Raw genomic sequence first — 52,775 nt, 5'->3', positions numbered from 1 at the left:
GGCCACTAAGAAGGCACCATGCCTCCCACTAGCCCCAAAGCTTGCTGCTGAGGTGCCTGAATTTCCACCATTAGAGATGCACTCCTTGGTGATGACTGAAACTTCAAAATAAAGAACTCTCCCTAAGTAACCAAGAACAAAACACTCTAAACCTCTTTTTTAAAAAACACCAGGGGATTTAACCCAGGGGTGCTTTACCACTGAACTATATCCCCAGCTTTTTTTTTTTTTTTCTTTTTTAAGTACTCCTTTTAATCTGGTGCCTGTCACTCAGCATCACTTTTTTTTCTTTTCTTTCTTTCTTTTTTTTTTTTTAATTTTAGCTGTAGATGGACTCAATACCTTTGTTTTATTTTTCTTATATGTTGTGGGGGAATTGAACCCAGGTCCTCGCATGTGCTAGGCAAGTGCTCTACCACTGAGCTATACCCCCAACACTAAAGAGGATTTTAAGTATACAGAGAAATCTGGGTAGCTTATATGCAAATGCTTTGCCATTTTATATATCATCTCTATACTGAGAAATGATTGTATGGGGCCTAGCACACAGTGTGAGCAGAAATTTTTTGTGGAATGAGTGAATAAAGGAACAAATATTTATGTGCCTGGTCTATTGGGCGGTGAAATCGTAGTGTGTAGGTACATGAGAGCTAAAAGGAGTTTAGAAATTATATAGTTCAGTCTTAAAGTTTTTACCAATTTGTGAAGAAATTTTAAAAAAACGAGGACGTTTGTGAATCTTCACATGCCTGTGTAGAGAAAATCTTGCTAAGGCTGCCTGCCATCTTTTTTTGAAAAAGATTTTTTAAAAATTGTTTTTCTTTCTTTCTTTTTTTCTTTTTAGTTGTAGGTGGACACAATATCTTTATTTTATTTATTTATTTTCATGAGGTGCTGTGGATCAAACCCAGTGCCTTTGCACTTGCTAGGTAAGCGCTCTACCTACCACTACAACCCCAGCCCATTCGGGAAGGATTTCTGAAATCTTTCCCTTTTCGATTGTTCCTAATATGTGGTTCAATAACAGAAATTCTGCTATTCATGAAATCCCAAAGTCAAGGAAAACACTGAATCGTAGTCTTACTCCTCTTTCCTGTACTGATCAGTACCTGGTCTCTGAGCGCCACTGCTTATAGGACTGGATACTTAGTAAGGCAAACAGGGGGTCTGCCCAGATCAGCAGCATAGGCTGATGTCCAGGAAACAATCATGCAGTCGTTAAATTGTAAGGAAGAAGACAGGCTGACAGGTACTGCGTAGATAGAAACTGAGGCCCAGGCGAGCTCAAGGAACAGACCAGGGAGGCAGTCTGCGTTGGTGTCCTCGCTTCTGTCCGCAAGGTCCAGGGGGCGGGGAGCTGGGCCGAGGGCTCCGGGCGCCCTCTCCTGGCGGAACGGCGAAGTGAGGCACGTGACCGGCGGGGCGGGGCCAGCGGGACCGGGCTGAGCGGAACGCGCGCGCCTGTGGCTCAGTTTCCGGCCGGAGGCTCTCACCCAGCGCCCCGCGTCCCTGGGGGGCGGCGGCGGCGGCGGCGGCTGAGGCTGCGGAGGCAGCTGGGGGGTCCAGAAGTCAACGCCATGTCTAGTCTGCACAAGAGCCGGTAAGAGGCCACTGGGGGGCCGACTGGGCCGGCCGCTCCTGGCCGAGCCGCCCTTTCTGCCCCGCGAGCGGGTCGGCGTGTGTGCGGCTAGGAATCGGGGTCCCGGGGCAGAGGGTCTCGGGCGCCCACTTTTTAACCTCATTGCCCGTGGGCCGGAGGAGACGCGCCGCGCAGTCGCCGGGTTGCCCCCCTGCACCCTTCTCTCCTCCCCCCTGGACACCTTCACCTGGGTCTTCCTCATCCAGATCTCACATCCTGCGCCCCTTCCCCCTTTCTAGCCTTCTGCCCCAGTACTTGGTTCTCCAAATGCGCCCTGTCCCTCTTGTTCTTTTCTTGCTAGAAATACTAGGAAACCCTGATTCTGCCGTCTGTCTTCTCCTCTAGGCAGAATTCTGAAGCATTGGCTAAATTTTGCTCACTCTTCAGTTTTCCTCCTGGACTTTTTAAACCTTTTGTCCTTGCCTGAGGGCAGGCTCAGAGATCTTGTAATGGTTATGTTTTTGAGCGTGAAGAACTCCGGGCAGATTGCACAGGTCCGTTGTCTGCAGATCAGGTTACTCCGGGTTCCTAGAGTTGGTTGAATACAGGTAGTGGCCTTGCTGTGGACGGGGCCTGGTCATCAGGAAGTGCCCAGAAAATGCCACTTCACTAAACATTAGAAAGTGCTTACTTAATTTCGTGGTGCTTTTTTGATAAGCTCTAGAGAAGAATATCTCTCAAGTCTCTTCACTGGCATTCTGTTTCTGGGGTCAGAGGAAGAAGTGGTTTATAGCTTGGAGACTGGTCAGTGTAAGGAAACTGTGGGCTGCAGGCTTGGTGACTAAGTCAGCACCTTGGGGTTTGAGTGTGCTAAATTTGCCTCCTTCTATCCCCTTCTAGGATTGCAGATTTTCAGGATGTCCTGAAGGAGCCTTCAATTGCACTGGAAAAGCTGCGCGAACTCAGTTTTAGTGGTAAGCGGCAACCCTGCACTTTCAGTCCTTCTCTACAACAGTCTTATGGCTAAAGTGGAGGGGAAGGCATCCAAAGCCACATCTGGTCAGTTCTGGCCTGACTCTTGGGGCCTTCTACAGATTGTGTAGCAGTGTCCTGATCTCAAAAGAAGTTACCCAGAGGACTGGTAGCTACAGTTAAGCCTTAGATAGGGAGGCCTATGTTCCTGGGAGTCACTGGAGAGAATTGAATGGAAGGATGAAGTCTGGTGTGGTGGCTCACGCCTATAGTCCCAGTGACTTAGGAGGCTGAGGCAGGAGGATCACAATTTCAAGACCAGCCTCCCTAACTTAGCAAGGCCCTAGACAACTTAGTGAGACCCTGTCTCAAGATAAAAAATAAAAAGGGCTGGGGATGTAGCTCAGTGATAAATCACCCATGGGTTAAATCACTAGAACCATAAATAAATAAATAAATAAGAAATGGGAGGATGAGAGTGGGGAAATTTTTGAACTTTAGTTTGGCTTTTCCTCACTTCTCAGATGGCTTCTGTGGTTGGGAATTTGGTTAGCTATAAGGTGGTTCCAGGTTCTCAGGCTTAGGATCAAAGCTGACTAAGGAGACAGTGAACTTTGGTTAATGGTAAAATTCCAGCCTTGGTACAGTAACAGGAGGTAAAACTTGGCTATGTTTGACTTTGCCCTCTCCAGCATGGTTAATCTTTCAGCATAGAGATCACCTGCTTTTTCCCACCTTTAAAAATATCCCATGGTCTTCATATAGATTGTCATTGTCCTGTCCCTGTAAATTTTTTAAAATTATTTTTTAGACATTGATGGACTTTTATTTTATTCATATATTTGTATGTGGTGCTGAGAATTGAACCCAGTGCCTCACACATGCTAGGCAAGTGCTTACCACTGAGCCACAACCCCAGCCCTGTCCCTGTAAATTTGACAGCAAGAAGTATATGCTCATGTCGATTCAGAATCTATAGGGCATTTGCTCATGTTCACAGTATCAGGGAAACCATCACAACATCTGCTCTTGTGAGGTTTCTGACACCATTACAGGAGCAGTTGGTCTTTCTGCAATGGGACTTAGGCACCAAAGGGGAGGCAGTCTTGGTGATGGTAAAGAGTTTGGGTTCTAGAGTCAGACCTGTGTTCAGGTCCTTGATTGCTGTGTCTTTCCAGATAAGTTTCCTAATCAGTAAGATAAGAATGAGTCAGGTGTAGTAATGCATACTTGTAATCCTAGCTACTCAGAAAGCTGAGGCAGGAGGATCCTAAGTTTGAGACCAGCCTCAGTAACCTCTCAAAATTAAAAATACAAAGGACTGGGGGGATAGCTCAATGGTAAAGTGCCCCAGGTTCAATCCCCAGTACTGGGGAGGTGCGGGGAGAAAGAGGATGATGATGCTAATCTTTCTTCCTTTCTGGGGGTATAATAAGTGTTACATGAAATGATGTCTGTAAAGTACAAAGTACCTAGCCCCATAGCTTAGTTTGTGTTCCACAGGTGCTTATTGAATACCTTCTGTGTGACAGGCCCTTCTCTAGGCACTGAGAATAATAAACAAATGTGGTTCTTGTCTTTCTGAGGCTTCCCAGTAGTAGGAGTTACATACACTAAAATATACAAAGTAGCCAGGTGTGGTGATGCATGCCTGTTTACAGGAGGCTCACAAGTTTGAGGTCACCCTGGGCAACTTAAAGAGATTTTGTCTCAAAATAAAAAGTGAAAAGACTGGGGGTGTAACTTATTGGTAAAGTACCCCTGGGTTCAATTTCTAATATCAGAACTAAAAAACAAATTACATAATTTCAGTTGTGATGGATGCTATGAAGAAGTCACAGAGCCATTGTTGTTTATATATAACGATTTGACTGGGTAGAGTTAGTGCTTGGTAATGGCTCCCCTGAGGAAGAAAGATCAAGGATGAGAAGGTGTCTTCCTTAAAAGAGCATCCCAGACAGGGATCTCTGGGCTGAGGGCTGGGGCCATGGACAGAAACTGGAGAGTGAGCGTTCAGCTTAGTGATCTTGTGGACATGATTCTTGAAGAAGTACTTCTTGCCCACTCTGTTCCCTGCCAACTGGCTCCAAGGTGGATGGCTGGGGGGTCTGGGAATCTGGCCTGGGGTGACCTTTGCCTGCTGTGTCCACAGGCATCCCCTGTGAGGGCGGACTACGGTGCCTCTGCTGGAAGGTGGGTGTGCCTGGGGTGGGGCTACTGCTCTACTCAGAGTCCCTGGGTTCCTGCATGGGCTATCCCCACCCTTGGCCCCTTCCTCCTATTCTGCACCTTTCCTTGCTTGTCTGAGGAAGCTTTTCTGGGAAGTTCTGGGTTTCCTGTCCTTGGCATCTCCTCCAGCATCGCCTTGGGGAAGATCCACTTTGTAATGCCAGTAAAGGCCCTTTCTTCTGGCACATATGGCACAGCCAAAGTGGTGCTTACTGGGACAAAACAAAGGCTGTATTGTGCCTGAAACTGTTAGCAGACATGTTGGTGGAAGCTCAGTATCCTGGTTTCCAGCCCCTTTGAGCACCTTGTTTTATTATGATTTGGAAGAATCAATGTGAGGAAAAGCAGAGGAAAAGGTACTTAGGGGTAAAGGAGGAGGAGGCAGTGGGGAGGAAAGGGAGGCTCAGGTCTGCGTTCCTGGGTAGTCATCTGATCTGCTCTGGGCTTTGTGAAGACTTTGTTTTGGGGGCTGGGGATATAGCTCAGTTGGTAGAGTGCTTGCCTTGTGTGTACAAGGCACTGGGTTCCATCCCCATACCACCAAAAAAGAAAAAAAAAAAAAACTTTCTTTTTTTGTGTGGTGCTGGGGATGGAACCCAAGGCATCGCACATGCTAGGAAGTGCTCTGCCACTGAGCCACTTCCCCAGCCCATTCATGAGGCCTTTTTTGAGGCTCATCTGCTTCTATCTGCTGTTCAGGCTTGGGACAGGGGTCCTCAGAGCTGTGCCCCTCTTTGCAGATCTTGTTGAACTACCTCCCCCTGGAGAGAGCCGCATGGACTTCCATCCTGGCCAAGCAGAGGTAGGACCCATGAAAGGGTAACGACGCTAGGGCTTTTGATCAGAGAGGACTAGCGTTGCCAAGATTGTCCTGCCTCCTCTACTGCTTCTCTGGTCTGGGTTCCCTGGGCAAGACCTTCAGGAGTCATCCCTCTCTCCTCTTTTCTCCTGCAGGGAGCTATATTCTCAGTTCCTGAGGGAAATGATCATACAGCCTGGCATTGCCAAGGCCAACATGGGTGTATCCAGGGAGGATGTGACCTTTGAGGACCATGTGAGTATAGGGGTTGGCAACAGGGACTGAGGCTGTTTAATGGGGTGGGGAGGGGATTTGGAGCCATGAAGATCTTCCTTGTCAGAGGATAAATGCAGCCTGGCCTGGGTCCCCTCTGGCCTTGCCAATTCCTCCTCTCTGCATTGTGTTGCCAGCCTGACAGGTATTGTCTCTCCCTGCCCAACCAAATGGCCTGGCCTAGTCAGTAACATAGACAAGAACCAGTATCCCAAGAGTGCTGTCGGTGCAGCCCTGCGCCCGTTGGTGCAGCCCTGCGCCCGTTGGTGCAGCTCAGCCCTCATTCCGATTCTTTGAGGAGGGTCCTGTGATTGCTTGGTTGAAGGAAGCAGAGCAGGGCAGAAGTGAGGGTAAGCTGCGTGTCTGGCCTGGAGGAAGCTCCGTTCTCCAATACTGAGCTGCTTCCTGGGTGCTTCACAGTGCAGAAAGTGCAGATGGCCTGGTCTTGGGCCTATCCTCCAAGGGAGGGAGTTGATAGCTCAGAGGAGTAAATGAAATTCAAAGAAGCCTAATGATCCAACATTCATTCATTCATTCAACCATGCAGCAGACCTTTAGGAGCACCTGTTGAATGCAGAGTTCTGCAACTGGGGTGGTGGACAGAAATAACAGTCTCTGCCAAGCAGAGATGACCACAGGTTCACTGGCAGCTGTGCAGTTTGAACATGGTCTGAGGCCTGTGCTCTGTCCTCTTAGTGGTCCTCAGGCTGCTGCCTGGCCACAACTGAGGCTGTGGAGGATTGTGAGGCCACTGCTCAGGTCTCCAGGCTGGTACCTCCCTGACTGGGCCTTGGACAGAGCAGCTGCTTGTCTCCCACAGCCCCTCAACCCCAGCCCCGACAGCCGGTGGAACACATACTTCAAGGACAACGAGGTACTGCTGCAGATCGACAAAGATGTCCGGTAAGAGGCATGTAGTGGCTGGCAGCTGGCTTAGCAGCCTTCCAAGGGTTTCTTTTGTTCTGTGCTTTCCCTTTTTTTTTGTAGTATGGGGATTGAGTCCAGAGAAACTCAACCACTGAGCTATATCCCTAGCTCTTTTTATTTTTTATTTTGAGACAGGGTCTCACTGAGTTGCTGAGTCTAGACTTTACCTTGCAGTTCTTCTGCCTTAGTCTCCTGAGTGGCTTGAATCACTGGTGTGTGCCACCACACCCAGGCCTTTCCTTGTCCACCCATGCCCTCAGGGTGGGTGTTTGAGGAGCTGCTGGCGTACTTTCCTAAGGGTGGGTCCAGGCTGTGGGCACAAGGGGGTGGGCATCTGTGCCTACATGCACTGGCTCTCCTTATCCATGCCTGGTTTCATTTGTACCCAGGTGTTTGGGGATTCATCATTCATTCCATAATTATTGAGCCCTTCCTGAGGGTCAGGCTCAGGGTTATACCCAGGATTGAGCACTGAATAAATAGGCAGACACAGCTCCTGTTCATAGAAGGAGCTTTGAAGCTAGAGGGAAAGATGTCCAGGCAGACTTTTCACCAATTAGATGGTACGTGCCATTAGCACCTGTGAGTGCTCTGAGGGAGAAGCTGGAGGCCTGGGGCTTTGGGGAAGCCTTGTCTGAGAGAGCAGTGTTCCAGCAGAGATTCAGGGAGTGGGGACCTCGGGGAGAGAGTGTGAGAGAGGCCATTGTAGGCTAAAGCTTCCTGGGAGGGCCTTGAGAGCCCATGGAGCTGGGCACATCTGAGGAGCCATGCCAAGGCTATTGTGGGAGGCAGGGACGACCTCAGACTTGGTCCCAAGGTCACGGGGTAGTTGTGGTACGGAGGTTTTAAGCAAGGGAATGACAAGTTCAGGCATGTATTTTTAAAAAATTGTGAGCTACAATGGTTTGCATTTTTCACTTGATGAAGAAACGTGGGAAGGCTGTCTCTGCTATGCTCTTGGGCTGGGGAGTCTGGCAGTGGAATCTCCCGGGAGGCTAGGGGAGGGGTGGAAGGGAGGTTTGTCTTGGAGCAGTGGGGTGGTCAAGCACTCTGGAGTCTCTTTGTCTGGTTTCCATTACAGCTTTGCTGATTGTTACTTGGTGACCTTGAGCAAGTGATTTAGGCTCTCTGAACATTACTTATCTGTGAAGGAGTGAGATGGATTAGGTTCAGAACATTGAGGGGGGGCTGGGGATGTGGCTCAAGCGGTAGCGCGCTCACCTGGCATGCGTGCGGCCCGGGTTCGATCCTCAGCACCACATACAAAACAAAGATGTTGTATCCACCGAAAACTAAAAAATAAATATTAAAAATTCTCTCTCAATCTCTCTCTCTCTTTAAAAAAAAAAAAAAAAAAAAAAAAAAAGAACATTGAGGGGGCCTGGGAGCACCACAGATAAATAAGAGTGTTATGCTGGTCTTAGCACAGCTGAGAGAGTCCCTTAGAAACATCGGATTAGCCATTTGAGAAGGTCCCAGGAGCCTGTTCCCTTCACAGTAGCCTGCCTGAGTCCTCTCCTGGTGTTCTGTCCCTGGTCAGACACGACAATCTCTGTCCTGCACAGTGACCCTTCAGTATTTCCAAAGAACAGCCTTGGATCCCCTCATTAGTCTATTCTGACACAGGCTAGGTGTGCCTTCCTTCAGTGCCTGTGTGAGTAGGGGTTAGGGGTAAAAAAGACAGCAGGGGTCTTCCAGTTTCTGAGAGGAGGCAGATGTTCAACAGATACATCATTGCAAACACTGTGAATGCTGTGAAGGAAGGGGGAAAAAAAAACAACGGTGCTCTTGAGAGAGTAAGAGGGGCCCTTATTTTAGAGGAGGTGATTCAGCATGAGACTGGAAGGAAGAGGAAGGACAGGAGGCCCAGAGCTGTTGGAAGAACCTCCTGGGCTGAGGGACAGCTTGTAAGAATGGCCCACGGCTTGGGAAGAAGGTTGTGGTGGGGTGAAGTCAGGAGGAAAGGTCCTGCTTCTGTCACCCTTGGTGATACCCCTCTGAGCAAGGTGGCTGCAGAGAAAGGGTCTCTTGTCTTTGTTCTTAGGCTGACAATACTGTACCCTCAGGTGTTCTAATGGCCAGGTTAAGAGCTGCATTTTGTGGTTCTGGGGGAGGAACAGGGGTTCTGCTCACACTGTGGGTAATTGTAGTATGTTGTTCCATGTTTCTCGAAAGCAGATTTGTAATGTAGCATGCATAAGAAGTCTGAAAAAGTCAGACACAGTGGTGCACATGTCTAGTAATCCCAGCTACTCGGGGGACTAAGGCAAGAAGATAACAAATTTGAGGCCAGCCTCTTGTCTAAAATAAAAGCTTTGAAGCTGTGGTTGAGCTCAATGGTTCAATCCCGGTTGCAATCTCCAGTACTGCAAAAAAGAGAAAAGTTAGGTTGTATGACCATAAAGACACTTTAAAAAAAAAAAAAAAAAAAAAAAAANAAAAAAAAAAAAAAAAAAAAAAAAAAATATATATATATATATATATATATATATATATCGGGGCTGGGGATATAGCTCAGTTTGTAGAGTGCTTGTCTCACATGCACAAGGCTCTGGGTTCAATCCACAGTGCAATACATACACACACACACACACACACACACAAAGGTGTTATGTGTCTGTAAAAAGGTTATATGTATCTTTTTACAAATACATACAAAAATGGGTATATGAACATGTGTAGTGGACTTGCTTTTTTTAATATTTATTTTATAGTTGTAGTTGGACACAGTACCTTTATTTCACTCATTTATTTTTTACGTGGTGCTGAGGATTGAACCCAGGGTCTCGCGTGTGCGAGAAGAGCACTCTACTGCTGAGCCACAACCCCAGCCCCAAACTTGCTTTTTAAAAAAAACATTTTTTTTTAGATAAAATGTTATAATTTTATAGCAAACAAAATTGAGGTCAGGCACAGTGGCACATGCCTATAATCCCAGCAACTCAGGAGGCTGAGGCAGGAGGATCACAAATTCTAGGCCAGCTTCAGCAACTTAGTGAAGCCCTAGGTAACTTAGTGAGACCCTGTCTCAAAATAAAAAGTAAAAAGGGCTGAGGATGTGGCTCAGTCCCTCTGGGTTCAGTCTCCAGTATCAAAACAATAGCAACAAAAAATGTCCTGGGAATGCTGGGCCCCTGGCAGCGGGTTCTATTGGAATGGCCACAGGAGCAGCATGCTCTCCTGTTCCTTCTATTTTTTTTTAAATTTATTTTTTAAAAAATATTTATTTTTTAGTTGTAGTTGGATACAATATCTTTAATTAATTTACTTATTTTTATGTGGTGCTGAGGATCCAACTCAGGGCCATGGTAAGCGAGTGCTCTACCGCTGAGCCACAACCCTAGCCCCCACTCTTTTTTCTTTATTTAAAAAATTTTTTTTCTGTAGTTCTAGATGGACAGAATGCCTTTATTTTATTTGTTTATTTTTATGTGGTGCTGAGGATCGAACCCAGTGCCTCATGCATGCTAGGCAAGCATTCTGCCACTGAGCCACAACCCCAGCCCTCTCCTGTTCCCTCTTGACAGGAGGTTGTGCCCAGACATATCCTTCTTCCAGAGGGCCACTGAATACCCCTGTCTCCTCATCCTGGACCCTCAAAATGAGTTTGAGACCCTTCGTAAGCGGGTGGAACAGACAACACTGAAATCCCAGACAGTGGCCCGGAACCGGAGCGGGGTCACAAATGTGAGTACTCACTGGGGCTCCCAAACTCCTCTGACATCCTTTCCCTTCCTGTTTCCCTTGGGCCACTAGCCACAGTCATTGGGCCCATGACCATCTGCCCTGATAGTCACCTAAAGTAACCTTGGTCCTGCCAGACCCACTTCTGGGTGCTTTCTGAAGCTTAGTTTTCTCCAAAAACTGGCTCGTTGCATATGAACTGGGCTTCTGGCTGGCAGTGAAGGGTCTGATGCCAATGATCAGACCCCGTTTCTAGTCTTAGGTGGAGAGGACTGACAGTAGTCACAGATGTGAGAAAGTGTGACAGGAGCAGGGCTGGGGTGGTGGGAGCTGATTAGGGCTGGTGTCAAGAGAAGCCTTCTCTGAGGAAGTGACTTTTAAGCTGAGGCTGGAAAGATGAAGGAGAAAGTGTTCAGGTGGACAGGAGGGCTTGTGTTCAAGGAGAGAGCATGGTGTTCAAGGAATGGCGGGGTCCTGTGTGGCTAGAGGCAGAGAGTGAGGCGAGAGAGAAGGTGCTGGAGGATGCAGGAAAGGTCAGGGTGGCGATGCCACACAGGGTCTTGGTTTAGGGGCTGGGAGCCCTGCAGCATGCTGAACAGGAGGTGAGCAAGAGGTCTGCTTTGGTGACGGATAGCTGTGGGTGCTGGGAGGCTGCCTGGGAGCTGTCTGCTGTCATCCCAGCAAGAGTGGAAGGGGCTGGGCTGGGCTGGGCTGGGCAGGGATAGATCTCAGAGACTCAGGAGGCCAAATTAACAGAATTTATACTGAAACAGCCATGCTGAGGTTTGAACCCCAGAATCTGACAGATTGTGGTCACTGAGAAGCTGCTTGTAGCTAAACAAGTGCATTGCCTCTTCCTCCAGTTATAGTCATGCTTCAGTACTCAGAGCTGTGGCTTTTCTCCAAAACCTGTCATTGTCCTCCATCAGTGGAAAAACCCTCCTTTGGGGGCTGGAGTTGTGGCTTAGTGGTAAAGCGCTTGCCTAGCATGTGTGAGGCACTGGGTTTGATCCTCAGCACCACATAAAATAAATAAATAAAAATTAAAGTTTAAAAAAATCCTTCTCTGTAACCTTAACCAGCTAAAAATGGTTACAACCATAGAAGCTTGTGTTCCCCTAGGGACTGATTTTGATAGAAGAACTGATGGGCGAGGCCAGAGCCAGGTGATCCAGGTTCCACGTGCCTATGATAGGGTTGGGATCTGGCAGAATTTTGTGAGGGGCCAGAGGCTTGATTAAGTCCCCATGTGACTCAGTTTGTAAGCAGCCCCCTTGCTTGGCTGCTGATTTCCTGGCTGAAGGGACATGCTCCAGTCACTCCTTTCACTGTCATAAGCAGGGTTTGAGAGCTGAGCCTTAAACATTTTAACTTTTGGACCTGATCCTGGTGGCAGAGCTCCTCCCTCCTATAGCTTCATCCCTAGGCCTCTGGCTGGTCATGAGAGTTAAAGTTGACCAGCTGTGTGACTCTGGCCAAATGATTCCAGGCTCTTGTTCAGGGCATCTCTTTCCTGTTCCCCAGACTGGACATAGTCATTTCTGCCCTGCCTGGCTGGGGGATTGCCAGGAAGGTGCAACAAGGTCATGGCAGTGCCAATTCTTGGAAAGCTGGGGAGCACTAAGCATCCTCAAGACGCAGCCTGTCCTGGAGGCCTGGCCTGCAGAGAGTGAGCCAGTGTAAGGTCAAGTCTCAGGAGCACCGCTTAATGGGAGACATTTGATGAGTGGTTGAAGATTTCTGAGCCTCAGTTTCCTCATGTTGAAAATGATGTTGAAGGAAGATTCTAGTCAATAAGGAGATGAAATGGAGGAAGAACATATAGCACTGTCTGGCACAGAGAAGACTGAGTGAGTGTTACCGAGGTGTGCAGCCTGCGTGTATGTGCATACCTATGTGTGTTGATAGTGGACACAGGAGTTTCATATGCCTGGATCACTGTGCTTCCTGGTGGCTTCATGTATGGGCTCTGCCTGGGTTCTCTCCTGTAGGCCCCACCCTGGAGCTTCTGATTGAGCAGGTGCAGGGCAGAGCCTGGGCATCACAAATTCTCTAGGGATCCTGGGTTGGGGACCCCGGGTCTCTGGCATGAGTCTTTAGTGGGATCATCCTTCTGTCTTCCAACCTTTCCTGTTGAAGATTTGCAGACATGTAGAGGTGTTGAATAGAGGGTGTGATGCATGCCTGTGTGCTTCCCGAGCACAGCAGTACTTGGCCTTTCCTCATGTTGCTTTACCTGTGTGTGCATTCTAGAAAGAGCTGCAGGAACCTGACCCATACCACAGATATCTCAGCAGGCCTCCCAAGGAAAAGGGCCTCCTCCTACCTACTGCTAGAGGGTTCATTCCAAAGTCTCACTGATACCCAGTCCACTTGCAGTTGAGAGCAACCCGGTGTCCTCTGTTGTGTCTGGAGTAATTCTATTCTATTCCAAACCAGGATCCAAGAAAGACTTATGCCTTGTATTATTACTGATTATCATTTTTGCAGTACTGTGGATGAAACCCAGAGTATCGTGCATGCTGGGCGCGTGCTGCATCACCAAGCTCCACATCACCAAGCTCCACCCGCTGCTCCTTGCCTTGGGATGTTTTGTTTCTTTAGTCCCATGACTTGGAACAGCTCCGCCCACCCCCACCAGCTTACTCTTTGAAGAGTCTTGGCCAGTCATCTATTTTTGATGTATATGTATTTAAAGTTAAAATGTAACTTATGTGACGTTAATGCACAAATTTTAAATACACAATCAGATTTCTTTTTTATGGTTCCTTTTGTGTAACTACCAATTGATCAAGATGTAGAAGGTGCCCATTGTCCAGCAAGGTCCTCCTTGTTCCTTTCCCGTGAGTACCCCTCACCTCAGAGGTAACTGCTTCTCTGGTGCTTAGCACCAAAAATTAGATTTTAACCCAAGTGTTTTGTAGAACGTCTCATATTCTGGTCTTGCCTGCTTGATCCTTGTGGTGGTGTTTGATCCGTTCTTCCAATGGCCTATCTTTCCCATGAGCTGGAAATAAAATATGGGCCAAATGGCAAACCTTATCCTGCTTAGCTGACCCCTCCCTCCTCTTCTCCCCAGATGAGCTCCCCCCACAAGAACTCTGTGCCGCCATCCCTGGATGAGTACGAGGTGCTGCCCAATGGCTGTGAGGCCCACTGGGAGGTGGTGGAGCGCATTCTGTTCATCTATGCCAAGCTCAACCCTGGCATCGCTTACGTGCAGGGCATGAATGAGATTGTGGGGCCCCTCTACTACACCTTTGCCACGGATCCCAACAGCGAATGGAAAGGTAGACTGACTCTTGGCTGCCCACATCCCATTGCTGGCTCCCTAGAAAAGGGACCAAGGCAAGCCAGGCCAATGGGCCAGAGCAGGCTGAGAAGCCATGTCCCCGCTTGGGCCTCCATTCTCCGTCTGTCAAATGAAGGGTTGGCTGGGATCCTCTTTAGGAGCCTTTCCAGCTCTGCCTTCTAGAATATTGATGTTTACTGACATCTTGACACTTATAACTTAATTTCTGGTTAAGAAAATAAGAGATGGAATGTATATGTGGAAAGATGAATGGTAAGATTTAAATGATGATTTGAATACTGTCATCAGGAGGGCATGTAATAAATTGCTGAATGGACAGTATTGCCAGAAGATGTGAGAAGAAAGTGGTAATGTTCTTAGGTGGGGCGGACAGTGGCCAAGGACAGAGGAAGGACTCATCCCAACCATGGCGAGGCTTAGAGGTTGGGGTGATGTCCTGGGATGAGAGATCACTTTGGACTTGAGAGCACCTCTCTCCCCACACACCTGCTCACACCCTGCGTCTCTCCCAGAGCATGCTGAGGCAGACACCTTCTTCTGTTTCACCAACCTCATGGCCGAGATCCGGGACAACTTCATCAAGAGCCTGGATGATTCGCAGTGTGGTATCACCTACAAGATGGAAAAGGTGTACTCCACCTTGAAGGATAAAGATGTGGAACTCTATCTAAAACTGGTGAGGTCCCCCTGGATCACACAGGCCAGGGAAGACAGGTGGAAAGGGGTGGAGGTTCCTGAGTGCCCTGGCCCCAGGTGAGGTCTGGCTTGAGTCTGGGGGTTGAAAGTGGCTGTTGCTGCTGCTGCTGGGGAACAGTGGCCCACATGCTTGGGATGCTGGCCTCCGTCCTGGGGGTGCTGGCCCATGTGCTAGGGAATGCTGACCCACATCCTGAGACAGGTGGAGGAGGCCAGGCCCAGATAGTAGGAGCCTGGCAGGCTGGGAGGGAGGGGGAGTTGAGAACAGTGCCCTGGGTGCCAGGCACAGTGCACTGAGGTAGTGAGGTCTGAGTGAGTTAGAAAGCATTAACTTCATTTAAAAAAAAACAAAACAAAACTATGATGGCGTGACCTGTTTATTTCAAAAAGCAGTTCAGAAAAAAGAAGATATATTTATATGTAAATGAAATAGTTTTGTGAAAAAAATATAATACAGATTGCCATTTTTGCTATTTAACAGCAAGCTTTTTTTCAGTTAATAATATTCTCTGGGGCACACCTGTAATCCCTTCTAAATGGGAAGGCTGAGGCAGGGGGCTTCAAGTTCAAGGCTAGCCTTGGCAACTTAGATCCTGTCTCAAAATAAAAAGGGATATGACTCCGTAATGTGTCCCTGGGCTCCATACTCAATACCAAAATAATAATAATATTATTCATTGTGGCTGATGAGAGGGTTCATCTCTCAAAGGGAGTAAGTGCCTTATGTTGTTGTGTGGACTACATGTGCATACTCTTTGAAGAGTCTTGGCCAGGCTTGTGCTAAGTGTGCAGTGGTGGTCGCTGTGTGTGGCCACAGTCCAGGGTGATAATTTGCACAGTGTTTTAAAAGACTTGGAGCCATCGCTTATACGTCTGAGAGCTTAGAGAAGTTGATGTTTCTGGATTCTCTTGGAAAATTAGAAGATCTATCAACATTGGTGGGCGGCAAGAAGCAGCTGCACCTAACAGCAAGGTTCCCTAGGCAACTCAGCGCCCCTCCCCTGCTGCCCCTGGCACCCAGCCCGCTGCGTCCTTAACCTGGAGACTTGGCCTGCTGCCCCCTGGAGTTCACCCCCTAGGCTCATGCTAGTATGCGGCAGTCAGCCAACACGGATGCGTGTCTCAACCCACCGCTGTCTCCCCAGCAAGAGCAGAATATCAAGCCCCAGTTCTTTGCCTTCCGCTGGCTGACGCTGCTGCTGTCCCAGGAGTTCTTGCTGCCTGATGTCATCCGTATCTGGGACTCCCTCTTTGCTGATGACAACCGCTTTGACTTCCTTCTCCTAGTCTGCTGTGCCATGCTCATGTGAGTGTGGCCATGACCTGGCCAGTTCCTGGGAACAGACAGAGGGGAGGCCTCTGCCTGGAGGGTGGGCAGGGGCTGCCCTCTCATGACCAGAGCAAGCCTCTTGGTGAGCACCAAGTCAGATGCTGTGGGTGGTGAGGGAGAGGCGGGAGGCTCAGGCTGGGCTTGTGTTTGGGCTGCCCAGGGACCAGAACCTTGGCTACTTGTTTTCCTTAGACTGATCCGGGAGCAGTTGCTGGAAGGTGACTTCACCATCAACATGCGGCTCCTGCAGGTAATGCAAGTTGGAAGGGAGCCTGGTCTCAGCCATGAGGCAGGCACTTGTGAAGTACCCATGCAGTGCTGGTTGCCATGCAGGCAGGGATCAGGGACAGGAGAGTGTGGTGGTGGGTCAGGGTCCAGACTCCTGAGTCATAGTCCCTGCCCAGCACTGACCTCAAGTGTGGTGTGGCCCTTAAACTAATGACTTGGCCTCTAAACCACATGTTCTCCATAAATTAGTCACACCTGGAATACAGCGGGTGCCCAGCACATGGCTCAGACCTGGTGACATGCGGAGCATGGTGGTTAAGGATGTGGGCTTGAGGGCCATACAGCTTTTGGTTCACATTTTGTTTTGCTGTGTCTTCATTTGACCTGAGACAAGTGACAACCTCCCTAGGCTTCAGTGTCTTTGCCAGTGCCTGGCCTAGGTTTGGTTTTCAATAATGTCCTTAACTAGATCTGTAAAGCCGGCAGGATCACAACAGCTCTGTTGCTGCTGAAGGGACTCAGAGCTGATGCCCACACAGCCAGCAGCCCAGCCCCAGCCCACTCAGTGCGAGTGAAACTCGGGGTTCCGTGTCAGGAGGTGGGAGAGGGGAGATTGGACAGTCCTGTCCTGAGGAACGGCTGTGAGACCCTTTGGGTTGTCATGACTGGCTTGGTTAAATTCATGGGTGTAGCCTTGGCAACAAGCAGAACTTTGGGCAGGATGCACAGGGTGTCTGGTCTTCTGTGGTCCCTGCCCTTGAGGTCCATAGCATGGTGACAGGTCCCAGTGGGAAGGGTATGGGTGTGGCCAAGGTGGCAAGGGCAGCTCTTCAGGGGCACATTGTTGCCTTTCCCATGTCCAGGATTACCCCATCACAGATGTCTGCCAGATCCTACAGAAAGCCAAGGAACTCCAAGACTCAAAGTAGCCTGACAGCAAGAGGCCCAGATTAGGGAGAACAGCCACGTGTCCTCTGTCCTCTGGCTCCTGGGATGTGCAGCGTCCTGAGGGGAAGCAGCAGGTCTTCTGGCCCGCTCTCACAACCCAGGCTGCTCCCACGTGGGTGCACTGTGCTGTGCTCCTTCCCGGCCACCAAGCCCTGGTACCTTCTTTGCTCTTCAGCTCTGGGACCCTCTGCCCAAGCTGCTGAGCAGGAATGGAGCTCCTGAACTTGTTTCTCTGTTGGGGACACAGGATCCTGGCAAGGGACCCTCCCTGCCTCTGCTCTGTTGCTCTCCATCCTTTCCTGCTTCCAGTTTCCTGCTGGGTGCTGGTTGGGGAGGTGCTTGGCAAATGGGCCAGAAACCACTTCTGGGGTTGGTGCTTAGGCTTCTCTGAGAGGAAAGTGACACCAGAGGAGCTAAGCAACTGCCAGGCTAGGGCCACCCCTTGTCTCCCACTGAGAGTGTGTGTCTCCTCACAGCCGCCAGTGGTGTATGTGTCCCAGAATCCCCCAGGTGTCCTGCCTCTGTGTGCACATGCATTTGGAGGTGGGGAGGGTGTCTTGGAGCCCCTCCAGGTCTCCCTGCTTCCCCTTCTCTGTTTCTCTCCTCCCTCTGCTTTGTTCCTAGAGGTGTGTATGATACTCTGTTCCTCTCCCATTACTGTTTCTCTGCCCTTTTCCTTGGGGTGCCTTATCCTGAGGCTCTCCCCACCTCCACTCCATGAAACCTGGAGACAGAATGAGGAGTCCGGCTCAGCAAGGCCCCTGATGGTCAACCTTGGCCTTGGTCATCCCCCAACCTGAGGCTCCCAGTTCCCCCTGACTGGGAAGGAGTCCACAGTGCCTCGCTGGAGGGATCTGATCCTGCTCTCCAGAACAGAAATCTTAGAAACCAAAAGTAGCTGAGAAATGGTGGCCCATGTTTTCTCTTGCCCCTGTTTTCTACCCAGGAATGGAGGCGGGAGAGGGAGCCCAGGTGTTTGCAAGAAGTTCCCCCAAAGGTCCTCCTGTCTCAAAGGAAAAGGACATTAAGGTGGCTGTGAACAGGGGTTGGCATCCAAGTGCTTCAGAAATGTTGTCATCCTCTTGACTTCCAGCCAGGTCCCAACCCAGGGGTGTACACAAGTCCCATAAAGGGCATTTGGGACCCGATGAAGCCTCCCTGGGTCCTGGTGTAGCTGGACATATAGATTGGATCCTGTCAGTGTCAGGGGGCCATGTCTGCACCTTGGTGTGCCCTCCACACACCAAGGGAGGTGCTGGCCCTCCCCCTCTAGTCACCTGCTTGGGATGTTCCCAGGACTTGGGGCAGGGGTATCCTGAGCAGGAGCCACTGACTGCTCCCAGTTCTGCAAGGAGTGGGTTGTGTTCTGACCACATCCCTTCCCAGCTTTTGAGAAGGGCAGGTGGTCTGGATCTGGAAGGCTGGGCAGAGCAAGGGTCCTCACCCTCTCCCCAGACTGGCCAGGAGCTGGCCCAAGCAGCCCCCAAAGCTTTGCTGAGTCTGGCAGGCAGGGCCTCCTGCTGCCCTGAGGCCGCTCTGTGGGCCCAGGGTCTCCTCCCCAGGTTTTTGCCTCGGGGGCTGCCAGGGCTGCTGCACTTGCCTCTTTGCCGCCTTCTCTCCCGTCACAGTCCTGGAGATTCTTTCCTATTTATTCTGATTCCTGGCTATTTATTGCAGGTTGGCAAGTGCTTTGGGGTGGGGTGGGGGCTGGGAAGATAGGAGTCGGAAGCCTAGTCTTTTTGTTTCTCAAGGTCAACATTGACATCCTCCTCTGCTTCTGGGTCCTTCTGGATTTCCAGCAGGTCCTGGCTGGGATGGCTGTGAACTGGAGCTGAGTGTAGGGAAACCAGATAGCTGGTATCCATGCCAGATTCAGAAACCCCAGAAATGGGGCAGAGACATACTCTTGCCAGCCTGGCCACCCTTCACCCAGAACTTGTCAGCTTTAGTTCCACCCCAGCTTTGCCCCCATCACAACTTGAGGCTTGGGCCACTGCCTGGGACCCAGCAGACACTGCCCAGGACACCCGATGCATTCCCTCCTACTTGTCCCTGGCTTCCTTCCTGGGACCATACTACTTGAATCACTGCGTCTGATTTTCCTCAGTGGGAAAGCTGAGTCCAGTGCCCTCCTTGTCCTTCAGATGAAGGTCAAGAGCCCAGGGACATGTCTTGGTTAAGCTGAACTCCCCAGTGGGATTCTGTCTGAGGAAGGGACCTACCCTTGATGCCTCCTCTCCAGATTCTCAAGGGAGACCCAGAGTCAGAGTGCCTGAGGCTTCTACTGGGAAGCTGCCCCAGGACCTTGGTCACTACAGCTTAAGCTGTGAGTGCAGAAGGTCTCAGTCCAGAGGGTCAGAGTGGTAATCTGGTTTGTTTGTTTTTTTTTTTTTTTTTTCATGTGTTTTGTTCTTTGAATCAGTGCTGTTGATGATGAGTTGTCTTTAATAAATCATGTGTTCTTTACAGTGGGCATTGGTGCTTGATGGGTTGACACCTCTGAGACACTGGAACAAGGGAAAAAGTAGGGGCAGGGATGGAGTCATAGTCTCTTAGAGCAGTCTAAGGAAAAGGCTAGGAAGTCCTTGTTGGGAGAGCCTGTTCAGTTCTTCTAATCCCACTACAGTGATCTGTAGCTGGGGGAGGGGGGAATGTGAATGTAGGAAGACAGTGCCACATAATTACATAGCAAGTTGGATTTTAAAACACTGGGCACAATGGCACACACCTGTAATGCCAGTGACTTGGGAGACTTGAGACAGGAGGATTGCAAGTTTGAGGCCAGCTTTAGCAATTTAGCTAGGCCCTGTCTGAAAATAGCTTGGTGGTCGAATGTTCCTGGGTTCAGTCCCCAGCACTGCAAAACACAAACGTACACATGCACACTTAGGTAATTTCATTAGATGCAGAAAAAATGTATTACAAAAGTCAATATTTTTTTCATGATTAAAAACTTGACAGATGAGGCATAATAGGAATATACTCAATTGGATAAAAGCGATAGATGAGAAACCCCCAGCTAACATCCTACTCAGTGGCAAGAAGTTGAAAACTTCCTCTTAAGACCAGGAACAAGACAAGGATGCTCATTCTTGCCACTTGTTGTATTCAAATAGAACTGGAATTCCTAGGCAGAGCAGTTAGGCAAGAGAAAGAAGTCATCCAGATAGGAAAGATTTAAAATTTTCTTTGGACAATATGATCTTGTATGTAGAAAATCCTAAAGACTTCACCAAAACAGTGTGAAAAAAATAAGAAAATGCAGTAAAGCTGCACGATACAAAGTCAATGCAGTCTGGGGTGTAGCTCAGGGTAAAGCTGCTGCTTAGTACGCACAGGGCCTCAGGTTCAGCCCCCATCGCAAAAACCAAACAGGTCAGTAGCATTTTTTAATTTTCTATATTTTTTTGGAACTGGGAGTTGAACCCAAGGATGCTTTACCACTGACCCACACCCCCCAGTTCTTTTTATTTTGAGTTAGCCACTCACTAAGTTGCCCAGGCTGGCCTCAAACATGTGATCCTCCTGCCTCAGCTTTTCAAGTTGCTGGATCACATGTGCACTGCCCTGTCTGGCTAATCAACATTTCTATACATTAACAAATAAAAAAGAAAATAGTTGGTATGCCACAAAATTTCAAGTACTTCCAGAATAAATGTTTTGCTTTAAAGTGCTGGCGATGGAACCCAGAGACTCTCGAATGCTAGGCAAGAAGAGCTCTACCACTGGGCTACACCCCAATCCCAGGAATAAATTTAACCAGGGAAATGAAAAATCTGTGCATTGAATATTATAAAACTTTGAAAGAAATTGAAGAACATAAATAAATGGAAAGATCTCAAGTTATGGATTGGAAGAATTGTTTGTTAAAATGTTCACATTATCTAAAGGAACGTACAGATTCAGTGCAATCCTGTCAAAATTTCAACGTGATTTTTCACAAGCAAAATAATTTTTATTTTTTGGGGTGCTGGGGATTGAACCCAGGGAGGCTTTACCACTGATGTAAATCCCCAGCCCTTACTTTTTTTAAATTTTTGAATCAGGGTGTGGCTACATTGCTGAGGCTGATATGGAATGCTCATTTCTCCTGCCTCAGCCTCCCTAGTTTCCAGGATCACTGGCATATGCCATTACACCTGCTGCCAATCCTAAAATGTGTATGCAATCAATCACAAAAAATCCCAGATAACCAAAGCAATCTTTTTTTTTAAGAGAGAGGATTTTTTATTTAATATTTATTTTTTAGTTTTCGGTGGACACAACATCTTTGTATGTGGTGCTGGGATCAAAGCCAGGCGAGCGCGCTACTGCTTGAGCCACATCCCCAGCCCAACCAAGGCACTCTTGAACAAAAGGAAAACTGGAGGGGCTGGGGATGTAGCTCAGTGGTAGAGAGCTTGCCTACCATGTATGAGGCCCTGGCTTTGCCCTCTTAACAGGAAAAAAAAAAAAAAAGTGCTGTGGGTATCACACTACCTGACTTCAAAATATAGAAATGTCAACCAAGAGCTGGGCATGGTGGCGCATGACTATAACCCCATAGAGGCAGAAGCAAGAGGCCGCCAGTTCAAAGCCAGCCTCAGCAATTTAGAGAGGCTCTAAGCAACTCAGTGAGACACTGTCTCTAAATAAAATACAAAATAGGGCTGGGGATACGGCTCAGTGGTCAAGTGTCCCTGAGTTCAATCCTTGGTTCCCGCCCCGCCCCCCAATATCAACCAAGAGAATAGAAAGCCCAGAAATACACATTTATAGTCAATTGATTTTTAAATTTGTCTTTTGGGACTGAACCCAGGGACAATTTACTGCTGAGAGAGGGCCTAAATTGCTGAGGCTGGCCTCAAACTTTCGATTCTCTCACCTCATGCTCCTGAGCCCCTGGGATTACAGGCATCTGCCACTGTGCCTAGCTTTTTTTTTTTTTTTTTTTTTAATTTTTTGAAAGACAAGGTCTAAGACACCCAGGCTGGCCTTCAATTTCCCATCCACCTGAGCATCCTGAGTAGCTGGGATTACAGGCATCACCATGCCTGGTGGAGGAATAAGTTTTTTTCTGAAATCAATTATTGCACAGTATGGTGACTGTGGTTAATAATGTGTATTTTAAAATTGCTAAGAGCTATTTTAAATGTTTTCATCACAAAAGTAAGCATTTGAGATGATGGATATGTTAATCATTCCACATTGCATACATATATTAAAATCACATTATACCTTGCAATATATACAATTATATTTTAACAAGTTACAAAAAACTTGGAAATTCAAAAGGAGGTAATAAGACATGCCCTGCCCCCATCCTGCAATCTAGAGAAAATACCTGAAACATGTAGATTTTTATTGCATGTAATTTTTATTTCATACTGTTGCAGTAATTCACTTGCAGGTCAGCATGGGAAAAGAAAGAAGAAGCAGAGCAAGCAAAGCAGCAGCAGAAAAAAAAGTCCTTTATTGTGTACAAGCAATCTTTTTATAGTATTGTGAACAAAGAAGGCAGCCTTCCAACATCAATAATTAAACATAGCATACAGAAGTTTTACTTTCTAATCAGAAGTGACCCCTTCTCATGGCTAATCTATTTTCGGCCCAGAGTATGTTGAGCTCTGCTCTTTGTTAAGAACAGATAATAAAATTTTTCTCAGCGCCCTCCTAGCCCACTTGGCAGAACATCCCGTTTGCAGGCAAGTCCTCCCAAGGACAGCAGGCACCTCGTTTTCAAGCATGTCCGCTGTTACCTTATCTAAACCTTGAAGGAGCCTCTCCTTTACAAGTAGGCCCTCCCAAGGACAGCAGACACCTGGTTTTCAAGCATGTCTACTGTTACCTATCTATACCTTGACAGAATATCCCGTTTGCAGGCAGACTCCATCAAGGACAGTAATAGTAACAAAGTTACATCTGATTCTCTACACATAATTATTATTTTCTTGATTTATCGTGTTTGTGTATTGTTCTTCCCTCACCTTAGGTGGTGAGAAAGTTACTGTATGACTTTAAAATATTTAACGGCCTAAATTCTAAGTACAAAAAAGAAAAAAATACCCTTAACCAGTTCCTATTTTAACATTTGCCATCGCAGCCTCTATCATAAGCCGTACTGCGCTGAGCATGTGTTTCAACTCCTTGCGTTCTCAGCTTATTTCCCCAGCTCAGTCCTGTAAGTGGGTTGAAAGATGTGAACTCTTTTGAAGCTTTTCACACACACTATGAAAGCTGCCTTCTGGAATCTCTGTACCAAGTTTCCGTTCATCCAGCAGCTGGCCTCTGCTGCCTGCGTCCTTGCTCCTCACGCCAGGTAATAAGGAAATCGTTGGCAATCTAGAAGTCTTGGTTGTTTTGTGGTGTACTGATCAGGAGATCTCCGTCTCGGAGTCTGACAGACCTGGGGTCCTGTCCGGGTTCCGCCAACTCCCCTGGGGCAGTTGTGAGGATTAAATTAAGTGATAAAAACGCTTTACAGTCCCGCGTGAGCCTCAGGTGGCGCTGACGCGGAGCGCCTTACACAGGCGCAGAGGGGAAGGTCCGAGGCGGTGGTGCAAGGGGTGAAGGCGGAGCCATACCTTGGGCCTGAGACTTAAAGGGCAAAGAAAGGGCGCCGGGCACTCACCTGGGGCCTGTCCCACTTCCTTTGGTTCTGAGTCCCAAGCCCTTGGAAGCGTTTGCCAGCGGAGGGAAAGGACATTCCACCCTCCACGACCCCCACCCTGCGTCAGCCCTGCTGTGGGCCCCGCGGTGCGACTATGCCCCTTTAAGAGCGCCGGGGGTGGGTAGGCCCGAGGTCGCGGCGTGCGCTCAGCCTGCGCCGCATCCCCTCGCGGAGCTGCTCAGCCATGGCGCTGCGGGTCGGCCTGACCCTGGCGCTGGGCGCGGGGCTGGGTGCGGCCGCCGAGCACTGGAGGCAGCGACGGGCAGACGCGCAGGCGACGCCGGGGCTGCTGGGGCGGCTGCCCGTGCTGCCCGTGGCTGCGGCGGCCGAGCTGCCTGCCGTGCCCGCTCTGCCCGGGGGACCAGCGGGCCGCGGGCCCGGCGAGCTGGCCAAGTACGGGCTGCCCGGCGTGGCGCAGCTCAAGACCCGAGAATCGTACGTGCTTTGCTACGACCCGCGCACCCGCGGCGCGCTCTGGGTGGTCGAGCAGCTGCGGCCTGAGCGACTCCGCGGCGACGGCGACCGCCGCTCGTGCGACTTCCGCGAGGATGACTCGGTGCATGCATATCATCGCGCTACCAATGCCGACTACCGCGGCAGCGGCTTCGACCGCGGCCACCTGGCTGCTGCCGCCAACCATCGATGGAGCCAGAAGGCCATGGACGACACCTTCTACCTGAGCAACGTCGCGCCCCAGGTAGCGCTCATGCCCTAGACCGGGCTGCGGAACGCGGGGCCAGCGTCTCACCTCCCCGAGCCTGAGGCTGTTTGCCCAATGCGCGCTCCAGGTCCTAAGCGTATAGAGCGCTCCGGGCGGGAGGGAGGAGCCCTGGGGCTCTGAGCATGGGCTGTGCCTTCAGACGTGGGCTTGAACTTAAAAAACTGAGCCCTGGGCACCTCCTTGTTCTTCAGTTTCTTTCTCTGTAAAATGGGGATGAGCCCGGGACGGTGGCGCATTCTTACAATTCCAGCAGCTGGGGAGGCTGAGGCAAGACGATCGCCAGGGTCCAGCCTGGGCAACTTAGTGGAGACCTGCCTCAAAATAAAAATCTGGGGTGTAGCTTAGTGGCAGAGCTCAGGTTTCATTCCCAAAAAATAAGTTAAATAAAATGGGGATAAAGCTTCTGTTTACCTCCTTGCAGTAGTGATGAGTCAAAGCGCCCAGCACTGTTCATGGCCCACTGATCATTGGCTACACTGAGGGAACAGGCTCAGAAGGTTGGAGTAACTTCGTGGTCCACACAGCAGGAGGAGAATCCAGGCGGCAGTCTAGAGGAGCTGAGACTTCAGCCCTGTGTGCCTGTGAGCAGTTACCAGGAACACTACTAGCAAGTGGGCAGGCAGGCAGGCAGGGTGTCACTGCCACTCACTACATCCTAGACCAGCTGCTCTACCTCTGGCTGGTTTCCCAGCAGAGCCTGGCACCCAGGATGGAGACAGATGGGCTCTGCGTGAAACCCATGAACACAAGCCTCCCACCCAGCTTCTTTCCCATGCACAATCCTCTATCCATTTTTCCTAGACCTTGTCCTGTGATCTCACTGTCGTTGAGGGCACAGAATGGTGAAATGGAGGGCTCTCCTGAGACCCTGGAGAGCTCAAATGGCTCTCAGTGTCCTCAAAGGGGGAGAAGTTCTCCTTTCTTTGTGTAGCTCTTTGAGCTGGAAAATTATTTGTGAGAGTGGGGGTGCAGGAGGGATCCTTGTCAACCCTGCCCAGGCTCTGTCCACCTTGTAGCCACATGACCTCTATTCCTTCCTTGAGCTTGTTTCCTCTGCCTGCATGCCTCCCACCCCACCCCTGGGCTCAGAGCAGCTCTGTGGCAGGGGGGAAAGGGTCCCAGGCATGATCCCACTCTGGTTCACTTCTTCCACCAGGTGCCCCACCTCAACCAGAATACCTGGAACAACCTGGAGAAGTATAGCCGCAGCTTGGCCCGCACCTACCAAAACGTCTATGTCTGCACAGGGCCGCTCTTCCTGCCCAGGTGAGGTCCCAAAAGTCATCACTCATCTGTTTCTGCCTTGGGCCCTCATTCCTCCTCTGCAGCGAATCCTTTGGATGCCCTCCTTAGACCAGCTCTCTGTGGTCACAAGGCCCTGAACCTCCCCTTGCTGCTCTCCTGACACCTCCTGCCTCATGTTCTGCAGGGATGGAAGCCCTCACTGTTCTCGCACCAGGCTCTTGCTTTCTGTCTCTGCTCAGCTTGGAGTGACCCTTCCCTGCCCTCCAATCTGCCTGATCTGGGCTTTCACTCCAGTCCCTCTGCACCTCTGTCTCCCAGGGTATTAGGGCTAAGCTCCTGTGGTCAGGCCCAGTGATGTTTCTGGTGCACCGAGGACAAGGCCAGGTGAGGCAGTAGGTCACAGCTAAGCAGTTGCCTCTCAAGTCCACAAACATGGGATGGAATCCAGGCCTTACATCTAGTCCCTAGTGCCATGGGTCAGTGACCTCAATGTCTTTCCTTATAAAATGGGATTACAACATGTGATCTCATTGTCGTTGAGGGCACAGAATGGTGAAATGGAGGCAACACTGCTGAGAAGCCAGTCGCCCATCCAGTGTCCCCACACCTACATGTATCTCATGCTGGCACTGGGGTTTCCGCTGCCTTGGCCTTTGCCCTCTTGGTGCACTGCTACAGGACAGACAGGCAGCCAGAATGTGTCCATGCTAGTGAACTGAAGATGAGAGGACTGATTCTTTCAGCAGCATTTATTGCCACCCACTCCGCCTGACTCCTGTGGGTTCCAGCCTCAAGGAGGAGCCGGGCAGGGCACAGAAGCCTCACAATGAGGGGGTGATCTGGTGGGGGGCAGAAGGTGGAGGTCAGACAAGGGAAGGCTTCCTGGAGGAAGCATCCTTGGGTCCATCCAGGGCCCTTGGTCATGTACACCTGGGTCTGCCCACAGGACGGAGGCTGACGGGAAGTCCTATGTAAAGTACCAGGTAATTGGCAAGAATCACGTGGCAGTGCCCACACACTTCTTCAAGGTGCTGATCCTGGAGTCAGCGGGTGGACAAATCGAGCTCCGCTCCTACGTGATGCCGAACGCACCCGTGGATGAGGCCATTCCCCTGGAGCGCTTCCTGGTACCCATTGAGAGCATTGAGCGGGCCTCAGGGCTGCTCTTTGTGCCAAACATCCTGGCACGAGCAGGAAACCTTAAGGCCATTACCGCTGGTAGCAAGTGAGGGCAGCAGCCTAGAGACTGGGGGCCTAGGCCTACGGCCTGGATTGCATTAAAGAAGGTTATTTTTGGAGAGAAGTCTTGGCTGTGGCTGTCCTGATGGCCTGCAGCAGCCCCTCTCACAGCTGCTTCACCCATATCCGACACTCATGGGAAACTTTAGGTGGTCCAAGTGCCTGCCTGGGTGAGGCTGGGCTGCAGGGCTGCCAGAGAGATGAGTATGGCTTCCTGGAAGAGAAGAGAATGCCAGACTGGGGCCGGGGAGGCAGGGGGGTGCCAGCTCCTACCTGACCACCCCAGGTCCCGCCCCATGAGCTGACTGCTCTTAGTGGGCCCTGGGAGGTTAAGGGCCAGCCAGGTTCATCCTGAGATCTGCCTTGTGGCAGGCAGCACGCCCTGCTCTTGTGTACTCTCTAAATTGGGCATGACAGTACTAATGCCAGCCTCCCTGGGCTGGGGAGGTGATGCCGTGAGCAGAGTTCTCCACCTTCCCTGAATGGGTGTCAGGGGTGGGGTCAGGTTTCTGCTGTGGGTATGGCTGGCAGGCTCAAGCACTTGGGCAGGGCGGGCCTCAGGGACAGGGAGACAGGGCTGTCCATCTGTGAAGCTACCACCCCACTGAGACTGACAGGCAGTACAGCCTCTGTCACGAAGACAGCATTCTGTGCGAGAGGTGAGCACACTGAGGCTTTCAGCTCTAATGGCACAATGCTTTCTAGTGGACAGGGATGCAGGGACAGCAGCCATACCCATTGAGGTCACAGGAGAGGAGGTGGCAGAGCCGGAGCCACTGAGGAACACTAAGTATACAGTAATAGAAACAGAAGCCCACACAGGGATGCACAGGTTGCCTGGGTCCCCACTGGGAGCACAGGACTAACACTGGCACCCAGGATTCAGCACCCCTCCTGCACTGCACTCATCTCCCTGCCACAGTTTGTGTTAGTGAGGGGTGAGGAGTCCCTTTCCAGTGAAGGCACGTTGGCCAGGATGGGCTACCAGGCCAGCTGCTAACTACCTTGGACAGATCTGAGGCCCCAGCTGCTGGCTGGAGGTCAACACAGGTGGGCTCACCTCAGTGCGAATGGTGCGACTGCCCTGGTTAGGGCATGTGTTGACATACAGGTCGAAGAGAACACTGGGTTCGGTCACCTCCAGGTTGGGGTCAGCATCCACTCCAGCTTCTAGCCCTTGGAGGCCCCCAAACACTACCACTGCGTGCCTGTCACCCAGAGGGGGAAATCAGTAACTATTCACCAAGGCCCCACGGAACACAGTCCCAGAGTACAGCAGGGGCCCAGCCTAGGCAGCTTGGCCCCACCAGGCAGGTACCTGCCTCTTTCTTCCCCTGGCCTCTGTCCCCTGTCCCCTGCCACAGGCAGCACCCACCTGAAGCTGGGCAGCTGGGCAGAGGCCACATCTGAGCCACGCTCTGATGTCCCAATGGTCAGGTCATACCCGTCCTGAAAGGGCGCCTCAGAAAACACAGCACCTGGGGGTGAGGCCAACTCAGTGGGAGTCTTGCTCTTGGCTGTGTGTTCATTACATTGAAGGGGTAGGGCGGAGCTGGGGCTCAGGTAAGGGGGCCCTCCACTACTCTTGAGAAGTCAGAACTGGGCACAGTGGAGACCAAGCCTGCAATTAGTTGGGGAAAAAACAAGGTGGGCAGGAAGCAGCTCTAAGAACATGGAGAACTTTGATCCTATTGTCCCTATCTGAGACATCATCAGTCAACTCTGATACTTTTCCTCAGAAGTCTTCAAGAACATTCTAGGCAGTGCATTCAAGGAGACCAAGCTAACAGAAAAGATAGTTGCCCAGGACACACTCAGTATGGTAGGGCAAGGACTGTGTTTTGACTTGTGGGTCAAGGAAGGCTCTCTGCCACCTCCCAGACAGAGGGCTGGCTGGACATTCAGAGAGAGAAGCTCTGTCCTTACTGAGGCAGGAGGCTAGCCGGACTGTGTAGCCCCAGTAGAGACCGGCTTTGGTGCGAGGGTCCTGTGATGACACAACTGTTCCCCGGTAGGTCTTACATTCTGGAAGGGAAATAGAGAAGCTGTGACAATGAGCCAAGGGGAAGGGAGGTAGAGGGAGATTTGGAGACGTGGGGCTGGCTAGGCCACCATAAAAGTTAAGGAAGCTTCCAGATACCTGGGAGCTGCTTCTGGTTCAGTCTCACAGTCACTCGAAGTCCAGGCTCCAGGTTCTTGTCAATCTTCACCTCCTGGGGAGAGGCCAGAAGAAATGGATGCTGTTTCCCACCACAACCAGTAGGAGGCATTGCCCTCTGAGACCCTGCTGGGGGAACGGCAGGGCTGGTATGGGACCCAAGGGGTTCGGGTCAACTTACAATCCTCCTGCTTTGGAATGGGCTAGACCTGTTCATAGTACTATCACAAGATACTGGTCACAAATGAAGGCTGGGGGCTTAGCACACACAGGGAGTTTTCCCCAATAGATGAAATCCCAGTTTTCCACATTTTGATCATTTTGCTAATTACTGGCTATAGTAATTTGAGCAGGTCACTTAGCCCCTGAACCTCAGTTTCCACATCTGTCAAACTGAAAACCCTTCCACAAACAACAGCTATTCTTAAACTTCTCAAGCTCTGTCATGAAGTAAATGGTTAAACGTTAGCTGTGATGAGTGACAATTATTTGTGTTCTGCCCCAATTTGGAATTTATCACCCTTGGTGGGCACTCTCTTATCATTCTGAGAGTTTCTCATGCTTTTCCCTTTTGTTTGTGTCATCCTGGTCTGCTTTTAGCCATTCATGTCTGGTCTGTTCTTTTTTTGGGGTGGGGGAATCCCACACACTTCACTGTTTCTGTCTCTGACTCCAGGGGACTTGAGTGAACAGGAAGTAAATTAGTGTTCTACTCCCAAGCTTGGCTCTGTGTCACACTGGAGTCTGAGTGGTTTTCAGTTTGTTATTACAGGGTTCTGATTTGTTTTTGTTTTTTTAAATATTTTTTTAGCTGTAGATGGACACAATACCTTTATTTATTTATCTTCATGTGGTGCTGAGGATCAAACACAATCCTCACCTCTGCTAGGCGAGCGCTCTACTACTGAGCCACAACCCCAGCCCCCTCTGACTTATTTTTGATCTGCTTTTAAAAAAACAGTAAAGCTGGGGTGCAGCTCAGTGGTAGGGCACATGTTTAGCAGGCTTGGGTCCAATCCTCAGCACTAAAAATAAATACGTAAAAAATAGTACATTTGCTCCTGCTTATCTCTTAAGTCTTGTTTTGGGCTCTTCCCTGGCCCAAATATGCATCAATGGGGCTTTATAGTCAGGTCACCCCACCTACATGCCCTGCCTACCCTCCATAGCTGGCGTGTGTCCCTGAAGTACATCACAGCTCACCCCCCCCCCGAGTTCTTACCTTCTTCATTCCACAGTTAACAAAAGAGCCATGGCCTGGTCGGGTGGGCCTGTCTACCACGATGCCTTCTCGGAACTCGGATTCCTCATCCTGGCGCATGTGGTGAGGGCTGTCCAAGGGGTTCAGGAGCCCTGGAGGGGGTGGCAGGAGGAGTCTGGGAAGTGCATGCAAGGATAAGGCCAGGACCCTGGTTTAAGTCGCAGCTCTGCCACAGACCTACAACTTGACATTAGGCATGAAATTGCCCTCCTGGGCCTGCCTTCCCCTGAATACCTGGTAGGGGACTGGATGCTTTTCTCGTGTCTGAGGGGTGATCTATGGGAAGAGGGATCAGGCCTACCAGGCTTACCTGCAAACTGTAGATCCTGGTGCTTGGGGAAGAATGCCTTTCTCAGGTACCTAGTAAAGAATGCAGATCTCAGTAAATTCCCAGGGGAAGCCACCTCCTAGCTCACCTGCATGTTGATCCCATACACCCCCCCACCCCACCCATGACCAAGGAAGTCACTGCTTACTGTGGACACTCCAGGTACTGCAGGATACGGGCCAGCTGTACACATGCCTGCCCCTTCTTGCCGACTCCCTTAAACTCTCCTTCCACAGTCCTGGAGAGAAAGACATGACTCAAAATCCAATTTCTGGCTTCGGATATAGCTCGGTGATAGAGTATATGCCCTGAATTCAAAATCCAGCACAAAAACCAACCACACAAACAAAAGCAAACAACAGTCTCATTCTAGAGCTCCTCCCAACTAATGTGACCTCTGTGGTCATTGCCCATGCCTGGCCAGTGGACCCACTAAGGATTATACTGCAGCATTTTAGACTCTGGAAGAGTTGGGCAGGTGGAAAGAGTGAAGTCACAGCCAACCCTGGCAGCCCCTTCCTCCTCCCTGAGCTCCCAGGCCCTTGGGATGGCCTCTCACTTGGCATCGTGACCCTCCTCATCGAACACCACAATCTCATCCACACAGAAGATGGCACAGGCTCTGGCAATCTGGCCAGCCAAGTAGGTACGAAGCTCAGGTGACTGGGCATTGTCCAGGATAGAGCCTGGCAGGGCCACGCTCAAAGTGTAGGGCCGTCCTAGGCAGCAGAAGAGGGTGTTGTTAAGCATGCATTATTTATAATGGGAAGACAAAGAAACAACTTCATTGTGAAATAAAAATTAAATGAAAATGAAATTGAAGCATTCAGAAAGCTCAATAAGAAAGTAAAAACAACAACAACAATCATTAATACCATGAAATTTTAGTCTGGGGATGTAGTTCAGCATGTGTGAGGGCCTGGATTCCATCCCCAGTAGAAAGAAAAAGAAGAAAGAAGAAAAGCAAGGCAGGGAAGGAAGAAAATGTCAAGGTTCTGGAGAACAACAGTTAAGGGACATGATGCTTGAAATCTACTTAAGTAGGAGGTTAGGACTCAGTAAAGAGAGTCCCTCCTCTTCTCTGGGCCTCAGTTTCTATCAGGACATTTGGACCCAATGGTCACTTGAGACTCTTCCAGATATGACATTCTCTGCTCTGCCTGCAGGACATCTGCTGAAGCCATATCCTGTGCCCCTCCCCAGGACTCAGCCACACACCTTGGTTTTCCCTCTGGGCAGCTGCCTCCTCCTCCTCCTTCTGTCGCTTTGTCTGCTCCTCTTGTGCCCGTTGCTTCTCCAGTTTTTTTGTCAATTTCATGTCCTTCCACTTCTTTTTCTCCTCTTTCTCTGAATAAGAGAACATCCTGATTGGTGTGGGGAGAGAGTGACTTGGAGCAGTCAGAGGGATCATTACCTCTCATTAGGACAGCTTGAGTGCTGGGGTATTGCTGAGCAAGCAGCCAGAGCCTACTACCCTTGGGTGCTGTGAGACCCAGAGGGGATAAATTTGTGTCCTTCCCTGTGTCTGGCCAAGGCTGGCTTTGTTCTCCTGGAATGGCCAGGAGAACAGTCACTCTTTCCCACACCAGGCCCAGCCGGTACTTACTCTGTTGCTTCCATTTTCGCCACTCCACCCTTTGGCCATGTTCACCCTGGAGTAGGAGTGGGAGGAGGATTAAGAGAGAGAGGCTGAATGGTCACATCTGCGAAGGGAGCACACATAGGGCTCCACAGCCAACCTGTCCCTCTACCACAGAAAACGCCTCAGGAGGGCAGGGACCCCCTGTACCCACAATGCCTGAGATCAGGCCATGATAAGCATTAAACTGTTGAATGAGTTCGGCTCAGGGGCAGGACCGGCCATAGCCGCCATGGGAATCAGAAGACAAGGCAAGAAAAGGCTCAGGGTGAGGGCGGGTTCCACCTCTGGAATGCAGCCCCCGCCGCAGAACCACAGGGACTCGTCGGCCTTGGCTGCCCGCCGAGTCCCAGCGCTGGCCTCGGCCCGGACTCCCACCTCCTAATCGCATCCGGGCGGGGGCACACGCGTCCCCCGGCATGCAACACCTCCCTCGAGGAGCAGGGAGCGGGAGGCGCTGGCGGGACCCGCCACCAGCCCCCACGTGGGTCGTTCTCACGCCCCGAGCGCCGGGGGCTGGCAGGACCCCCGCCTACCAGTACCTACCGGGCCGCAGGGCCGCTTCCTCGCGCGCTCCGCCATGTTCCGCCGCGTGCCGTCGGCCACGCCCCTGCCAATCAGACCCATGCCTTCCGGCCACACCCCCGCCGAATCGTCCAATCGGAGAACTAGTGGGGCGTGGCCGAGGTGCGTCCGCGAGGGGAGCGCTTGGGCACTGGTGGGCTCAGTGGTGGGGAGCGCGGCCTTCTGGGTCTTTCCCCGACCCGGGGTTGGATCGAGAGCCGCGTTCTTGAGTCGGCACCAGCCAGACCTCAGCGTCGTTTTATGCAAGGGAACTCTCAGGCCCAGAGCTGGAAATCACGTTAGAAACAATTTAATCCAGTTTTTTTTAAAAAATACATTCATCTATGTATGTGTGTGTTTATGAATTTTATGTGGCGCTGAGGATTGAACCCAGCGCCTCACACGTGCCAGGCAAGCGCTCTGCCACAACTCCAGCTCTTACTTTCATTTACTTTCTCTCTCTCCCTCTCTCCCGCAACCTCTCTCTTTAGTACCCAGGGAAATTACCACTGAGTTAAGTCTCCGGTTCTTTGTATTTTTTAAATTTGAGGCAGGGTCTCATTAAGTTGCTTAGGACCTCACTAAATTGCTGAGTGCTGGCTTCGAACTTGCATCCTCCTGCCTCAGGCTCCTGAGCTGCTGAGATTACAGGCATGCGCCACCACCTGGCCAAAGCAGGTTTTTTTTTTTAAGTTGTAAAAAAATACAGTATTTTTATGTGGTGCCGGAGAATCGTACCCAGTGCCTCACACATGCGAGGCAGGTGCTTTACCATTGAGCTACAGCCCCAGCCCTAAAGCAGTTTTAATTTGAAAATTGAGGAATTTGACACAGACCTCTTCTAAACCTGTATTTTTTTTTTAATTGTTAACATCTTGCAGTGGTGTGCTACATTGTTATACTTGGTAAACAAAAATGATACATTGTTATCAACCAAGGTTCTGTAGTCTACACAAGAGTTCTCTCTTTGAGTACATTTTATGTTTTTGTTGTTGTTTAGTTGTAGATGAAGACAATACGTTTATTTATTTATTTGTATATGGTACTGAGGATCGAACCCAGTGCCTCACAATGCTAGATAAGAACTCTACCACTGAGCTATGACTCCAGCCCCATTCTATGGGTTTTGACTGAAGCATAGGCATGTATCATTATTACAGTAGGAATTTGTCTCTATAGTTTTACCTTCCAGAATTTCATATAGTTGAAATCATACAGTATGTAGCCTTTTCAGATTGGCTTCTTTCATTAAAGGATATGAATTTAAGTTTCCTCCATTCTTTGTGTGACTTACTCATTACTTTTTATTGATAGATGATATTTTATTGGATGGAAGTGCCACAGTTTATCTATTCAACTTTTCAATTTGCTTCCTTCTCTCCCTCCCCCAAACTCCTTCTCCTCCTCTATTTTTTGGTACTAAAGATTGAACCCAGTGGGGCTTAACAACTTAACTACATCCCCAGCCCTTTTTATTTTTTGTTTTGAGACAAGGTCTTGCTAAATTGTGGAGGTTGGCTTCAAACTTGCCATCCTTCTGCTTCAGCCTCCTGAGTCTCTGGGATTACAGGCTTGCACCACCATGTCCAGCATGCACACACACGTGCCCCCCCCCCCACACACACACTGCTGGAAATGAATCTCAGGGCTGTGTGTGCTAGAGCAATGCTCTAACACTAATCTACACCTCCAGCTCTGCTTCCATTTATTGGCAATTATAAACCAAACTGCTTTAGATATTCACATGTGGGGTTTTGTATAAATGTGAGTTTTCAATTCATCCAGTTGTTGGGTCCAATGGTAAGACTGTGTTCAGCTTATGTACAGCTTTGTAAGAAACTGCTAAACTCTCTTCAAAGTGATTGGACCACTTTGCCAGCAATGAATGATACATTTAAAAGCAAATATTAAAGATAAGCCAGGGAGTTATGTGGCTCAACGGTAGAGCACTTGTCTGGTACGTGCAAGGCCCTGGGTTCAATCCTCAGCACCACATATAAATAAATAAAATCAAGGTATTGTGTCTAACTACAACTAAAAAATAAATATTAAAAAAGAAGATAAGCCACATGTAGTGGTATATGCTTGTAATTCCAGTAACTCAGGAGGCTGAGGCAAGAGGATCACAAGTTCAAGTCTAGCCTCAGCAATTTAACAAGACCCTGAGGCTAGGGATAGACCCTGGGTTTGATTCCTAGCACTGCAAAAATAGATAAACAAACAAATAAATAATAAAAAATAAGTTTAGTATCAGCTGGCATTAAACTTTAAACTTCAATTCCAGTACACATGAATTGAAACATAACATGTAGCCCATTTACATGTACAAATTTGTTTTTATGTATCAGTAAATAAAAGAAAAATTTTAAGGCCATATGCCAGATTCTTGAACATTTCAGACACCATAAAAAAACGTTCTTGCATATTGACCATAATGATTATAAAGTTACTTCTTACTCAGTGTATGTTGATATTACAGGGACGTGTTTATTGCACCTTTTCTCTCCATACCCCTGAATGAAGGTTCACAGTCACGCTTACACAACTAAGACGAGATCTATACTCGAGCTGAGTGACTCAGCCTAAGGTTTGGAACCTCTAAAATGGTTATGGGCACATTCTTGGTTGATTTATGAGACATGGGGTCTTTGGTAGGGTGGTTCTAATCAAGAAATCCATGCATTTACCACCACCAAGGGCTTTGCCAATTTCAGGCTATTTGGTGTGCTGTGGTTAGGGGCTCCACCGCTGAGCCCTGGCGCTGGCATTTCATTTCATAGTAGTCCTCTGGACCAGTGATAGTACCACACTGTGACTTAGAAGGAAAAGGAGGGCAGTGACTTATGTTGTTCTGGCACCAAATAGGTCCCAATGACAGTTCTAGGCTGGGGATGTGACTCTGTGGTATAGCACTATGCCTAGCATGTGTGAGACCTGAGTTCCATTCCTAATACCATAAGAAAATATAAATAAATAACAATTCTTTTTTTTTTTTAATTTTTTTTTATTTGTAGTTGGACACAATACCTTTCTTTTATTTATTTATTTATTTATTTATTTATTTATTTATTTATTTATATGTGGTGCTGAGGATCTAACCCAGCGCCTCGCACGTGCTAGGCGAGCGCTCTACCGCTGAGCCACAACCCCAGTCCCTAAATAAATAACAATTCTGACACTAAATTAGTATCCTACGATTCAATTTTTTTTTCTTTTTCTTTTTGGCACTAGGATGAACCCAGGGAAATTTACCACTGAGCTGTGTCCACTTTTTATTTTTTATTTTGAGAGACAGAGTCTTGCTAATTTGCTTAGGGCCTCACTAAGTTGCTGAGACTGGCTTTGAACTTTTGTTTCTCCTGCCTCAGCCTCCTGAGTCACTGGAATTACAGGCATGTGCCACTGTGACCAGCAAATTCAATCCTGACAACTATCAAAGTTAGTGTAGAAGCCACAGGTTAAGGGCTCGGGCCCACAGGACTGGCTCTGCTTCAGATGCTGGTCAACAGTGGGGTCTGCAGTTTGCCTGCACTTCTGCCTGGCTGGCTACAAACTTAGATATTTCCCACAATTCTCCCTCAGGTTCTATAATTTCTTAGAATGACTCACGGAACACAGGAAAGCTCTGTTTGCTATTACAGCTGTAAAGGACACAGCTGAGGAAGAGCCACATGTTAGAAGTACATGAGGCAAGGTATCAGGGGAGGGGGCACAGATAGCTCCTGTGCCCTCTCTAGCCACCCACCCACTCTCTAGAACAAGGAGGTGTTCACCCAACCAGAAGTTGCCTAAACCTCATGGTTTCAGGGTTTCTATGTGGGGTTGATAAACAATTTACAGGGCATTGTTTTGGACTAAGCTCCTGCAGGGGCCCCAACAGACCAGACCAAACCAGAATGGAGTCACTCATGCTTTGTGGCATGTGATAAAATCAAACTTTGAAAATGAACCACTTTTCCAGAACTCACATCAACCAGTGAGAAGGAGCTCAGTGTACCTGAGCCAGTGTGGTAAATGAGTCCCCTCCATTGCAGCCCTTTAAGGAAATGAACATTGAAGTGACCAGTTCTTATTTCTGCTTTCTTCAGTCCTTTACTGCCTATTAAGCCAATCCCTTCTGCTCAGCTGATCTGAGCACTCATCCTATTTTATAAAACTAGATATTACCTGATTCCAGAATCACTAATAAGTGCCAACGTTTTAGTCAGCTTTTTTGCTGCCGTGACTAAAAGACCTGACAAGAACGACTTTAGGGGTGGAAAAGTTCATTTGGGGCTCCTGCCTTCAGAGGTCTTAGTCCATAGACAGGTGGCTCCATTCCTCCGGGCTCAAGATGAGGCAGAACATCATGGTGGAAGAGTGGCTGAGGAAAGCAATTGGGAGCATAGCTCCAGGAAGCAGAGAGAAACTCCACTCAGCAGATACACATATATACCCCAAGGCCATGGCCCCCAACATCCACCTCCTCCAGCCACACCCCTAATCCTCAATTACCACTCAGTTATTCTATCAGGGGATTCATTCACTGATTGGGTTAAGGCTGTCACAACCCAATCATTTTACCTCTGAATGTTCTTGCATTGTCTCATATGAGCTTTTGGGGAACACTTCATGTCTAAACCATAATAGCTAATAAGATCTTTAAACCAAGTTTGCTGTAAATTTCTCTTTTCACAGGTGTATTACCTGGGCATGACTGAGCACATCACTGGCCTTAGCCAGGTGTGGCCCAATGATAGAGCCTGTGCCTAGCATGTGAGAGGCCTGGGTTCTATCCCCAGGGCTGCAAACAGGAAAACAAAACAAAATATCATCATCATTATCAACAACAATAACAACAACAACAACAAAAAACAAACATTGAACTAAAAGTTGAGGTCCTCTGGAGAGTTTAGGGGGAGTGGGGGTGGGCTGAAATTTCTGACCCTCTGATCTTATGGTCTAAAGGGGCTGTATATGAATGACAAGGACTACATCCATTACCTAAGGAATCCCAGGGGTATAGGAGTCTATGCCAAGGAAGACCAAAGGTATTTTTTATTATACCACATATTCCCATCACCTCCCTCAAGTAAACAATGACATGCTTGGTGCGGTGGTGCATGCCTGTAATCCCAGCAACTTGTAAGTCTGAGGCCGGAGACCAGCCTCAGCAATTTAGGGAGACCCTAATCAACTTAGAAACTCTGTCTCAAAATAAAAATTAAAAAAAATTAAAAAGGACTGGAGGAGTTGTAGCTCAATGGTAAAGCATCCCTGGGTTTAATCTCCAGTACCGTCTTTCCCCCAAAATCTATCTGTTCTTGCATTGTCTCATATGACCTTTTGGGGGACACCTCATGTCTAAACCATAATAGCTAATAAGACCTTTACACTAAGTTTGCTGTAAATTTCTCTTTTCACAGGTGTATTACCTGGGCGTGACTGAGCACATCACTGGCCTTAGCCAGGTGTGGCCCCAAATCTGTCTATCTAGGAAAGACTGAAACTCATGGGCTCCCTCTGTCAACGCAGCCTGCCCCAGGACCACTGTCCAGATGGACTCAGGAGCTGCCACTGCTTTCCAGAAGGACCCATGTGGGATCAAATCCCACTTTTGACTGTTGTGGGTCAAACTGTATGTGCCTCGACCAGACAAACTCCATTTTACCCTGAGACTCCATTTCTTTTTGTCTTTTCTGTTTGGTGCTGGGGATCGAACTCGGGCCTTGTGCGTGGTTGGCATGCACTCTACCAACTGAGCTAAATCCCCAGCCCCACTGAGATTTCATTTCATATAAGAAACGTTTCTTACACATGAGAAACATGTGTAACTCACCTCCTGCTAAGCACAACCTCTTTGGCAATGCACAGTGGCTGAAAAATGTTTCTTTTATTTTTATACAATGTATTATTAAAAAACGGTTTGGGGCTGGGGTTGTAACAGTGGTAGAGTGCTTGCCTAGCATGTGCGAGGACCTGGGTTCAAGCCTCAGCACTACATAAAAATAAATAAAATAAAGATGTTGTTTCCAACTAAAAAATAAATATTAAAAAAAAGAAGGGTGGAGGTTTTGGCTCAGTGGTAGAGCATTTGCCTAGCATGTGTGAGACATTGGGTTCAATCCCTGGCACCATATAAAAATAAAAACAAATAAAGGTATCGTGTCCATCTTCAACTAAAAAGAAAAAAGAAAAAAGAAATGCTTTTGCAAGGTGTTCTTTTTAAAAATATTTTTATTAGTTATTGATGGACCTTTATTTATTTGTTTATATGCGGTGCTGAGAATCAAACCCAGGGTCTCACACATACTAGACAAGCGCTCTACCACTGAGCTACAACTCCAGCCCCTCTCTCTCTTTTAATTTTTGTAATTGTAGATGGACAGAATACCTTTATTTTCCTTGTTTATTTTTATATGGTGCTGAGGATGGAACCTCACACATGTAGGCAAGTGCTCTGCCACTGAGCTACAGCCCCAGCCCATAAGATGTTCTTTTTTTAGTTCCCATTTTTCTTGAGCAATGTACCCTGACTATACCCTGAACTGGGTCATTCTGACCCACTTCCTACGGTGCTATGGTTTTAACATACTTCACTTGTGGTTTTGGGCTATAAAAAGTGTGCTCTAACTCATGGTGGGGGTCAAAGGGTGCAGAGGCAACTTGCTTGCTGTCCTTTTGGCCCCTTGGTGAATAAAGTTCCATGCCCTGCTTCCAGACTGACCTGTGGTGCATTTCAAATGAACCACAACATGACCTTTTGGAGTCAGATGGCCCTGGGCATGTCACCTCCCTTTCCAACCCTTCCAACAGAGCTTTTCACATGCAGTGGAGACAACTGTCTCTGGGGGCTGTTTGGGGAGATGTGCTCATCTGGGTAGCTGGCAAATGGGGTTGCAGAGACCTCGGTCCCTGCTTCTCCTGTCTCATACAGGAGTTACAATGGCCTGCTGGCCCCCACTGCCCACACCAAAGTGTTCTCTGACCCCTGTGAGAAGGTCCGTGTCTTTCCTGTCAGAAGCCCCTGTGCACTATGCACCCACACAGCCCCCAGCCCAGCCAGCCAGCACCATCAGAAGGTGAGGGGTGTGGAGGGCAGCCCAGGGGCCTGGATTTCTCAGGAATGAGCCCTGTGACTTCAGACAAGTCCCAACGCCCCACTCTTTTCTGGGCCTTTGTTTTACTCCACAGAAACTTTGTATAAAGGAAAAGGGTGAGCTGGAGTTCTCTGAGATTCTTCCTGTTCTGACGAAGCCTGGCTCAGGGGTTGATACCAGGGTCTGAAGCAGACAGAAGCGAAGTTTTCAAACTTCAAACTTTATTATGGGCAAAAGGACTCAAGCCTGGAGCTGACTTCCCGGAGACAGGCTGAGATGAGGCACGGTGAGTGCAGGGCTGGGGACCCTGCTGGGACTCCAGGCCTCAAACTCTGCCCTGTTCAGCCCCAGCCAAGTCTGGGGAGAACAGAAGAGACTGACAACCTGAAAACCAACTAGGGATGGAGAAGGAGAGGCCCAGGTCAGGCCTCTCTGGCCTCTGAGCCAGGACACAGGCTGTGGGAGGGGACTGCTGAGGCCCCAAGACCAAGCAGGGGCTCTTCCTTGGGAACACTCTGCATCATAGAGCAGTCCCATGCTCCATGAAGTGGAGAGACCTGGAACAGGGACAGAGAGCTATGGGACGGTGTGGTGCAGGGCGCGGGACAGCCTCAGGGCCCGAGCTCAGCTTTCCATTTCTGCAGCTTCTTGTCCATGGCTTGGAGTGTGGCTTCATCCTGCATTGACACACACTGGTCCTCCCTCCTGCCCGCACCTCGCAGCCTGCAGAAGCGCAGGCACTAGACACACCCCAGCCCACCCTTACCTTCACAAAACAGAAGCGGATGTAGTGGTCAAAGTCCTTCTGATGTGGCACGCTGTAGAAGATGGAGACCGGGATGGCCACCAGGCCCTGGGGAGGAGGAAGCCCATGTGTCCACTCAGCCCTGTGGTCTGGCAGCCCCGGATTAGGAGACAAGGAGTTTTCCAGGAGGGGCTGCAGGACAGTCAGCCCAGCGCATCGCCTTGGAGGCTGAGTCAGCTCAGACCTGGGACCCCGGGCATCATGCCAGGTCCCCGCTTGGGCAGTGAGGGAGGTGGCACCAAGAGGCTAGACCATGCAGCAGCCAGCAGAGCCAGAGAAGAAAGAAGGCTGAGGACGCATTCCCAGCTGGGTGGGACTCGGAGGCCTGGGCCACCTCCCTACTGCACAGATGGACCACTGAGACCCAGAGAGGGGTGGGCATTCCTGCCAGCCAGCATGCCATTTTGGAGCACATTAGAAATATGTTCCCTTTTTTTTCTTTTTTTCTACTAGGAACTGAACCCAGAGGTGCTTCACCACTGAACCAGCCCTTTTTATTTTTTACCTTGAGACAGGGTCTTGCTAAGTTACTTAGGGCTTTGTTAAGATGCGGAGGTTGGCCTTGAATTAGTGCTCCTCCTGCTTTAGTCTCCCAAATCCCTGGGATTTCAGGTGTGTGCCACCATGCCTGGCCATTCCCTCTTTCTTGAAGTGGGTTTAACCCTGCACCCGGCCCATGGCAGGGGCAGACGGGTGTCCCTTAGCTGGGCGTACTTGAGCAGTGCACCCCATGTGAATTCATACCTAGTGACCTTGTCAGAGGCCCAGCCCACCTTGTTTTTGATCATCCACTTGACAAAGCGTCTGTCATATGGCTCCTCTGCGGCACCAGGCAAGTCAGGCATCTTGCTTTCTGGGGGACAGAGGCCAGGCTGAGCCCTGGGAAGGCACCATTCCCCAGACCCTGCCAGCAGACACTGGCCAGTCCCACTCACTAAAGTCTGAGATGTCTGCGATGAGGAAGTAGCTTCCCTGGGACAAGACGGGCTTCAGGCCCACAGACTGCAGGCTGTGTGTCATGTGGTCACGGTTTCGCTGCATCGCCTTTGGCAACTGCACAAAGTAGCTGCTGGGTTGGCCCATGTGGAGCTGCTCCCGCTCAAAGCTCTTGGCTACTGCAACCTGGGCAGGGCAAATGGACAGGCAGGTCAGCTGTGCCTGGGCACTGGATCCAGCCCGCCCATTTTCATTTGTCCTTGTGTACACCCCCTGCCCACAAAGGGTGCCCTGCTCCTCTTTACCTGGCCTTGCGTGGGACAGTGGAAGATGGAGTTCTGGTGCACAGTCCGCAGGTGCCTCATGATATGATCTGGGCCTAGGACCCAGCCCACCTGGATGGGGACACAGGTAGGGAATGAAGCTTCCCGGGCCCTGGCCACAGGCTCTCTCGGTTCCCAGGCCTGGACGGGAGGCTGCCCTGTGCCCACAGGGACTCACCTTCCAGCCTGTGGCACTAAATGTTTTCCCAGCACTGCCGATGGTCAGGGTCCGGGCCCACATGCCAGGGAGGCTGGCTGTCCAAAGTTAAAGACAGGCTGCTGGGATGGGCAAGGGCAGGAGCAGGTGACCTGACTCTGGGGAAGCACAGGCTTTCTACCCCAAGGACTCAGGGAGGGAGGGGCAGGACTGGGGGTTGAGCCCAGACCCCTCGTACATTCTTGATAAGCCCTCTGCCACTGAGCTACAGGCCGGTCCTTTTTATTTTTTATTTACTTTTGAGTCAAGTCTGACGGAGTTGCCAAGGCTAGCCTTGAACTCAGGACCCTCCTGCCTCAGTCTCTGGAGTAGATGGGATTGCAGGTGGGACCCAGGCCAAGGGCCCACCAAGGACTTATTTAATCTTATGCTCAAGACAACCTCAGAGGTAGGTGATACTGTGACCTTCCTTCTAGGGTGGTGAAGTCACTGCCCAAGATCATATGACCTACACAGCCCCACAGCCCCTTCTTGGTCCCTGGTTTAAGTGACAGGCCTGTGCTCCCAGCTTGGCCTCGAGGCCCACACCCAACCTGGCTCACCAATGCTGATGTGCTGGAGCCCGTCATAGACCAGCCACTGGTACACCTCATCCGAGATGCAGAGCACGTCATGCTGCTGGCACAGCCTGGCCACCAGCTCCAGCTCCGCCTTGGAGAACACCTGCAGGGACCCAGGGGTGGCACAGGTCTGCAGCCGGTACCATGCCCAAATGCAAAGTCCTGCTCAGACAGAGGGCTTGTGGCCATGCTGGCTGCTGGGGGCTTTCCTGCACCATCCCATCACACCTCGGCTGCACCGACCCTGTGAGATGGTCCCTCAGGTTCCTATTTACAGTCGAGGAAATGCTGAGAGGCAAGTCACTGTCCCCACCAACCCACCCTTCACCTCCCTGAGATTCTTGCCCCTTTCTTTCCCTGCGACTCTGGCACCTCCATCCTCAGGTCATGGCGGGCAACCCTCCCACTCCACAGATGAAGAAACTGAGGCCCCGAGGAAGCTTGTCAGGAAGAGCTGGGACTTGAATGCAGGTGGAGGGTCCCTGAACAGAGCTGTTCCAGGTACCTTTCCCAGGGGGTTGTTGGGTGTGTTGAGGACCAGGGCTTTGGTCCGGGATGTGAACTTGCTGGCCAGTTCTGTGGGGTCAAGCCGCCAGTTGCTGCTGGAATCCAGCTCCCCATCCTGGGTGGGGCTCTGCAAGAGGAGGTGGGAAGGGTGGCTATAGTTACCCCCTGACATTTAAGTCCCCTCCTTGGGCATCTGCCCCCTCCACCTCCTCCCTGGGGCTCTGGAGGCCACTACACCTCCCAGCCCACAGGACCTGGTCTCCTTCACTTGTGTCCTTTCTGTCCCATCTCCCTGGGCCCAGTCCCACCCAGTCCGTGGGTCCCTGGGCCCACCACACCCCACATGGCATCCTTACCGGCTTCAGGGACACAAACACAGGGCGACCCCCAGCCATCAATGTCATGGGCTCATAACAGTCAAAAAAAGGTTCGATGATGATGACCTGGGACAAGGATCAGATCACTGGGGTCAGCACTGCTCTGACCCATCACCCCACCCAGCCCGAGTCATGTCACCCACCTCATCTCCTTCGTCCACCAGGGCCTGGAAGGCTGTGAACAGGGCCCCGTAGGCACCCACGGTCACCAGCACGTTCTCAAGTGGGTCCAACTCCTGTCCCAGCAGCTTCCCAAAGAAACTCGCCAGGATCTTTGTCAGGGGTGGGTAACCCTGCAGGACAGCAGGGTCAGGGTCAGCCCTGCAGACTCAACCCTAGGCAATTCTAGCACCTTCTAGTGTAGGCCTCAGGGCAAAGCCAACTCCTGGGGATGAGCTCTCTCACTTTCTCCACCAGCCTCTGCCAATGAGCCTCTTCTGATCTGGGTCCCTGCCTGGGACTGGCATGTGGTGGGAAGGTTGACAGAGGGCCTTCCTTGGCCAGCACAGTGTGGCAGGGCCCAAGGCCGTGGAGACTCTACACCTCCCAAGTGGGTCAGTGAGTTAAAAAGCACGTCTGTGCTCATCGGATCCTCCCAGCAGCCTTGCAAGACTAGGAATGTTGGTGCACCCCCATAATCCCAGTGATTCAGGAGGCTGAGGACAGAGGATCACAAGTTTGAGGTCAGCCTGAGCGATTTGGCAAGACCTTGTTTCAAAATAAAAAATAGAAAGGGACTGGGGATGCGGCTCAGAGATAAAGTGCTTCTGGGTTGCATTCTTAGTACAACAACAACAACAACCAAACGACAGATATTTGATACATAGAAAAATAGACACCCAGAAAGAGAAAATGACTTGGCTAAAGTCACATACGGGTGAAGCAGAAATAGGCCTTTATTTTGCAGCTTTTGAAGCACCTAACTTTGGGGGAAGATTGGATCCATGTGCTTGTGGACGCAGAAAACACACAAGGCTGGGCGGGGCTGGGGCTCGTGGGAGCTGCTCCCATGTGCCACCTCCTCCACGGTGCCTGCCCACCCCCTTGGTTATGACTGGCTTCTGGTCTGCCTTCCCCACTAGGGCATGAGGCACAGGGCCTGGGACAGAAGAGGTCAGTAAACCCTGAACCATGGCCAGATTGAATTCCCTGCTCTCCACCCTGCCCCATGATCTCTCCACCGGCTGGTCATTCCCTCTGGCTCCCCAGGCCCCCCAAGAGAGACCAGCAAACTCACAAAGGCCATGGTGTACTGGTTGAGCATGAAGTCCTCGCTGACGGCCTGCTGAAAAGCTTCCACAGCAAAGTCTGGGGGTGGGAAGTTGGGGAAGCCCTGGCCCAAGTTCACAGTTTCATACTCTTTGGACAGTTCGATAAACTCCACCCTGGGGACAAACAGAGAGTTGGTCCCAGATCACCCCTCTACCCTGCTGGACTTCTGTTTCCAGGCCAGAGTGAGCATGCCTAGGCCCGATGGCGAAACCTGGACAACTGGCATCAGCCCCCAACCTATAGATCTGCCTGGGGTCACAATTGGTCCCACAGTCGACGAGAGATGGACCAGACACTGTGACGAACACACGGGTCGGCAAGGAGGATTTCAAGCTTCCCTGACCATGATCCAGGGGAAGAAACATTGTTCCCATCCCAAACACTGCAGAGTACGAAGGACCACAACCACACCATTTTCTGTCCTTCCCTGTCCTACCCTGTTTAAAAACAGCTATTGAGTGGGCAGGAGATGGGGCTCAGTGGTACTTCTGCCTAGCACGCACCAGGCCCTGGGTTCCATCTAACACTGGGGGTGGGGTGAGATAAATAAATAAATAAAAATAACAAGAACACCTGTGGAGACCTGCCAAGCGATTGCTTAACTCATTATTGGATGTGTCCACAGTATAGTGTGAATCCCTGACCACATGACCTTCAGGAGGACCTCTGAGGCACACCCTCTGGGCCACTCTGGGGACAGAGCTGACAAGGTCTTCCAGGTACCACAGGCACGACCAGGCTATATCTATCTATGTATCTATCTATCTATCTATCTATCTATAATATGTATGTATGTATATATATGTATGTATGTATATATATCTGTATGTATATCTCTAAGTAATCTTTACCCCACTCTGGACAGAATAGGGTCCTGCCAGCCTAATTATGCAAATTTAGATATCATTTATATCTAAAATCTGTCATCTTCCACCAACTTCCACAATGCCTCTGGAGGCCCAGAGTTGCTAGGGCTCAGAGTGGGGAGTGACAGGCCCAGAGTCACACAGCAGCAAATGGTAGACCCAAAATTGGAAGGAGGATGTTCCATGGTGGTTGGGACAGGGGATGTGAGGCTCAAAGGCTCCGGGGGGACAGGCTGCCCTCTTGTCTCTTCTGGCATCTCACAGAGCTGGATGCTACCTTATTGGCAAGAGAGCCTTGTGACTGCCCAGACCACTCACAAGAGGCTGAGGGGGCAGCCCGAGGATCAGGTCTCTGCAGGACCAGCCTAGATGGCAGCCAGCAAGGCAGGGCTCTGGGTTCAGATCCTGTTCCCAATGCCATGGGGCATCCAAGGGGAAGAGGGGGTTCAAGACCTTTGTAAAAACAAAATACTATACATGAAAGTCTGGAAGAAAAACTGGTTCCAGTTTTTTTTTTTTTTTTTTCTGGTACCAGGGAATGAACCCAGGGAACACTCACCACTGAGCCACATCTCCATCCCTTTCTTTGTATTTTATTTAGAGACTGGTCTCACTGAGCTGCTTAAGGCCTATTTAATGGATAAGACTGGCTTTGAACTCCCAATCCTCCTGCCTCAGCCTCCAGAGCCACTGGGATTACAGGTGTACACCTCTCACCTAGCTTGGTTCCAATTTTTGTGAAAAAAAAAATTGTTTTTCTTTGAGCATCAACAGCACAAGTGTTATTCCATGGTGTTTGTGGCGTGTGTTTTAAGAGATGGGGTCAATTTTTTTTTTTTATATTGAGTACTGAACCCAGGGGTACTTTACCACTGAGCTACAACTCAAGGGTTTTGGGAAAGTCCTTGCTAAATTGCCATAGTTGGTCTTGAACTTGAGATTCTCCTGCCTCAGTTTCCCCTGTTGCAGGGACTGCTAGTGTGGCCCCCCGTAATCCTTACATATCTTTGACTGCATTCATTATATCACTGGTAGCAATAGGAACATGGAGCCTTCATATTCAGAAGAAGTTAAAGAAGAAAAGGAAATTGGGCTTGGGATATAGCTCGGTGGTAGAGCACTTGCCTAGCATGTGTGAGACCCCAGGTGCAATCCCCAGCATCACACACACACACTCACACACTTACATACACACAGAACAAAGGAAGAGCGGCTGGGGACAGAGCTCAGCTGGCAGAGTGCTTGCCTCGAATGCACAAAGCCCTGGTTCAATCCCCAGCACCACAAAAAACAAACAGAACAAAGGAAGAAGAAGAAAGAGAAAAAAGCCTTGGAAAAGGCTGGTGAAAAGCTCTGGATCATCCTCCCTTAGATGATCTGACTCCATGGCAAGTGCGGAAGAGTGAAAGGTGGCCTCAGGTACCCGGTGGAGGACTAGCTTCAGGACCTCCTTGCTCCCAGGATACCAAAATCAGCAGAAGCTCAAGTCCCTTAAATAAAATGGCACCGTATCTGCACAGAACCTAGGTGTGTCTTCCTGTGCACTTTTTCAGGGCAGGACCTCAAACGTGCTAGGCAGGTGCTACACCCGGACCCACACACCCAGCCCCTCCCAGATACTTTGTTTTTTATTTTATATATTTATTATTTGTTTGTTTGCAGTGCTGGGCATGGAACCCAGGGTCTCCAGCATGTTAGGCAAGGACTCCACCACTGAGCTTGACTTCCAGCCCCCTGGGTACTTTAAATCATCTCCACATTACCAACCCCTAACACCAGGGGAGGCTGGCATCCTGTATTGTTGGAGCAATGGCAAGGATAAAGTCTCTACATGGTTGGTACAAATATAATTTTGAAAATTACTTTTGATTTGCACTTGGTTGACTCTGTGGGCATGTGGAGGCCACTGATGCAGACACTCTGCTGTGACCCCAGGAAAGCCCTTTGCCCGTGCCTGGGTCAGTGACTATTGCTATTATACACAGCTGCCTTCTCCGCCCAGGGAGGTCTATTTTCTTCACTTGGGAGCCGGGGAGCTAAGCTCAGAGCAGGTATGTGCCCTGTCCCAGCCCATGGCCCAGCAGGGCGAAGCTGAGATTCGAGACTAAGCCTCCTCTGTTGGTGGTAGCTGCCACCTGTACTGGGTACCCCTGAGTCACTGTGACCAGGGATGGCCAACCCATGCCCAAGGGAACCCCCACAAGCTTCCCAGGCCCTCCAGCTCACCAGGGGTTGTATTCCAATCCATCCAGCCTTCGAGCAGGGAGTCGTTTGGACATGGTGAGCTGGGGACAGAGCAAGTGAGGGTCAGCATCACAATCTTCCAGGTGCACTCGTTGTGGAGAGATCTTTCTGGCCACAGCCGTGTCCTCCTTTCTGGAGGACCTGGGCTCCCAGGTGGCCAGGCAGCTCCACCTTCTCCCTTCTGTCCCTCCTACCTTCTGGGAAGGCTTCTCTGTCCTCCCCCAGCCCCAGGTTCCCAGTCTGCAGAGGCTGCCTGGGCCACCCATGGAGCCCTGGCTGCCAGGTCCCAAGACAGAGGCCTCATGCAGCCAGGTTAGTTTGACCCAGGAGGGGCCGAGGCTGAGGAGGGCGGAANATCTTCCAATTGACAGCATCTTGGGTTCAGTGACATGTGGAGTTACTTTTGAACTGGGGATGTGTTCTATAAAAAGGGTAAAGAGAGGCGAGTCAGGGGCAGTGGGGAGGAGGAATGTTGGGAGACAGACCTTGGAGTGAGGGCACTAGGCAGGGCTGGTGGGGGAGGAGGAGGGGCACAGGGCTCAGACTGGCAGGGAGAGGAACAGAGATGAGGGGAGTTCAGTGGGTTAGGAAGGAGGTGGAAATCATGGAGATTCCAGAAACGTGGCGTGCTCAAGGGAGTGACCTTCAAGTGTGGCACTCAGTACTAGGATAAACGAATGCCTGTTCTTATGCTTTACACATGACAGTCATTCAATCAACATTTATGGAGCACCTACTGTGTATCAGGTACTGGGCTGGGCACTGGGATGATCGGGAGGCAGCAGCAGCACCCAAGCTGACCACCCAGATGCACAGCTACGAGGTCTAGAGCAGGGTAGCAGGAGCCAGGCAGGGCTGACAGCCAGGCTGCAGTCAGGGAAGGCTTCCTGAGGGAGCAGGCTCACGCACAACCTTGAAGCCAGGACCTCGCCAGATCCCAGGAGCCGGGGCCATGCAGGGGCAGGTGCTGGGAGAGGACACTTACAGAGTGGTGCAAGCACCGGGTGAGCGAGGCTCCGGCCTTCCTGAACATGCCTCCCAGGGCCACGGGGCACTGCTGACTTCTCCTCCAGGGGCAGAGGAGAGAGGAAGAGCACGCCAGGCCAGAAGCTCAGCACTTGGGTCCTACACACAGTCTAACAACAACAGCATGTCACTGTGCCAGACACGTGCCAGAGCGCTCCGCTGCAGGATTATATATACCACACGGTCCTCTCGACAACCCTCACGCACACACAGTCACACACATATCAGAAACCAGAGTGATCTTTAAAAGTTCAAATCAGCTTCAGTGCAGAAGTGACCCAGTGAGGAGCACTGATAGAAGGTGAGACCGTTGGGGAGCATGATAGTGAGACAGAGGAGGGGACAGTGGAATAAGCCCCTGGATGCAATAAGTGATTACCCTTTGTGGCACAATCTGGTGCCTCTCCACCCCTGGGCTTTGTTCCCAGACCCACCATGAGACCCTAATAACACTACCGAAGCGAACGCTTGCAAAGATGAAGCCCTCACCAGGGAACAATCCAGACAAACCCTCTGGCTTCACTTTTGTTTTTTTTGGTACCAGGGATTTAATCCGGGGGCGCTTAACCACTGAGCCACATTCCCAGACCTTTTTTATATTTTAATATGGACATGGGGCTGGGGATGTGGCTCAAGCGGTAACGCGCTCGCCTGGCATGTGCAGGGCGCTGGGTTCGATCCTCAGCACCACATAAAATAAAATAGAGATGTTGTGTCCACCGAAAACTGAAAAATAAATATTAAAAATAATTCTCTCTCTCTCTCTCCCCCCACCCCCCGTCTTTAAAAAAAAAAATATGGACAGAGCCTCGCTAAGTTGCTTAGGGCCTTGCTAAGTTGCTGAGGCTGGCCTCAAATTTGCAATTCTCCTGCCTCAGCTGAGCTGCTGGGATCATAGGTGTGTGCCACCTCGACCAACAGCTTCACTTCTTTTGATACAACTTAAAAATCACTGACTTAGGAGGTCACTGAGCTGTGCAATACAGATTAGATTCCTCACAGCTGGTTGAGGATCACACTCTGACATGTGGGTCGTGACAACAGTTGCCAGGTTACTTTTCAGGGACTTGAAGGCTGCTTTGACTCCTGGGCCTGCCGATGTGTGGTGGGTGACTGGAATGGCATCTCTGTCTTCATGTTACATCTGTCACTTTGCTGCCTTAACCTTTGGGATTGATTCTACTGGGCCCTGCACGTGGCCATGTGGGTTGCGGGCTGGCACTGGTGTGTGTTTTCTCGTGCTTTCTCAGCAGCTACAGTAGCCCAAGCAGCCCAAGTCCTTCGGCTCCATTGTAAGGCCCAGGTAGAGCCACAAGGCCAGGACATTTGCACAGGAGGATGGCGCCAGCTACACTAGGAAATGTCAACTGTGACCGCCTGGTGGTCCAAATTTCATGCAAGAAGAAACATCTTTTGGATCTGGAAATTACCAAAACTCTATCACTCTCACAAGCCAATGAAAGCCTGTTCTCCCTGTGTCTGGAGAGCAGCCTGGTCCCTCGGTCAGGGTTGTCTCCCCCTAGCTGAAGTCCCAGTTACCGGCTTTGGCAAAGGCCCAACTAAAGCCCTGCCTGTGTGTTTGTGCCTGTGTTTGACGAGATTTCATTTCTACCATCACTGAGTCAAAAGTTCCCATGCCCAATGTCGTTTCTTAAAAAAAAAAAAAAAGCTAAGGGGAATAAAAGTCACTGTAGATTAAATAAGAGTTAACAGAAAAGCCACAGGAAGCAAGAAAGGACGCGCCTAGCTGGAGGACAGGTGCATAAATGAACGGATAGAACTGACAATGCGGGAATCAACTCTCACCTGTGCGGTGATGTGAGGAGGGTGGCGGGAGAGTGACCTCGAGAGTGCTGCGGGCTCAATTGAGAACAAACCTGGAAGGAAACTACAGTCAGGCCAAAGGAAGGCGTTCGCCGGGTTTGAAAGGCACTGCAGCATCCAGGGCCTGGGTTCTGAGCACAGAGGAGAAGGGTGGAGTTTTAAAAGGCCAAGCTTGCCGCTGCCCAGCTGCTTCATGGCAGGATGGGTGGAGGGGGCCTGTCGGGAGGCACCGCTGCTCAGCGGCTGCAGGCGCGGCGGGCGCAGGCGAGGGTCCAGGATGCGCAGTTGCAGTGCTGTGGCCCCGTTTCACAAATACTCAGGGGAGCACACGCATGGGCTCCAGTCCCTCAAAAGCTCCTGGCTTTATTTTGGGGATGCTGAATCAAAGTGCAACCTTTTAAAAAAAATTTATAGTTGTAGATGGGCAGAATGTCTTTATTTTATTTGCTTCATTTTTATGTGGTGCTGAGTATCAAACCCAGTTCGTCATACATGCTAGGCAAATGCTCTGCCACTGAGCCATGTCCCCAGCTCCCTCCTTTTTTTATTTTTTTTTAGCTTTCTAATCCTAGGTTTATTCAATACATTTTAATCATTCTAAACAACAAAGTACAAATACAATCTTACCTAAAATGCCACAAAGTTATAAAACTCAAAACGAATTTTATAGTACTGACTGTGCAAAAAAAAAAAAAAAAAAAGCAATGTACACGTTGCCAAGGTGTCCTGCAAGACCACGGTGAATGTCAGTCAGAACAGGGGGTTCTGTAATGTCCTCCCAGAGCTGGCTCTCACCTTGCTCACCAATTTCAATGTGTAAGGGATAGGTGGGGCAGGGGGGTGCGGGAGGACTGAAAGACAGAACCATTAATAGCAACTAACAGGTGGGGGGACCACCCTGGAGGCTGGAGGAGAATTCAGGCAGCAGGCAGTCGGGGAGGAGGTCAGGTCTACCAGGAATGGTGGATTGGTCCCCTTTCCTGTAGACATAGCACATCAACAGCAAGGGCACAACCAGGTTTGCCAGACTGGCTCAGGTCATCTGTGAAGAGGCTGGGCCACACTGCCACCTGGAAGCTTTCCCAGCCCTTTTTATTGTCTTGAGACAGGGTCTCACTAAGTTGCTAAGGGCCTCACTAAATTGCTGAAGCTGGCTTTGAACTTGTGATCCTCCTGCCTCAGCCTCCTAAGCTGCTGGGATTACAGGTGTGCACCACCACACCTGACTCCTATACTTTATTCTAAAAAATGAACTGTGTGTGGATCACTGGACTCAATGTTTGAACTGAGACAGTAACATTCTGTGACCCTGTGAAATATACATTTGGTCTCCCTCCTAGGACTCTTCAAAGTAATAGTATCTTTTTGTGTGCTACTGAGTTGACCAATGGCTGGCAGCCCCTGGGTAGCTTCAGAAGAGGGGCTGCTCACCAGAAAGACCACAGCAGCACTAGCAGGCTGGTTTCAATCCCACCCCTTGAGCTTGGAGGAGAGTAAGCGGTTGAGGGCTAAGTTGATGGCCAAGGGCGAATGGTCTAAACAATATATATATATATTTTTAGTAGATGGACATGATACCTTTATTTTATTTATTTATTTTTATATGATGCTGAGGATTGAACCCAGTGCCTTACACATGCTAGGCAAGTGCTCTGCCACTAAGCTACAGCCCCAGCCCCTGGACATAAAGGTTTTAAGATATATCCAGGACTTGTTTCAAAACTACCCAGATGGAAGAACTGGGAAAATAGCTGGGGTATAGCAAAGTGAGATGAGCCATGAATTGAGGTTTGGGAGCCATTATATTCTCTCCCTTTGTATCTGTTGGAAATGCTACATATCCATGAGGAGGAAGGCAGAGCCACAATGTGGAAGGAGCTCGGGACCCTGGTGATGGAGGAAGCATGGTTCACCTCTGGACTGAGGTTATGGGAGGGGGGAAGGAGGGGGGAATGGA

The 52,775-nt window shown here is 50.0% G+C and overlaps 4 protein-coding genes across 9 annotated transcripts in view; 2 read left to right on the top strand and 2 right to left on the bottom strand.

The window, feature by feature from the left end:
• The first annotated feature begins 1,444 nt into the window (after positions 1 to 1,444).
• Tbc1d13 (TBC1 domain family member 13) lies at positions 1,445 to 20,581 on the top strand. Of its 4 annotated transcripts, XM_015497483.2 has the most exons (13): positions 1,445 to 1,600; positions 2,480 to 2,553; positions 4,704 to 4,744; positions 5,521 to 5,582; positions 5,735 to 5,834; positions 6,673 to 6,755; positions 10,307 to 10,466; positions 13,543 to 13,593; positions 13,687 to 13,753; positions 14,289 to 14,452; positions 15,618 to 15,778; positions 15,995 to 16,052; positions 16,894 to 20,581. In XM_015497483.2, the coding sequence occupies exons 1-13, from the start codon at positions 1,578 to 1,580 to the stop codon at positions 16,957 to 16,959; spliced, it is 1,110 nt and encodes a 369-aa protein (XP_015352969.1). In that variant the 5' UTR covers positions 1,445 to 1,577; the 3' UTR covers positions 16,960 to 20,581. The 4 variants fall into 4 exon arrangements, with proteins under 4 accessions (XP_015352969.1, XP_015352968.1, XP_048668889.1 ...); XM_015497482.2 differs by having other exon boundaries at positions 13,543 to 13,753; XM_048812932.1 differs by lacking the exon at positions 4,704 to 4,744 and having other exon boundaries at positions 1,536 to 1,600; positions 13,543 to 13,753.
• A 2,925-nt stretch (positions 20,582 to 23,506) lies between these two features.
• Positions 23,507 to 26,891, top strand: Endog (endonuclease G). The gene is made up of 3 exons (XM_015497476.2): positions 23,507 to 24,324; positions 25,505 to 25,614; positions 26,540 to 26,891. Exons 1-3 carry the CDS (start codon positions 23,812 to 23,814, stop codon positions 26,820 to 26,822), a joined length of 906 nt encoding a protein of 301 aa, XP_015352962.1. The 5' UTR covers positions 23,507 to 23,811; the 3' UTR covers positions 26,823 to 26,891.
• On the bottom strand, positions 26,328 to 33,068 carry Spout1 (SPOUT domain containing methyltransferase 1). The gene is made up of 12 exons (XM_015497475.2): positions 32,765 to 33,068; positions 32,186 to 32,231; positions 31,798 to 31,926; positions 31,139 to 31,298; positions 30,728 to 30,817; positions 30,562 to 30,611; positions 30,213 to 30,343; positions 28,973 to 29,045; positions 28,759 to 28,857; positions 28,208 to 28,310; positions 27,893 to 28,040; positions 26,328 to 27,046 (listed from the first exon to the last, which is right to left on the bottom strand). Exons 1-12 carry the CDS (start codon positions 32,843 to 32,845, stop codon positions 26,978 to 26,980), a joined length of 1,179 nt encoding a protein of 392 aa, XP_015352961.1. The 5' UTR covers positions 32,846 to 33,068; the 3' UTR covers positions 26,328 to 26,977.
• A 6,993-nt stretch (positions 33,069 to 40,061) lies between these two features.
• Positions 40,062 to 52,775, bottom strand: part of Kyat1 (kynurenine aminotransferase 1) — a 27,702-nt gene continuing 14,988 nt past the window's right edge. The window contains exons 2-15 of one of the 3 annotated variants that reach the window (XM_015497472.2): positions 50,801 to 50,871; positions 48,954 to 49,104; positions 47,951 to 48,009; positions 44,824 to 44,971; positions 43,730 to 43,879; positions 43,566 to 43,652; positions 43,208 to 43,336; positions 42,685 to 42,805; positions 42,104 to 42,180; positions 41,908 to 41,997; positions 41,602 to 41,788; positions 41,440 to 41,519; positions 40,628 to 40,714; positions 40,062 to 40,538 (exon numbers count right to left, since the gene is read on the bottom strand). In XM_015497472.2, coding sequence (XP_015352958.1) covers positions 40,473 to 40,538; positions 40,628 to 40,714; positions 41,440 to 41,519; positions 41,602 to 41,788; positions 41,908 to 41,997; positions 42,104 to 42,180; positions 42,685 to 42,805; positions 43,208 to 43,336; positions 43,566 to 43,652; positions 43,730 to 43,879; positions 44,824 to 44,971; positions 47,951 to 48,009; positions 48,954 to 49,001 — 1,329 coding nt within the window. In that variant the 5' untranslated portion in view covers positions 49,002 to 49,104; positions 50,801 to 50,871 and the 3' untranslated portion in view covers positions 40,062 to 40,472. Of the gene's footprint in view, positions 40,539 to 40,627; positions 40,715 to 41,439; positions 41,520 to 41,601; positions 41,789 to 41,907; positions 41,998 to 42,103; positions 42,181 to 42,684; positions 42,806 to 43,207; positions 43,337 to 43,565; positions 43,653 to 43,729; positions 43,880 to 44,823; positions 44,972 to 47,950; positions 48,010 to 48,953; positions 49,105 to 50,800; positions 50,872 to 52,775 lie in introns of those variants that run through there. The other 2 variants (XM_015497473.2, XM_015497474.2) reach the window with 2 other exon arrangements.

Source organism: Marmota marmota, unplaced genomic scaffold (genome assembly GCF_001458135.2).
Source record: "Marmota marmota marmota unplaced genomic scaffold, marMar, whole genome shotgun sequence".
Classification (NCBI taxonomy): Eukaryota; Metazoa; Chordata; class Mammalia; order Rodentia; family Sciuridae; genus Marmota; species Marmota marmota.
This window is presented reverse-complemented; position numbering and strand designations above follow the sequence as displayed.

Excerpts from the sequence above, each read along its gene's own strand:
- Tbc1d13 (XM_015497482.2), top strand. The coding sequence starts at position 1,578 with ATGTCTAGTCTGCACAAGAGCCG. Across the intron at positions 14,453-15,617 it reads TGGAACTCTATCTAAAACTG|CAAGAGCAGAATATCAAGCC; the intron begins GTGAGGTCCCCC and ends CTGTCTCCCCAG. Across the intron at positions 16,053-16,893 it reads TCAACATGCGGCTCCTGCAG|GATTACCCCATCACAGATGT; the intron begins GTAATGCAAGTT and ends TCCCATGTCCAG.
- Endog (XM_015497476.2), top strand. The coding sequence starts at position 23,812 with ATGGCGCTGCGGGTCGGCCTGACCCTGGCGCTGGGCGCGGGGCTGGGT. Across the intron at positions 24,325-25,504 it reads TGAGCAACGTCGCGCCCCAG|GTGCCCCACCTCAACCAGAA; the intron begins GTAGCGCTCATG and ends TTCTTCCACCAG. Across the intron at positions 25,615-26,539 it reads GGGCCGCTCTTCCTGCCCAG|GACGGAGGCTGACGGGAAGT; the intron begins GTGAGGTCCCAA and ends GTCTGCCCACAG.
- Spout1 (XM_015497475.2), bottom strand. The coding sequence starts at position 32,845 with ATGGGTCTGATTGGCAGGGGCGTGGCCGACGGCACGCGGCGGAACATG. Across the intron at positions 29,046-30,212 it reads TTAACTGTGGAATGAAGAAG|GAGGTGAAGATTGACAAGAA; the intron begins GTAAGAACTCGG and ends GCCTCTCCCCAG. Across the intron at positions 28,858-28,972 it reads GAACCAGAAGCAGCTCCCAG|AATGTAAGACCTACCGGGGA; the intron begins GTATCTGGAAGC and ends TTTCCCTTCCAG.